The 72089-nt window shown below is 31.9% G+C and overlaps 9 protein-coding genes across 9 annotated transcripts; 8 read left to right on the top strand and 1 right to left on the bottom strand.

Moving 5' to 3' along the window:
• Positions 1–8851: 8851 nt before the first annotated feature.
• LOC135957670 (uncharacterized) lies at positions 8852–10114 on the top strand. Its single transcript, XM_065508456.1, has 2 exons — positions 8852–9025; positions 9117–10114. Exons 1-2 carry the CDS (start codon positions 9020–9022, stop codon positions 9831–9833), a joined length of 723 nt encoding a protein of 240 aa, XP_065364528.1. The 5' UTR covers positions 8852–9019; the 3' UTR covers positions 9834–10114.
• Positions 10115–15258: 5144 nt separating this feature from the next.
• Positions 15259–16139, top strand: LOC135957671 (ctenidin-3-like). The gene is made up of 2 exons (XM_065508457.1): positions 15259–15333; positions 15428–16139. The coding sequence occupies exons 1-2, from the start codon at positions 15328–15330 to the stop codon at positions 16043–16045; spliced, it is 624 nt and encodes a 207-aa protein (XP_065364529.1). The 5' UTR covers positions 15259–15327; the 3' UTR covers positions 16046–16139.
• A 2465-nt stretch (positions 16140–18604) lies between these two features.
• On the top strand, positions 18605–19048 carry LOC135958383 (peroxisomal membrane protein PEX13-like). Its single transcript, XM_065509287.1, has 2 exons — positions 18605–18610; positions 18719–19048. Exons 1-2 carry the CDS (start codon positions 18605–18607, stop codon positions 19046–19048), a joined length of 336 nt encoding a protein of 111 aa, XP_065365359.1.
• Positions 19049–22088: 3040 nt separating this feature from the next.
• LOC135958951 (acanthoscurrin-2-like) lies at positions 22089–22860 on the top strand. The gene is made up of 2 exons (XM_065509900.1): positions 22089–22166; positions 22283–22860. The coding sequence occupies exons 1-2, from the start codon at positions 22161–22163 to the stop codon at positions 22763–22765; spliced, it is 489 nt and encodes a 162-aa protein (XP_065365972.1). The 5' UTR covers positions 22089–22160; the 3' UTR covers positions 22766–22860.
• A 13266-nt stretch (positions 22861–36126) lies between these two features.
• On the top strand, positions 36127–37047 carry LOC135958382 (uncharacterized). The gene is made up of 2 exons (XM_065509286.1): positions 36127–36132; positions 36345–37047. The coding sequence occupies exons 1-2, from the start codon at positions 36127–36129 to the stop codon at positions 36918–36920; spliced, it is 582 nt and encodes a 193-aa protein (XP_065365358.1). The 3' UTR covers positions 36921–37047.
• A 3194-nt stretch (positions 37048–40241) lies between these two features.
• On the top strand, positions 40242–41049 carry LOC135958381 (uncharacterized). The gene is made up of 2 exons (XM_065509285.1): positions 40242–40247; positions 40462–41049. Exons 1-2 carry the CDS (start codon positions 40242–40244, stop codon positions 41047–41049), a joined length of 594 nt encoding a protein of 197 aa, XP_065365357.1.
• A 4459-nt stretch (positions 41050–45508) lies between these two features.
• LOC135958380 (uncharacterized) lies at positions 45509–46306 on the top strand. Its single transcript, XM_065509283.1, has 2 exons — positions 45509–45514; positions 45728–46306. The coding sequence occupies exons 1-2, from the start codon at positions 45509–45511 to the stop codon at positions 46304–46306; spliced, it is 585 nt and encodes a 194-aa protein (XP_065365355.1).
• Positions 46307–51870: 5564 nt separating this feature from the next.
• On the top strand, positions 51871–52358 carry LOC135958379 (keratin, type I cytoskeletal 9-like). The gene is made up of 2 exons (XM_065509282.1): positions 51871–51923; positions 51980–52358. Exons 1-2 carry the CDS (start codon positions 51871–51873, stop codon positions 52356–52358), a joined length of 432 nt encoding a protein of 143 aa, XP_065365354.1.
• Positions 52359–54311: 1953 nt separating this feature from the next.
• On the bottom strand, positions 54312–55280 carry LOC135958378 (uncharacterized). Its single transcript, XM_065509281.1, has 2 exons — positions 55275–55280; positions 54312–55210 (listed from the first exon to the last, which is right to left on the bottom strand). Exons 1-2 carry the CDS (start codon positions 55278–55280, stop codon positions 54416–54418), a joined length of 801 nt encoding a protein of 266 aa, XP_065365353.1. The 3' UTR covers positions 54312–54415.
• Between the last annotated feature and the right edge of the window lie 16809 nt (positions 55281–72089).

Raw genomic sequence — 72089 nt, 5'->3', positions numbered from 1 at the left:
GTTGCTCCATCAGTTTTTATGGGTATTGTAAATATTAAGGAATCAGAAGCTCTGATGTTCTAGGCATGAGTATTCAGTGCGATGTCCAGGGAAAAATCGTTCTTTAGCCGTACTGTCTTTCCTGTCACTTTCAATATAGGAAAATTCAAATCAAATGTCCATAAACACTAATCCTCCCTCCCATAACCTATTTTCCTAGTTCCAACACATTGCTTTGCATGAGTAGGTGTCATCCCATGAGTGCTGGTCCAAGAAAAAAAATCCAACACAAAGTCCCTCCTTTTTGAATGAAACACAGGTTTTTGGATAAAAAATTATTTTATTTTTCAACATAGTCTCCTTTGAGCTCTATGCAATTTGTCCAACGTTTCTCCAATTTATTTTATATCTAACAAAAAATAATTGTTGTCAAGTTCATTAAAATAAGTATTTTTTGTGAGATGATTTCTTCGTTGGAGTCAAATCTCTTTCCGCCGCGACATTTCTTCAGGTCCGGAGAATAGGGCGGAAGAGGGAGCATTCGTAGGCTAATTCATGCATTTTTTCCCAGTACCCTTTTGTACACCCGATTGAGAGTAAACGCGACAGCCATCTTGCGGAAAGTTTTCTCATACCCCAGTGATCATTCAAAATTGAAACCACTGAGACATATGAGACGCCTATGGCTTCCCCAATCTCTTGCACTTTCAATCTCTGGTCGGCCAACACCATATCGTGATTTTGTTCAATTGTTTCGGGTGCAGAGACCTCATCTGGGCGTACAGAACATCTGGCGTCCTCCGTGCTTGTACGGCTACAACGAAATTAAGTAAACCAATTTTTTTTACCATTGAAATTGATGATGCAGAATTCAAATAGTATTTACCGAGCTTAGTCTCTATTTGAGTGATGTTTTTTTCCGAAAAAAAATTGGTGAATGAGCTATTAACTTTTTCCAATTTCCCCTCAAGTCACGAGGTAGTCTGCTCTCAATAGCTGTCAAACACAAACTAACTAACGCAGCTGATTCAAATTTTGACAGGAGGCAACTGACAAATGCCTGTTGGCAGGCCCTTCATTAAAGAGTTGGAAAATGCAAAAAGACGAGTGTTTGTTGACCCATCCTCGAACATAAAATCAAAGGTAATTTAAAGGCCTTTCCAACGAAGTATTAAAACTTAAAAACGGTTTCATGTCTGGCCGCATATTCTGGAACTTTTTCGGCAAATGCTCGCTTCGAAGCTACTTATAATAGATATGACCCTTTCACTCCCACCAAATCCAGAGCATTACCTTAACGCCATGGATATTTGGCTTTGGTGTCGATTCAGCTGGTTGGCCGGTCTTCACATACATTCTTTTACTATTCGTAATGGATCAATTTTTTATTGCTAGTAATGATTCGATGCAAAAATGATTTTCTTTTATAGCGTTCAAGCATCATTTCGGTCATGCAAAATCGTCTTTCAATGCCTCTCGTCTTCAATATGGAACCCAATTTCCCTGTTTTTGGATGAATCCTGCTACCCGCTGACGTTTCTAAATTACTGCTTGAGTATATCCCAATAATTTTACAAGCTCTTCTTGAGTACTACAACAATATTTATGGAGTTTTACCTCCAATTCTTGGTCTTCAAACTTTTTTTGCTGATCTGGGCGATCTTTGTTTTCCGTGTCAAAATCACCACTTCTGAACCGCACAAACCAATTCTCGCCAATGGAAACTGATGGAACAAATTCACCATAGGCTTTGGTGAGCACTCGGTGTCTTCAGCGGCACTTTGTTTCAAATTAAGGAAGTAAAGAAAACTTCCCGCATGTGACGCTTTGTTGCCACAAAATTCGAAATTTCCGAAGCAAAAAGAACTTTGTTGTTTACACTATAATTTTCAATAAATAAGTGGGAATAAATAATAGATATGTATCCAACTTAAGGGGTTAATGTCTTTAAGTTCCACCAAAACAATAAATCTCTTTTATAAATATCTCCAATTAATCACAGTGAAAAGTAAAATATCCCATGAGAAACGCATACTTAGGTCAAGGTTGCTTTACAACCAACACTTAAATTTCTAACTCTACATCATAAAACTTTCAACAGTTGCCATATTTGGCATCTAAACTCTTCAAAATTCAAAAACACCAAATATGTCCAACTCAATTAAATCATTAGTCCATCAAAGTATTGTTAAGATTTGCTCCAAATTAATATTTATTACTACTGAATCCATTCATTGTTTTAGCATAATTAACTCTAAACGCAAAAGTCAAGAAAAACATAAAAATACACACCTCTAATCAAATCAATTTAAATCACAAAATGCGACGATTTCTTTGAGTCTCATGAGTTGTTTGCATTTTTAACAACTCGTGTTTGCAAATTTTTTTTATTTGTTATTTAAATTTGTTTGCAAATTTTCAATGAAACTATGTATTATTCAATATGGCTTTGATTTGAAATTTTATTGATCAATTGCCGAAATAGTTGATGTCAAATTTTGATGTTTTCTTTTGTTAATTTTTTTGCAAACAAGACTTAACATTATTTGCATTAGTTTAACGATTTTAAAACAAGAGATTAATGGTAAAAGGGAACAAAGTCTGTACCCCAAACTATTTCCCACGCACTTGTTATACAATACTTAAACAAATCTTCAGAAATGATGGATGTCTTTAATTAAAATGAGCAAAAACCTGGTACATAATTAAAGCAGTGAAATATGTATTTACTTTAAACACTATCATTTAAAAACCTTATTAATCTCTACCCCGGGTAATTGCAAAAAATACCAGAAATTTGTCAACTCTATACAAAATACATACGTTAAAAAATAAACTTCAATAACGGTTTATAACTAAAGCGAGCGATCTTAAAAAGACCACAAAGATGTGCCTCAAAGTAGCTAACAAACCATTACAACATCAACTGTTGACCAACTGACCAAGTAACAGTTTGACTCACTGACTGAACGAACCGCCCTATACAGAGACCAAAGCCAAATGCGTGTTTAAAATTGATAATTATTGTTTTATTTTGTTTTGTTTCCATATAAAATTGTTATTTTTATAACGAAAGTAAACGCCTTCTCTGTAACCAAACTAAGAGGTCAATCACAGCTACCGAGAAAAGCAATAAAAATATACTAAAACGTAAATGAAAATGAAAACGAATATTAAAGCTGCTCAATATTTAATGCAAAAATCCAGACTTTTAAGAAGTTGCTTGGCCAGAGTAGTCATCCTCATCATCACTGTCGTTTCGTTTTCCAGCCGGACAAAAGAAACACACAATAAATATTGAAACCAGTTTCAAAGAAGTTTATGCAAAAACTTTTACCGGTAACAAAATATGTTAATCTCAAAATTGCTGCTACATATAAAGTTAATACATTTGTATTTAAATGCGCGTTTCTTATTGCTAATTTTTCAGCAGGGGAATTAGTTCCCCTTTTTGGGAATTTATTGTGGTTTGAGATTTTTTTTATTTTATTATGGCATTCATGTAATTTAACAGTTATAAGTAGCTGTAGAATATTTAATAGATCGAAATTGAATTTGAAATATGTAATTTGCAATAGTTGTTTATTTTTTTTTTGAAAATAAAACATTAGTATTTTTAACAAAAAGTTTAGGTAAGTCCCAGCTATAAATTTACGTTTTTTTATGTGTATTTTATATAAAATATTCAAATCATACAATTGTTTTTTGAATACGGGAATATAAAATCTGAGAAGAAAATATATTGCAATGGCCATGAGTCATATTTGTATTTACTTAGGTAGATACCTTAGGTTTATACCCACCACCACAAATATGGGGGTATATTGATTTTGTCATTAGGTTTATAGCTCATGGAAATATTTGTCGTAGACCCACAAAAGTATATATGGGGGATTTTATGTCAAGTAAAGCAACTTTTGAAATATATGTCTTCCGATCGGGATGTAATTTCAGACACCATATTTCAACAAGATCGCTGGAGAACTCTCTGAGTTAGAGGGGCTCAAATGCAAAACATTTTTCTTTTCAAAAACATCAAATATTAATATTCATTCGTGAGTGATTTTCGGAAGTGGGCCTTATATGGATGCTATGACCAATTACGGACCGATCACCATGAAATTAGGTCGTGTAATTTATGTGTATATGGAAGTTATTTATGTTGAATTTTGTGTGTATACCAACATTTTTAAGAGATTTATGCACGTTAAAGAGATTTTCGGAAGCGGGTCTTATTTGGGAGCTATGACCAATTATGGACCGATCGTAACAAAATTTGCTGACATTAGTTTTGTATATATAAAACTTATTGTGGAGATACATTAATAAATTAAACATTTATGACCGATAAAGTCCCATTTCGGGAGTACATTTGTACGGGGGCTAGGTGAAATAATGGACCGATTTCAGTCAGATTCAATAGGCTTCGTCCTTGGACCAAAAAAATAATACATACCAAATTTTATCGAAATATCTTCAAAATTGCGACCTATACTTTGCGCACAAGGTTTACATGGACAGACAACCAGCCAGCCAGACGGAAGGACAGACATCGTTCAATCGACTCAGAAAGTGATTCTAAGTCGATCGGTATACTTTAAGGTGGGTGTAAGACTAATATTTTTGGGCGTTACAAACATCTGCACAAACGCATTATACCCTCCCCATTATGGTGGTGTAAGGTATAATAAAAAATCGTTGACATTTTCCGAAATCAAAAACTCTTTTTAAAATGAGCCATATTTTCTCGACAGAAAGCTTAGATATTTTCCTTGAAGACCTATTTGGTCGCTTAGTGGGATACGAGATTGCTATCTATCAAAATAAATGTTTTGTAACTCAAAACTTAAAATTTTTGGCTTATTTTGCAAAATCAAAAAATCGTTTTTATTCAGACTGAGCCCTTTTTTATTTTACTCAAAAGATAGCTAAGATAGATAAGATATATTTTTTATTTTTTTATATATATATTAATATATTTTTGGACGCTTAGTGGGATGTGAGTAGGATATCTATCAAAACAAATATTTTGTAACTCAAGACATGCAATTGTTGACTTTTTTTTGGAAAATCGAACTTTTTTTCAAAATGGGCCCTTTTCTTAAACTTTTTTTGCTCAAAAGAAAGCTTAAGTGTTTTACTCTAAATCCAATTTGGTCGCTTAGTGGGATAAATATCAAAATAAAGGTTTTGTAATACAAGACACACAATTTTTGATTTTTTTGTTGGCAAAATCAAAAACTTTTTTTAAAATGAGCACTTTTTTTTATTATTTTTTTTTGTTTAAAGAAGACTTAGGTCTACTCCTTTAAGATGGTTTTGGTCGCTTTTATTTATGATAATGATAATTTTTTAATGAAATTTTACCGTTATATATATTTTTCTACTGAAAATGAAACACTCGAAACAAATTTAAAAATTTGTAATCAGGACTTCCACAAATTCCAAAAAAGGTATTGATCCCAAAAATGCTATTTTTTAGTTTTTTTTCTATAACATCCATACCAGAGGCGGGGTTATCGGAACCCCTTACAAAATTATTAAGAACGTATATGGCCATCGAAAACGGGTTACTATATTTTGATACCGACTACGAGATTTGAGAATTTTTGCCCTAAAGTTGAATTTTACATAAAAAAATAGGCGTTACTTGGATGGACCTGGTCTCCTCGATATCAACAATTTTCAAATTTGTTTTCATTTTAAATATTGAATGTAAAGTTAGCTTTTCAGAAAGTATAAATTCTTAATGCATCTTCTTAGAAATTTTTTAGATAGCTTAAAAAGAAAGTACTGTTTTTCCCAAAAACTAGCGAAAAATCGATTTTAAATTCAAATGCATATAACTCTGAAGTCAGTCACGATTTTAAAAACAATTATTTTTCTGTTTCACATATACGTTTAGTGTTAGTTCAATAAAAGAAAAGCGGAGAAAATCGCGAAATATTTGGACCCGCTGTTATTAAAAAACTGGAGTAGGATGGGTAAAAATGCTGAAAATTTTATTTTCAAATACAAATAACTCATAAGTTATAAGGAGTTTCTATTAAAATTGGAACACAGACGAAGAAATAGGATCGTTTTAAAAATAGAATTTACCCCAGGTGTCCTACTTTGGGGACCCCTGGCCGTACCCCTGGTAGGCTCATGCTGTCAAAATTCAAAACTTAAACTCAGCAATACTTCCTCATTACTCATGTCAAATTTCATTCAAAGCGGACTAAGGGTTTAGGAGTTACAGAAGTTATTTACCTCTTTTATTATACCCTACACCATCATAGTGGGGAGGGTATAATGCGTTTGTGCAGATTTTGTAACGCCCATAAGTACTAGTCTAACACCCATCTTAAAGTATACCGATCGACTTTGAATCACTTTCTGAGTCGATTAAACGATGTCCGTCCGTCCGTATGGCTGACTGGTCGGCTGGCTTTTCATGTAAACCTTGTGCGCAGAGTACAGGTCGCAATTTTGAAGATATTTCGATAAAATTTGGTACATATTATTTTTTCGGCCCAAGGTCGAAGCCTATTGGCTGAATTCGGTCTATTATTTCACATAGCCCCCGTACAAATGTCTTTCCGAGATTGGACTTTATCGGTCATAAATGTTAAATTTATAAATTTATCTCCACAAATTTCGCTCCAAATAAGTCTTATATATACAAAATTCATGTCACAAAATTTTGTTACGATCGGTCCATAATTAGTCATAGCTCCCATATAGACCCGCTTCCGAAAATCACTTTAACGTGCATAAATCTCTTAAAAATGTTGGCATACACACAAAATTCAACATAAATAACTTTCATATAGACATAAATGACACGACCTAATTTCATGGAAATCGGTCCATAATTGGTCATAGCTCCCATATAAGGCCCACTTCCGAAAATCACTCAAAAATATAAATTATTGAAATTTTAAAAGAAAAATGTTTTTGCTCTTTCACTTAGTGTAGGGTATTATATGACCGACCATACTTTCTTACTTGTTTTTTCTATACCACTGTGTGTGATGCTTTAATGCTATAAAGAAAATAATTTTTGCATCGAATCATTACCTGTGATGAAACATGGATCCATTACAAAACCCCAAGTGTATATGATACCCGTCCAATAAGCCGAATCGACACCAAAGCCAAATATCCATAGCGCTATTTGGTGAGAGCAAAATGGTCATATCTATTATAAGCTGCTGAAATCTGAGCAGACCCTCATAGGGAACCTAGCCGAACACAACTGATTCATTTGAAGCGAGTTTTTTTTTCGTAAAACATTCATCATCATTAATTCGTAATATTCCATCTTCACAACGCTCGGTCACATGTTGCAATACCTTTTAAAAGTATTTAGAATGATGAGGTTGGGAAGTTTTGCCTCACTCGCTTTATAGTCCAGACCGTGCCCCTTCCGACTACTATTTGTTTCGATCGATGCAGAGCGCTTTGTATGGGAAATTGGCTTGATTCGTTCTTGATCAGTTCTTTTGCCGCGGAATACATATCTTGCAAGATAGATCGGAAATGCTCATAGCTAGCAATGGCCAATACTTTGAATAATTTTATATTGTACAAATATTTATAAATTAAAGGTAACAATTTAAAAAAATCCCTCATTTTTAATTCATACACCCAATATTGAAACACATATGTATATTATCTGGGAGCTTCGGAAAGCATATTTCAACCACTCGGCATAGATAAATACACATATATCGGAAACAATCCTCTAAATGATCTGACTCTGTTGTCAAAAACCTAAGTGTTGAGAATGTCCATTAGTTGATCGAGATTTAGTTGATCGAGTCTCAAGTCTCCGCTCTATTTGAATTTCTCTATGCCAGTCGTGGAAATCCTTCGATTGTCTATTTTATCGCTCACAGTGAGCGAACATATATTTCACCTACTCTGAAAGCAAGATCAGTTTCTCATTTAAAACTTATGGTAGGAGATTTTGGAAATTTAAAGTATATTTAATACAAAATACTATGACAACACTTTCTTGCAAATTTAATCTTCCCTCTCTTCCATAAGGGAACTTGTTTATTTTTTTGCCATGTCAACTTAAAGGCCGATCACGCACTCAAAATAAATGTGTGAAGTATAAAGTAACAATTATGGGATTGCAGGGGATTTACAATACCCGTGCAAAAACGAACATCAAAAACAAATACAAGTCGAATTTTAAACACTCTTTTGATTGAAACTATTATAATTTATTTGTTGGCTATTTAAATTTATTTTAATACAAATGTGATGAATAAAATAAATTATTTATTTTGCCTTATTAGTAAATTAGTAGCAACAAATTATAACTGTAAAATTAGAAATCCAATTTAATGAGACTAAATAATTACAAATAGCTTATTTATTATTCTTGTAACAAATATTGTTGTAAAGAGTTATGGAAATTTTAAATAATTCTACACTATTGGAAAATGTTGGTGGAAATATTTCCTCATGTTACCAACACAATTCCAAATTGAAGGTATCCTCTTCAATCCAATAACAATGTGTAAGCAATAAAAATACCTTTAATATGACTATTTATATGACTTTTTATTGGAAATTTCCTTGTTGTGGTCACCAGTTAAAGAAATGCTTTGGTTTTTAAATCGCTGGCATAAATTTATTAGTTTTATGAGATGATGTTGCTCGTATTAAAGACTTTCGTTTTCATTTAGGTCACCTTCACTTTAGTGCTGCAAAAATGCTGTTTTTTAGCCCATAATAATGATGTTAATACCAATGATTATGACGATGATGATGATGATGACGACAATGATGTTTCTTTGGATTGTTGTTTGTCTTTTTACATGCAAACATACTCGCTCGTACATAAAAATGTTGTATCTCTCTGCATAATCTTGATGATAAACGCTCGTAATGTCGTGTGTTATGATGTTGTGCGAGGTTTGTAGTATAAAAGTTGGAGTGGTTTTTGAAAATATCGTTAGTTATCTAAACACAGTTTGGTACTACAGTTTGGTTAGCTTCGTCTACACAATTTGATTTTAAATTAAACAAAACTTACAACAAAATGAAGGTGAGTTTCCGGCATGATCAACGATTGGAATACTTTACTATATGGATATTGGCAAGAATGTGAATTAATTTGTTTTTTTTTTATTTTTAAGGTTTTCGTATGCCTATTTGCTTTGGTAGCTGTTGCCCAGGCTGGATTTTTGGGCCTTGGCGGTGGTAGCTCTGGTGGCTACAGCTATGGCGCTGGCAGTGGTGGCTACTCCGGCGGTCACTCCGGTGGATACTCTGGTGGTCACTCCGGTGGATACTCTGGTGGTCACTCCGGTGGCTATTCTTCCGGTGGCTATTCATCCGGTGGCAGCAGTGCTGCTACTGTTGTTAAAGTAGTCCATGAAGGAGGTCTTGATCATGGTCATGGTGGTGGCTTCGATGGCGGTTACAGCGGTGGTTTCGATGGCGGTTACAGCGGTGGTTTCGATGGCGGCTATGGCGGTGGTCATGGTGGCGTAGAAGATGTCAAAATCGTTAAGGTCGTCTCTCACGGCTCCTCTGGCGGTCTTGGTGGCTACTCCGGTGGTCATGGAGGTTTCTCTGGCGGCCATGGTGGTTTCTCCGGTGGTCATGCTGGCGGTGATGTTAAAATCGTTAAAGTAGTACATGAAGATGGTGGCTTCGTTGCTGGCGGTCACGGTGGATTCTCCGGTGGTGATGCTGGCTACTCTTATGGCATCGGTGGTGGTCATGGAGGTTTCTCCGCTGGTCATGGTGTCGGTGGTGAAGTGAAAATCGTTAAAGTAGTCAGTGGCGGAAGTGGTGGTTACAGTGGCGGTCATGGCGGTTGGTCTGCTGGTGGTCATGGTGGTTGGTAAATTTAACCACTCATCTATCCAACTCTAAACACATCTGCCATTTTTTTTTGTTAAACTAATCTAATCTTTCATCTTTTGTGATATATTTCCGTTGTTTTTCCTTTGTTCCTGTTTCTTCACCACTCACCTCACTGCATTACAGATTGGCTGTTAAAACCAATCATTTTGTTGCTAGTTTTTTAAGTTTCAACGTGTAGACATTATTAATTTTTGTTAGTAATTAAAACACTTTTTGTAAATTGTTGACCAAAAAAAATAAAAATATTAAAAAAAAAATAAAATGTATAAATGATTGTTTTTATGGAGTACTAGCTGACCCAATAGACGTTGTCCTGTCCAAGTTAAAAAAAATGCTTGTGATCGATTTGTGAATTCGTGAGAAGAGGGTAAAAATAGTTAAAGAGAAAAAAACGTATTATTGAATGATACTAAGCTACTAAGAGACAAAGAACATAAGTTTGTTGTCAAAAATCTTAAGGCCCTAATTTTGTAAATCACGTCACCAAAGTGATATTTATGTGCAAAGCAAAAACAACATTTAACACATTTCAAAAATTTGTTTTTGTTTTATGTACAAATTCTGAACCAAACAAACGCACAAAAATTCAAGCGTTGATTTGCCTTTCATTATTTGATAATTGTGTACACAAAACAAAAACAAATTTTTAAAATGTGTGAAATGTTGTTTTTGCTTTGCACATAAATATCACTTTGGTGACGTGATTTATTAAATTAGGGCCTAAGTCTTGCAACAACTCAAAATATCTACATTGATTTACATGTATTCTGTAAATCAATGTAGATATTTTGTGTTTTTATACAAGTAATCGAATTTAGGTCTGAAAAATGAGTGATCACAGATCGAGCACCTTTTCTTGATTAAAAGCTTATTGGCCAAGTTATTAACGAATTTAGATATTTTGAGTTTTTATATAAAAAATCGATTTTTGGCCAGAAATATGAGTGATCACAGATCGAGCTCTTTTTCTTGATTAAACGCTTATTGGCCAACTTATTAGCGAATTTAGATATTTTGAGTTTTTATATAAAAAATCGATTTTTGGCCAGAAATATGAGTGATCACAGATCGAGCTCTTTTTCTTGAATTAACGCTTATTGGCCAACTTATTAGCGAATTTAGATATTTTGAGTTTTTATATAAAAAATCGATTTTTGGCCAGAAATATGAGTGATCAGAGATCGAGCTCCCTTTCTTGATTAAACGCTTATTGGCCAAGTTATTAGCAAATTTAGATATTTTGAGTTTTTATATAAAAAATCGAATTTTGTTCAGAAATTTGAGTTATCACAGATCGATTAAACGCTTATTGACCAAGTTATTAGTGAATTTAGATATTTTGAGTTTTTATATAAAAAATCGAATTTGGTCAGAAATCGAATTTTGGTCAGAAATATGAGTGATCAAAGATCGAGCTCTTTTTCTTGATTAAACGCTTATTGGCCAAAATATTAGCGAATTTAGATATTTTGAGTTTTTATACAAAAAATCGAATTTTGGTCAGAAATATGAGTGATCACAGATGGAGCTCTTTTTCTTGATTAAAGGCTTATTGGCCAAGTTATGAGCGAATTTAGATATTTTGAGTTTTTATATAAAAAAATCGAATTTTGTTCAGAAATATGAGTGATTACAGATCGAGCTCCTTTTCTTGATTAAACACTTATTGGCCTAGTTATAAGCGAATTTAGATATTTTGAGTTTTTATATAAAAAATTTAATTTTGGTCAGAAATTTTAGTGATCACAGATCGAGCTCTTTTTCTTGATTAAACGCTTATTGGCCAAGTTATTAGTGAATTTAGATATTTTGAGTTTTTATATAAAAAATCGAATTTGGTCAGAAATCGAATTTTGGTCAGAATTATGAGTGATCACAGATCTAGCTCCTTTTCTTGAATTAACACTTATTGGCCTAGTTATAAGCGAATTTAGATATTTTGAGTTTTTATATAAAAAAATGAATTTTGGTCAGAAATATGAGTGATCACAGATCGAGCTCTTTTTCTTGATTAAACGCTTATTGACCAAGTTATTAGTGAAATTAGATATTTTGAGTTTTTATATAAAAAATCGATTTTTGGCCAAAAATATGAGTGATCACAGATCGAGCTCTTTTTCTTGATTAAACGCTTATTCGCCAACTTATTAGAGAATTGAGATATTTTGAGTTTTTATATAAAAAATCGATTTTTGGTCAGAAATATGAGCGATCACAGATCGAGCTCTTTCTCTTTCTTAAACGCTTATTGACCAAGTTATTAGTGAAATTAGATATTTTGAGTTTTTATATAAAAATTCGGTTTTTGGTCAGAAATATGAGTGATCACAGATCGAGCTCCTTTTCTTGATTAAAATCTTTTTGGCCAAGTTATTACGGAATTTAGATATTTTGAGTTTTTATATAAAAAACAGAATTTTGGTCAGAAATATGAGTGATCACAGATCGAGCTCTTTTTCTTAATTAAAGGCTTATTGGCCAAGTTATTAGAGAATTTAAAGTTAAAATCGATTTTTGGCCAGAAATATGAGTGATCACAGATCGAGTTCTTTTGCTTGATTAAACGCTTATTGACCAAGTTATTAGTAAATTTAGATATTTTGAGTTTTTAGATAAAAAATCGATTTTTGGCCAGAAATATGGATGTTCAGAGATCGAGCTCCTTTTCTTGATTACACGCTAATTGGCCTAGTTATAAGCGAATTTAGATATTTTGAGTTTTTGTATAAAAAATTGAATTTTGGTCAGAAATATGCGTGATCACAGATCGAACTGCTTTTCTTGATTAAATGCTTATTGGCCAAGTTATTAGCGAATTTAGATATTTTGTGTTGTTATATAAAATATAGATTTTTGGTCAGATATATTGGTCACAGATCGAGCTCTTTTTCTTGGTTAGACGCTTATTGGGCAAGTTATTAGCGAATTTAGATATTTTGAGTTTTTATATAAAAAATCGATTTGTAGTTCGAACATTAAAATGTATGTATTGCGAACATTAAAAAAAGATCAGTAAAATCTGTCCAGGCGTCCTGCGTGGTCAATTTTGCTTTCGGTAAAAACACAAATTGGATTACTATGATAATTTAAACAAAAAATTAGACAAATCGATGTAGCTGTTTTCTGATTTTAGATAAATCCAAAAAAGTGGGCGTGGTCAATTTTTCATTCCGTAAAAACCTAAGTTCGGCTATGACCAAAATTTTAAAAAAATTTGTCTAAATTAGTCCGCCAGTCTCTACTGATGCAATTACCAACGAACATCATTTGATTTTTATTTATATAGATAGATTTAAATTAGAAAATATTTTGTTAAATAGTATTTATGTATATAATGCCAGTCGAGGTAAAAATACTAGCATATTCTGATTGTATTACAAAAGCAAGAGAAGTTTTCAAAGATAATTCTGTTCCTTAGATGAATATTTCGGAATTAACAAAATATACTTGGAATTTCAAAATTATGAACATTATGAACACTGAAGATATTTCGAGAGTATCAAATGAGTATCGGGTGTATCAAGGTACCATTGAACACAAAATACATATGGTAAATTCACAAGGTCTCTTATCAATCATATTGTCATAATGTCCTAATATTTCACGACTCGACGCCTCGACTTAACCGACTCTTAAGGTAGGGTCAGATATAGAGATGCCAAACGGGGAATCTCGGTCCCGAAAATCCCGGGGTTTTCGGAATTTCTTAAGCCATGAAGCCCGGTATTTTTTAATTTTAAACCCCGGGATTTCGGGATTTTCCAAATCCCATTTTTCATAAATAAATAGGGGAAATTGTCATTTTTGTGTGCTTTTTTTATGCATTTTGACATTCTACATGCCCGAATATCGCAAAGTTCAATTCCTGCTACAACATAGTTAATAAAGGAAAGCGGTATTTTTGGTTTTCCTAGGCTCGGGAAAATCACATTCTTCACATTTTTTTGTAAGTTATCTAACAAAATTCAATTTAAATTCTCTTCAAATGAAATTGATTTTATCTCCGATGAGGAGCTCGAACAAAATGAAAATATTTCGATTGCTCAAAGGCTAAAAGATATTATTAATAAATGTAAAAAACCCAAATAACTTGCAAAAGAAATAGATCACTTTACAAGAGGAAAATACTTGCAGATTTCTTATAAGTATTTGCAAACGGTTTTGCCAATATGAAAGATGTTTTTCGGCAGCAGCATATGTCGGAAACAAAATTCGTTCCAGAATGGCAGACGAAACCATAGATGCAATAGTTTGCATTTTAGTGTCTAATAAAAACTAATTGCTAAATAAAAAAATTACTTTCAATTGTAAAGACATAATTATGTACGTTTCTTTCTTATAATTTTCAGGATTTTAGATTTCCCGAAAATTCTTTACCAAATCCTGATCGCCGGGATTTTTAAAAATCAGTCCCGATTAGCATCTCTAGTCACACATGACAAATATTTGACGAAAAAGACGTAACCACTAAATAAAATAAATTTGAATTCTTGTATTTATTTCAAAAACTTAATTTACTTAGGATGATTCAAAACAAAAAAAATAGTTTTATTTTATTTGATAGAGTAAACTTGTAAGAGTAAACACGTCAAACAAATTTGTACTAAAAAAGTGGTAACGCTTTTTTGAGCAAATATTTGCCATGTGTGACCCTACCTTTAGGCGTTAGGCGCTGGTCTCTGCTGGTTGGTTACGAAAACACAATAAACATAGCATACAGAGTAGTATTATTTTAGGAAATTTTTTGTTTGAAATGCAATAACAACATTTTTCTATAAATTCCATTTCTATAAATTCCAATTGCCAGAGAATTGAAATTTGTGTTACTTTAATTCATAATAATTTCATAACATTATTTTTAATATATTTGTGTACAATTCACTAACCTTTATTAACTCGTTTCGCCTCCATTATTTTTTATATTTATGTACTCAAGCATCAAAACATAAAAATCACTACGAATACCTTAAAAATCGCTTAAACAATTCAACAACATCCTAAACATATGCTACTCTTTAAGTTTATTGAAAATAATAAAACAATTTAAACTAATTAAATTGTTAATATCAAGTTGCGCTTGGAATATCTAATAAGTTAATATTATAAATAAATAAAAAAAAAACTAAAAACAGCAATTATTTTCAAATTTTTTTTATGCCAATTTTCGTCTCTTTCTTTTGGACAAATCTACCAAAAATAAAATAAAAACAATCTAATATAAAACTTTTTTAACACTGAGTTCGCTAAAACTGGTTCTAAATTTAGTTTTGAGTGCGAATTAAAGAAGATGACGAAGACAACAAGTCTCTCAAATTGTTGTGGTTGATGAATAATTCCTGTTAAAATTGAGGAAGAACATTTTTGAAACACAAGTTTAAATAAAATCTAAAGGCTAAAAAGAAACAATAGTATAAAAGCAATATACACGACTTATTTCAAAATTAGTTTTGAAATTAGAACAAAACTAGAATCATAATGAGGGTAAGATTCGGAAGTGTTTGAAATACAAAAAAATAAAAAAATAAAAAGTGTTTCGGATAATTTAATAATTTGTATGTTTTTAATTAACTTTTAGGCTTTCGTTGCTGTTTTGGCTGTTGCCAGCCTTTTGGCCACAGCTAATGCTGGCTTATTGGGATTATTAGGTGGCCTTAAAGGAGGTGGTGGTGGCGGCTACGGTGGTGGCGGCAGTGGCGGTTATGCCAGCAGCTATGGTTATGGCGGCCACGGTGGTGGTGGTGGCGGCTACGGTGGTGGTGGTGGCGGTTACGGTGGTGGCGGCTACGGAGGTGGCGGCTACGGTGGTGGCGGCCATGGCGGTGGTGGTCATGTCGATGTTTACAAAATTATAACTACTACTTCCCACGGTGGTGGCGGCTACGGCGGTGGCGGTCATGGAGGCTACAGCGGTGGCGGTCATGGAGGCTACGGCGGTGGCGGCTACGGTGGTGGCGGCTATGGCGGTGGTGGTTATGGTGGCGGCCATAGCGGTGGTGGATATAGTGGTGGCCATGGAGGCTACGGCGGTGGCGGTTACGGAGGTGGCGGCCATGGTGGTCATGTTGATGTTTACAAAGTCATCACAACTTCTGGTGGTGGTGGCGGCTATGGCGGTGGCAGCTACGGCAGTGGCGGCTACGGCGGTGGCGGTCATGGTGGCTGGAGTGGTGGTGGCGGCCACGGCGGCTGGTAAACACTTCTAGTTAAACTAGTTTTAGTAGATTTAAAATAAGACAGACGATAATTAAAACCAATAAAGCTAAATCATTATCTAATTAACATAAAAATTGCATATCTTTATTCTTTTTTTGATATTTTTCTTTAAAAAAAAATAAGAAACAGGAACCGATAAATTTGTTAGAAATATTTCTCTAATTAGCAGCAAAACCACAGCTATAATCTTCAAGGTCATACATTCATAGATCGCTAAATCATTGATTCACATGTTGTTGAAGCATTGAATGGATATTAATGAATTTTCTCAAAATATTATTGAATTTCTTTAATGAGATATCGACCATAAAAACCGATGGATTATTTTCGAATTTATTCACAATTATAGTAACAAAAATTTTAACAAAAATAAAACACACGTATAATTTACACTCAAAATTGACGATTATAAGCACATACAATTTTCTTAAAATGAGCGAATTCACTTAATTATGAATAAATTCGACAATAATCCATCAATTTTTATTGTCGATATCTCATTTTGTTCCTATTATATGTAGCTTTGCGATAAAGTAATACATCTAAACAATTTCTGCCGTTTTCGATTTTTCATAATTTTTTTTTTAAACAAAAAATTTGCTATTATCACGTAAAAAAAATATTTTTTTGCTCCAATTTGTTATTATAACTCCGAAACTACTGAGCCGATTGAAACGAATTATATATATGAAAATTTGCAAATAGCATGGGGAAAAAGTTTTTAAAATTCAATCAATCGAAAGAATACTATTAACTACTCAATTTTATGTATATCAAACAAAAAAGTAAAATTCATTCGAAATCAAAAACTTTTTTGACTTTTTTTTTTCAAAATGGGCCCTTTTGTGTTTGAATTACTATCCATTAGGTCTAACGTTGGTGCAAAATTTCATGCCGATCGGAAGACATCGATTTTAAAAATTGGTTCACTTGACATGAAATCCCTCATATAAGAAATTGCAAATCTCTTTGGTGTAGGCTAAAATTTGATCGGTTTTAACCGAACATTCTTAATTGATTCTGTTTATATTTAAAACTGTTTTCCCTACTATTAAAGTTTTATAAATAAAATAACAAAAACAAGTATGGAAAAATTTATTTTATTAAATAATAAATATTTGTGTATCAATAACTTGACAACTTTTTAATGATTTGGGCTGCACCGGTAGTATTATATTTACTGTGGCTAGAAAACTGGTTAAATTCTGCACCACAATGGGTATACCGGAATTTAAGTTAAACAATTTTGTTGTTTATAGAGCAGCTTAATACACAAACAAATAATTGCAAATAACTTAAATAGCTAAAGATTTAAATAAAAATGATGTGTGGAAATGCAAACAATTTCTAATAATCGTACTTTATATCAAAGTAAATATACACGCAGAGAAAAAATATAGTTGGGCATGGTTACTGTAACCATTTCAATGTTGTTACAAGTTTTTTAACTATATTATAGTCACAGTAACCATTTACATGATTGTGGTAACCATAATATGGTTAATTTACGATTCAAATGATTGTATCAAGCATATATATATGGTTACAGTAAACATATATATGTTTGTGACAATCATTTATATGATGAAGGACTTATCATATTATGGTGCTCTCGGCTTAAGGCTTATCATAATCTGAGAACAACATATTATGATAAAATTATTCATCATAAATATGGTTGCCACAAACATATATATGTTTACTGTAACCATATATATGGTTGAGACAATCATGTGAATCGTAAATTAACCATATTATGGTTACCACAATCATGTAAATGGTTACTGTGACTATAATATTGTTAAAAAACTTGTAACACTATATAAATGGTTACAGTAACCATGCCCAATTATATTTTTTCTCTGCGTGCAGTTATTGTATAAATTGCACTGCACAGTGTTACGAAATCATTATATTTTGGAAATAAGTCTAAGATTTCTAACCGGCTGATCCAATTGACATGAAATTTCAGATAAGCACAGCTGCAGAATATTTGAGATTATATTTTACAAATTCCCTCAAGCTTCAATACTCGAGCTTACTTCTATTACCATAAAATCGCATAAATCACCAACTTTACTCATCATCCCAAAATTATGCTATAAACTTCATTTAATTAAAAGATTTGAAATAAATATTTAAAACTGATATCAAATGCACAAGCCGAGCTTTGATTGACGAATATGTTTCATTAAAAATACAACTAAAAACCGTCATTATTTTATGTTTATTTTTTATTATGTTGATTTTTGATTTGCCAAAAGCTTATTATATAATTTAATAAAATTGAATAAACAAAAACCGGTTTTATACGAAGATTAAGTATAATGCAAATCAAAGATAACTCTTTCTAATTGTTGCAGTAGATATGACCAATTGAACTAAAAATTCAATTAAAATTGAGGAAGACCTTTATTGAAATAAATACAAGACTTTTACTACATCTATTATAAATAAGAAACAAAAAGTAAAGTATAAAAGCAATATACAGAGCTGTTTCAATAATTAGTTACGAAATAAGAACAATACTAAAATCACAATGAAGGTAAGACTTGGATGGAAGGAAGTTTTCAAATTACAAAAATAAATTAATATTGAGAAGTGATGAATAGAAGTTGTTAATGGTTTTCCTTTAATAAATTTACATTTTTAGGTTTTCATTGTACTTTTGGCTGTTGCTAGCCTTTTGGCCACAGCTAATGCCGGTTTTCTGGGATTATTAGGTGGTGCTGGTTATGGAGGCAGCTATGGAGGCGGCTATGGAGGCGGCTATGGTGGTGGTAGCTATGGTGGTGGAGGCTATAGTGGTGGAGGCTACGGTGGTAGCCATGGTGGTGGTCATGTCAGTGTGTACAAAGTTATTACTACTACTTCCCACGGTGGTGGCGGCTACGGAGGTGGTGGTTACGGAGGTGGTGGCTATGGTGGCGGTGGCTACGGTGGAGGTCATGGCGGCTGGAATTCCGGCTGGGATAAGAAATGATTCTAGTCATATTAGGTTTATTAGACATAACACATCATAACTGAAAACAATAAAGCTTAATAATTCTTTAATTAATATACAAAATCTACTGAATTTCTTATTCCCCCAAAAAAAACCAATATATTTTCATCAAATAAGCATGATGAAAATCTATGTAGTAATCACATTTGGTATTAATTTCAGCATTTAAACGGTTAAAGATCATAGAACTTTTACAGCTTGCAATTGTAAAACTTGAACAGATTTTAATGAAGGAATCTTTGTTATAAAGCACTTGGGAAAGTAGAACAAAATATGTTTATTTCACCAAGTTATCATTAAAGCTTAAAATATATTTAACACATTGACTGCCACACTGCCACGTAGGACACATATGTGTGACACTGCACTATGCGGTTTACGCCACGTCGGACACATATATCCGACACGACTTTTATTCTCTCTAGCCATGTCAGACAATAGTGCTGGATTTTAAGAATTTTTTCGATGTTGACTGGAAGTTTCTCATCAAAACTGTAATCTTCACATTCTTCATCACTTTCTGAACTTGTACTGAGTATTTTTTCTAACTCAGTATCCCATACAAAAATCCTTTTCGCCATTTCGTAAGACCCTCTTATTTATAAAAAAAATAAGTAAGGAAGTATGATCGGTCAAGCCCGACCATATAATACCCTATACTAAGAAAAAGAGCAAAAACATTTTTCTTTTAAAATTTCAATAATTTATATTTTTGAGTGATTTTTTGAAGTGGGCCTTATATGGGGGCTATGACCAATTATGGACCGATCATCATGAAAGTATGTCGTGTGATTTATGTCTATATTAAAGTTAACTATGTTGAATTTTGTGTGTATACCAACATTTTTAAGCGATTTATGCACGTTAAAGTGATTTTCGGAAGCGGGTCTATATGGGAGCTATGACTAATTATGGACCGATCGTAAAAAAATTTGGTGACATGAATTTTATATATATAAAACTTATTTGGAGCGGAATTTGTGGAGATACATATATAAATAAAACATTTATGACCGATAAAGTCCAATTTCGGGAGGACATTTGTATGGGGGCTAGGTGAAACAGTGGACCGATTTCAGCCAGTTTCAATAGGCTTGGTCCTTGAGCCGAAAAAATAATAAATTTGATCGAAATGTCTTCAAAATTGCGACCTGTACTTTGCGAACAAGGTTTACATGGACAGCCAGCCAGCCGACCAGACGGACGGACGGACATCGTTTAATAAGGGTTTAAGGTGGGTGTTAGACTAATATTTTTGGGCGTTACAAACATCTGCACAAACGCATTATACCGTCCCTACTATGGTGGTGTAGGATATAAAAATCTGTTTCTAAGCAGTAAATATTACTGACAGTAGTCTAGAATGCAATATTGACGTTTTCGAAGAGATTACGCAAAGAAAATAGTTGTACCATGGCTCAATGGCCCTATATTCCTACATGGTGGACGAGGTATAGAGTAGTATTCATTCCAAAAGAAGACCAATTATTTTTTCATCCTTTCTGCTGAAAACCATAGAAATGGTGATTGATATATATCTGAGAATGACCATTTCGACGAAACTCATCTCTAAATCCAAACACGCCTACACCAAGGGAAGATCTGTGGAAACAGCTCTACATTCATTAGTTGGCTCCATTGAAGAATCACGGAAATTGGGATTGATTCGACGAACTTTGGATTGATGTTTGTGTACATTGGAAAGATACTCGGTTATAGAAACACATGTGCTACCTTAGACGGTATTAGTGTTTCAAAAGTGGACAATCGTGGAACCCCACAGGGAGGTGTAGGTACTTTCAACACTTCTGTGGAATATGGCTATGAATAACCTGTTGCTCAAGATGGACAGCAGAAGGATCAAAACAGTCGCGTATGCTGACGATGTTCTGGTAAATTTCTGGATACAATATCTAGTTCTATGGAATCGGCATTAACTACACTGAGTGAGTGGATTGTTCCGAGTGGACTTAGTGTGAACACCCAAAAGACGGAATTGGTTCTCTTCACTAGGTACTACAAAATCGATGACTTTAGAATACCTATACCGAATAGAATCAGTCTTGAAATTAGCGATAATGCAAATTAGCTTAGCATTATTCTAGATAAAAGATTATCCTGGAATCTAGACATTCAGAACGGAACTAATAAGACCTATGTGGACATCTACTCCTGTAAAAGGGCAATAGTGGGGTATGCCGAAGGGTATCAATTGGATCTTCAAAGCAGTTGTTAATCTCATCTTGTTTTATGGAGCACTGGTGTGGTGGCACGCCTTTGAGAATGGTACTCACTAGAAGGCCGTTGAACGAGTTCTAAGGACTATCACGATACCGATTACAGGCGCCTTAAGGTCTATCTGCTCTAAGGGACTTTTTAATATTTTAAAATGGCTACCATTTGATTTGATGGTGATACAAATGGCTCTCAACTCTGCTATGAGACTAAATGCTGCTTGTTCGTGAACTGGTAAGGACCTAAGACATTCTAAGATACTGAATTACTACATACATCGTAATGTCGGTTAACCTTACCTACAATGAGAACAATATTGTAAAAATTTAATAAAAAGTTTCACTACTCGTGCTTAATTATATTACCTTAAAATCGCATAAATCACCAGCTTTACTCATCATCCCAAAACTATGCCTCACACTTTATTTTATTAAAATATTTGAAACAAAGATTTTAAAACTGATATAAAATGCACAAGCCGAGCTTTGATTGACGAATATGTTTCAATAAAAATAAATCTAAAAACCGCAATTATTTTATTATGATTATTTTTTTATTATGTTGATTTTTGTTTTGCTAATCTGCCAAAAACTTACTCTAATTTAATAAAATCGAAAACAAAAAAAAACTGGTTTTATACTAAAATTTTAATGCAAATCAAAGATAACTCTCTCTAATTGTTGCAGTAGATATTAACAATGAAACTAAAAATCCAATTAAAATTGAGGAAGAACTTTATTGAAATAAATACAAGACTTTTACTACATCTATTATAAATAGGAAACAAAAGTATAAAAGCAATATACAGGGCTGTTTCAATAATTAGTTCAGAAATAAGAACGATACTAAAATCACAATGAAGGTAAGACTGGGAAGGAAGGAAGTTATCAAATTACACAATTAAAAAAATAAATTAATTTTGAGAAGTGATGAGTACAAGTTATCAATAATTTTCCTTTAATATATTTACATTTTTAGGCTTTCGTTGTAGTTTTGGCTGTTGCTAGCCTTTTGGCCACAGCTAATGCCGGTTTTCTGGGATTATTAGGTGGAGGCGGCCATGGCGGCGGATATGGAGGTGGCTATGGAGGCGGCCATGGTGGCGGTTATGGTGGTGGAGGCTATGGTGGTGGAGGCTATGGTGGTGGCGGCTACGGTGGTGGCGGCTACGGTGGTGGCCATGGCGGTGGTCATGTCAGTGTGTACAAAGTTATTACTACATCCCACGGTGGTGGCGGCTATGGAGGTGGCGGCTATGGTGGTGGCGGCTACGGTGGTGGCGGCTATGGAGGTGGCGGTTACGGTGGTGGCGGCTATGGTGGTGGCGGCTATGGAGGTGGCGTTCATGGTGGTGTTTATAAAATCATCACAACTTCTGGCGGCTACGGTGGTGGTGGCTACGGTGGTGGCGGCTACGGTGGCGGCCATGGCGGCTGGAATTCCGGTTGGGATAAGAAATAATTCTAGTCATGCTAGTTTTATTAGACATAAATTAATCCACATCATAACTGAAAACAATAAAGCTTAATAATTCTTAAATTAATATACAAATTAAATCTACTGACTTCTTTCTTCCCAAAACAAAACCCATACATCTGCAATAAGCTTTAATTAGAAACAAAAACACAATTCTATTGGTGTTAATTTTATCACTTATACGGTGATCTAAAATAATTAATTTGTTAACATAAAAGTAAATTTCAAAATAACGAACGAAGTTTTTCGTCAGCCCCATGCTGTGGATTATATTAGTATTAAAAATTAAAGAAATATAAGGACAATAAGGAATAAAATCTGAGAATAAATCTCAAAATCTTAGACCCTACGAAGTAAGCAGATTACAGTCCCTGGAAAGCAGTGAAAAATATGGAATGATCTATTGCATATGAGTCACCCGTACGCCTCCAGAATGCGGTTCCCAGCTTTGGGATTTTAGAACATGTGGCCCAAATTTTAAATTTTGATAAAAAATAGGTCAAATTCCAAAGCGCGTAGTGCCGACATATTCGAAAAATAGGCCATGTTTTTTACACCAAAATGTAATTCGTAAATATTCCATACAGAAAAACATAAAATTGTTATATGTTCTTAAAGAAAGTTTTTTTAATAATAAAAAAACAAGTAAGTAAGTATGGTCGGTCAAGCCCGACCATATAATATCCTACACTAAGTAAATGAGCAAAAACATTTTTCTTTAAAAATTTCAATAATTTATATTCGTGAGTGATTTTCGAAATGGGACTTATATGGGAGCTATGAAATTAGGTAGTGTGATTTATGTCTATACGAGAGTTATTTATGTTGAATTTTGTGTGTATACCAACATTTGGGAGCTATGACTAATTATGGACCGATCATAATAAAATTTGGTGACATGAATTCCGTATATATACAGAAATTATTTTGAGTAAATTTTGTGAAGATCCCTATATAAATTAAGCATTTATGACCGATAAAGTCCAATTTCGGGAGGACATTTGTATGGGGGCTAGGTGAAATATTGGACCGATTTCTGACATTTGCAATAGGCTCCGTCCTTCGGTCAAAAAAATCATATGTACCAAATTTTATCGAAATATATTCAAAATTGCGACCTGTACTATGCGCACAAGGTTACATGGACATCCAGCCAGACGGACGGATGGACGGACATCGTTCAATCAACTCAGAAAGTGATTATAAGTTGATAGGTATACTTTAATGTGGGCGTTAGACTAATTTTTTTGGCCATTACAAACATCTGCACAAACGCATAATACCCTTCCCATTATGGTGGTGTAGGGTATAAAAAGAGTTAAGTCGCCTTTTCGCAAAAATAACAGCAAAAATCTACTATTTTTTGAATTTTTAAATTGAAAATCGTTAATACTGCTCTGAGTAATTAATTGTTAGTTGTCTAACTAACAACAAAAGTCGAGTCCATTCGGTCCGAAAGTACGACCTCTATTTTTTAAAAAGCGGAAAAATTTTAAAATTTCAATTTTGAAATGGCTATAACTCGGAAATTATAAGAGATAAATAGCACATCCAAGCAGGATTTTCCAATAGCCAGGGGAGCGTTTTCCAAGAAATATAAAAATCATTGATATCGGATAGGAAACAAAAAAATTACACGTGTTAAAAAATTTTACATGTCAAAGGTACCCTACCCCTGGAGCATTTGTAGGACCAATGTAATATCCATCATGATCCCAGTATAACATGGACTCACCATATTTAAGCAAAGGGTTAATTGGTCCACTGTCTGCATTAAACTTGGAATACAAAGTACTTTTGTAAAAGACAGCCATAAAACCGATATGGCAATACGACAGTCATAGCTTTCGTTAAGGCACACTTCAAAAAAAACACTAACAAAAACAATTTATTGAATTTTTAAAAGAAAAGTGTTTTTCTCCTATACTCAGAAGAGGGTATTAAAAGTTCGGGCTTGTCCGAATATACTTTCTTACTTGTTTATACATATTGGGCACATTACTAAGAGGATTGCTCCTCGATATTTATATCCTTTAATTTCAAATCCCTTAACAATACTTTGAAGAAAACAGTATTTGCCCACATAGTCGGAGTATAGTATTATATTGTTGACTTTGTCCACTTTCATATATTGACACTTTCAAGTTTTTTATGGAAATTTTTTCGAAAAAATATTAAAAATATATTTTAATAAAATACACTTGCATATCAATTATTTGACAACTATTGACGTTTTAGACTGCACCGGTATTATGGTTTGATAAGAAAAACTGGTTAAATTATGAACCGCAGTCAGTTGATTTGAATTTAATAAGTCTTCTCACTGTTTATGAAACCACTTAATATACTTGTACGAAAAGGTTTTGTTAGCTATTAATTAATTTTTATTGTTTAAAATTAAAGTGTTAAATTTGATATTGCTGACGCATTGTCAGAATAGTTAGTCACGAATTCAATGGCCACAATAATACAGTGATTATTATATTTAATGTTGAAGTCAGAGAAAAGATCTTTCAGTCTGTATTCTGAACGGAAGCATATAACTTATTTAGTAACACAGTCAGCAGGATTACAGTGTTTAATAATAATAAAATTATAAAATTTTGGTTTTTATCAAGAAGCAGAATTTGATAATGTCTCGCTGGATGACACAGAAAAAATGTAGCGCATAAAAGTGTTGAAAATTTTCGTTCATATTTTTGCTTGAAATATGTACATACATATGTATGATAATAAAAGCCATCTTATATCAAATACACATGTGTTGTACATATTGGTTACGTTTATTCATCTAATGTTTGATCAATGTGAAATTTCGACGCTGGCTGAGCAAAGAAATTATACTTGAGCTATAGGTTTTTCAAAAAAGAATTAATTTTTCTCATACACAGAAAAAGCTATTTCTTAAACCGTTTCAATTCAAATATTTGTCACATATTGAACTGATTTCAAATATTTCATAATTAAATCATGTATTCATTTGCTCAAAAACAAAATGTCTTGATATTTTCTATTGAATTTTGAGTTTTAAATTTGATTATTTTGACAATTGAATATACAATTTTCGTTATTGGTTGAATTTCAAATACAAAAATTATTGAATAGATAATTTTCGTAATTGAAAACAAATTTTTGTTATTTTTTGTGTTTCAATTACGAAAATTATCTATTCAATAATTTTTGTATTTGAAATTCAACCAATAACGGATAAATGTTTGAATTAAAATATAATTTTGTCTGTGTAAGACTTTAAAAAACTATTTGAAAATCAGTCCTTTATTTATTTAAAAATTTTAACAAAAGAAATATTCAAATATAATTAAAAATTATTTCGATAGTTTTTCTATTTTTTGGAAGGAAAGAAACCTACTATTGATAACATATAAAATTTGAAGCCACTTGAAAGGCAGGGAAGTGGATTTCCAAAAATATGCTATAGCTGAATAAATTGCAAATTATGACTTTTTTGAAATTTGATCTGACAGCTAATTCAGTTAGTATATTGCGAAATGTATACGTAAAGTCGTAAAGTCCTTCAAAACTGCCTCAAATTAATAGAATGTAATATTGTATAAAGGTTTTTTTTCATTGTTTTAAAGTTAGAAGAAATATAGCATTTTCTGTTTTGTTGCAATTTTTATACCCTACACCACCATAGTGGGGATGTGCAAATGTTTGTAACGCTCAAAAATATTAGTCTAACCTTAAAGTATACCGATCGATTCACAATCATTTTCTGAGTCGATTAAACCATGTCCGTCCGTCAGTCTGGCTTACTGTACATGTAAACCTTGTGCGCAGAGTACAGGTCGCAATTTTGAAGATATTTCGATAAAATTTGGTACATATATTTTTTTCGGCGAGAATATTGAAACTCGCAGTAATCGGTCCATTATTTCACCTAACCCCCATACAAATGTCCTCCCGAAATTGGACTTATCGCTCATAAATGTTTAATTCATATAGGTATCTTCATAAATTTTTCTCCAAATAAGTTTTATATATACGGAATTCATGACACCAAATTTTTTTATGATCCATCCATAATAATTCATAGCTCCCATATAAGACCCGCTTTCGAAAATCACTTTAACGTGCATAAATCTCCTAAAAATGTTGATATACACATAAAATTCAACAAAAATAACTTTCATATAGACATAAATCACACGACCTAATTTCATGGTGATCGGTCTATAATTCGTCATAGCGCCCATTTCGAAAGACACTCACGAATACGAATTATTGAATTTTAAAAGATAAATGTTTTTGCTCATTTACTTAGTGTAGGGTATTATATGGTCAGGCTTGACCTAACATACTTTCTTACTTGTTGTACCCTTCACCTTCGTGAGAAGGGTATATATAAGTTTGTCATTCCGTTTGTAATTTCTACATTTTTCATTTCCGACCCTATAAAGTATATATACAGTGGTGGCCACCAATTTAAGACAAATACTTGCATTTTTTTCATCAACTGAATTTTAAGTGCGATAGAGCCAAAATAAAAGGACAACTAAGGGTAGGAAATTTATTATTAATGTTTCTAGTTTCTGAAAAATGTTTGGAAAATCGGTAAAACATATATGGGCAAAGATATGTGGAAATACGTTGACCCACCTCAGCGAACATCTGCTGTTAATAACATGATATGACCGAAACTAATGGAACTAAAAATACGAAATTAGGTCCGAATATTTTATAATAATAATGTGAGAAAATATGTTTATTTAAAAAAAAAAAATTTTTGGTCAAGTTGTAGCAAAATTGTATGTGTTCGTGGTGAATATGTATGAATTGACACAGTCAAATAAAACACACTTGTGTGTTAAAACAGTCCTCATGCATACATATTTGTGGAAATATTTGAAAAAATAATTGACAATCACGTGTCTGTCTGTCTGTCTGTCTGTCTGTCTGTCTGTCTGTCTGTCTGTCTGTCTGTCTGTCTGTCTGTCTGTCTGTCTGTCTGTCTGTCTGTCTGTCTGTCTGTCTGTCTGTCTGTCTGTCTGTCTGTCTGTCTGTCTGTCTGTCTGTCTGTCTGTCTGTCTGTCTGTCTGTCTGTCTGTCTGTCTGTCTGTCTGTCTGTCTGTCTGTCTGTCTGTCTGTCTGTCTGTCTGTCTGTCTGTCTGTCTGTCTGTCTGTCTGTCTGTCTGTCTGTCTGTCTGTCTGTCTGTCTGTCTGTCTGTCTGTCTGTCTGTCTGTCTGTCTGTCTGTCTGTCTGTCTGTCTGTCTGTCTGTCTGTCTGTCTGTCTGTCTGTCTGTCTGTATGTCTGTCTGTCTGTCTGTCTGTCTGTTGAAATCAATTTTCTGAAGACCCCAGATATTTTTGGGATCCAAATCTTCAATAATTCTGTCAGACATGCTTTCGAGAAGTTTGCTATTTAAAATCAGCAAAATCGGTCCACAAATAGCTGAGATATGAGGAAAAAACCAGGACATCCTCGATTTTTGACCTATATCTGGATCACTAAGTCATTAATTTAGACAATATGGATATCTAATGATAGACATTTCGAAGACCTTTGGAATGACGTATATAAAACCATAGAAAGTTGGATCTACAATGGGACAAATTTTTTAACCCGATTTTTTTTTTGTTTCACCAAAAGTCTTTTCGTAAAATATTAAAAAAAAAAATTTATAAAAAAAAATTTTAAATTTTAAAAAAACAATCGAAACAAATTTTTTTCCAAAAAATGAAAAAAAAATTAATGAAGTATAATTTGGTGAAGGGTATATAAGATTTGGCACAGCCGAATATTGCTCTCTTACTTGTTATCGTATAAGTACGTTAGAATTAAATTTCGTATATTTTATTTTTCCCGTCATAAAAAAACCCAGTTGAGGAGTTTCATTTTTCCCGTCATAATATAAAACTCATTTAAGGAGTTTTATTTTTCCCGTATAAAATAAAACTCATATGAAGAGTTTTATTTTTCCCGTATAAAATAAAACTCATTTGAGGAGTTTTATTTTTCCCGTCATAAAGAAAAACTCATTTGAAGAGTTTTATTTGTTCCGCCATTGTAATGATCTGACCAGCGTTAATTTACATAAAATGAGTTTTATTTTCTGACGGGAAAAATAAAACTCATCAAATGAGTTTTATTTTCTGACGAGAAAAATAAAACTCCTCAAATGAATTTTATTTTATGACGGCAATTTAAAACTCCATTTTTAACAGTTTCATCCGAACTTTTATTTTTACGTTTAAACAATTTTTTTTTTATGGATTTTTATTTTTAAGGTGATAAAATAACTGTTATATAATAACTGCATTGCTTCTGCATGATCAACAGCTTTTTTTTGACTCTCCTGAAAATTTGAGAATTTTGAGTTGTGACGTTTTTGTATTTAGTGTGCGATATGTATTTGGGAAATCCCCTATTGACATTCAAATTTAATCAAGCAAACAAATTTTGCATTCTAATTTGACTTCTAGATAAAAAACACATACATAGCGACGCAAATATATAGATTTGCTATAAAAATAATCTCAATAACAATGGTTAAAAAAAAGTTTAAACTTATTTTTAAACTTAAAGATTAATTACACAAACTAATAATTTAATACTAAAGTATTTATGTAAAGATTAATTTGATTAGTTTTTTAATAAATATAAAAATTTTAGTCATATTTTTATTACAACAACAAAGCTTCCGCTATAAATCTTAACAGACCAAATTATATGTAAAGTGAAATAATAAAGAAATATTTCATAACAGCAGTCTCGCATTAACATCAAAACATTGTTTTATATTGTTTGTTTGAAATCGTATTCGACGCATCGAATATGTTTGAAATTTGTTGTCTATTTTTTTAGTTTCTTCTATTTCTATGAAGGTCGCCAGTCAGCTTTTCCATTGGTTGCGTTATAGGCAGACATATTTTAAGAGAGGCCATAAAAAAGGTCTAATACAAGCATCGATTTAATAATTAAGTTTAATAATGACCTAAAAATTAAAAAAAATTCCTATTATACATGCATTAATTTACAAAACCTTTTGTTTTAAATTTTATTTAGAAGAAACAAAGATTGAGTCATTAGTGATGTGTTTAACCCAAAGTCTACAATATTATAAAAATACTATAAGTTGAATGTTAAAGATGCTACATAGCAGAAATGTTCATTAAATATTAAATGACAAATATCGAATTTGGAGTATAATTTCTTATTAGGTTGTTAATTCCTTTTTCATTTATTGAAATTTTCCTAAACAGAGGTGGTCGCCTTTGACTCTCCTCTATCTAATCTAGCTTTCTAACAGGCTGGTCAAAAATTTATTTTTCATAAAGCCCTCTTCTAAGGATCGTTTATGGCTCATTTTTTAATGGGATCAGTAGTTTTGAAGAGTCAAAAGATTCGACTATTGTAGCATAAGAATGTTTTCACTTAATAGGGTATTTAAATTAATACCTTGTCGACATATTTCTTTTAAAACCAAAGTAAATTGCAAGTTTGTTTATACAAATTAATGTTTCCATTTCCAGACACAATGCTATCACATTAATAACTTATATTTCGATTGACAATCGAAAGCAAAATTCGGTTTACTCAGTTAATAAATCTTTAGTAAACCGGTGTGCCTGCTAACTATTTGTAGAAAGAACTGGAAAGGTGATAACAATTAACACAATATATTATATATGTTAGAATATTTATAATAAACTAGAGGGTGTGCGAATATTATTTAATAACAAATTTAGCAAATGTTTATTTTTGTTTTGGTTTTAAAACTACTTAATTTGAATATTGTTTACTAAAAATAAAAAAAAACTCATAAAATTAAAATTTAACAATGAGTTTATATTAATAAAAATAAACAAATTAATATAAATATAAAAACTCATCTGTAACATTGTATACTGTGTTAAAGTTTTTGTTTACTTGAGAATTAGATAGAATAAAGTTTTGCAATAGAGAGAGATCTTTTATTAATTTGTACTCGTAGAAATATAACAAATCGATCACTACTTAAAATAACTTGATTACTGAAAAAAGTAATAACTCAAAATATTCAACAAATATAATCTATCAGTTTCTAAGTTACTTATGGAGTAAAAATGTTTGGTATTTTTTTCCCGTGAAATTAGTATCAAGCTACGTTATAGATAAATGTAACTGTTGGGTATTTGACGCCGTAGATATCTATTTGTTGAAATTTTGGGAAAACTTGTTCATTCCCTGCTGGAAAAGCCAATAGTGAATTTGTAGTGATATACTAGTGAAATTGTCAGAAGTACTACTGACCTGATGCACCTCAGCCAATGTAGTCTCATCGGTTATCGTAATGAATCTAGTTCTCATCACAAGTAATGATTCGGTGCAAAACTGATTTTCTTTTGTAGCGTTCGAACATTATTTCTGATATGAAAAATCATCTTTAAAGGTCTCTCGATCCAAAGACAAAGAGCACACGATCTTTGTCTTCCGTGCCAAAATCACCATTTCTGAACCGCACAAACATCTCTCGCACATTGAAACCGATTGAACACATTCACGATATGCTTCGTTGTGCAATTGGTGTGCTTCAGCTGCACTTTTTTATACCCTTCACCTTCGTAAGAAGGGTATATAAGGTTTGTCATTCCTTTTGTAATTTCCACAATATAATTTTCCGACCCTAGAAAGTAATATATTCTGGATCCTTATAGATAGCGTAGTCGATTAAGCCATGTCCGTCTGGCTGTCTGTTGAAATCAATTTTCTGAAGACCCCAGATATCTTCGGGATCCAAATATTCAATAATTCTGTCAGACATGCTTTCGAGAAGTTTCCTATTTAAAATCAGCAAAACCGGTCCACAAATGGCTGAGATATGAGGAAAAAACCAGGACAACCTCGATTTTTGACCTATATCTGGATTACTAAGTCATTAATATAGACAATATGGACATCTAATAATAGATATTTCAAAGACCTTTGCAACGACGTATATAAGACCATAGTAAGTTGGACCTACAATGGGTCAAAATCGGAAACAAATATTTTTGAATCCGAATTTTGTTCAAAAAAAAAATTTAAAAAACCAAAAATTTATTTTTAAAATTTAAAAAAAAAATTTTAAAGTTTAAAATATTTAAAAACAAAAATTTTAAAACAACAATTCGAAAAAAAAATTTTCCAAAAAATTAAAAACAAAATTATGTTTACCTAAAAATATTTAAAATTTGTATTTTGAAGTATAATTTGTTGAAGGGTATATAAGATTCGGCACAGCCGAATATAGCTCTCTTACTTGTTTAAATTAAAGAAGTAAAGCAAAACTTCCCGTATATGACGCTTTCTTGGGACAAAAATCGACATTTTCAAAGCAAAAAAATATCTTTGAGATTAAATGACAGATATGTACCCTTCAAAATTACATATAACTTATTAAAACAAAACCCAATAGATTATAGTATCTAAAACTGTTGCCTGTATTTGAATCAACACTTAGCCTAACCCAGATATGCCGACTGTACTACATGTAGTTTTTGTTTACAGGATACGTCACGTTTATCAAAAATACCTATCCAGTTCCTACATTCGGTTAGGTCACCCTCTTTGGGTAGGTAGGGAATCTTTCTATTAGGTAGGGAATTTGCATGATATCCACGCATCTTTGATATCTGGCCATATATGTCTTCAAGAACTTGTGTAGTACATATGTGGTGCTGTGAAGATGTCTCTTCTTGGATTATCTGCAATACATTTAAATAAAAAGCAAAGCACTGAAAAATATAATTTTTTTAGAAGTTGTCTCGCATTTTGGTTCATAGACGGATTGCATCAACATTTGCTAACTTGTTTTGAAAATAATTCCAATTCTATCTTGAAAATGTAAAGAAATATCTATACACGTTTGGTACACATTGTACTAAAACAAAAAAACTAAAAACGCTTATAATTTATCCTGCAAAATCACCAGACCATTACTTAATTTTATTTTTCCATTACAAAATAAAAAAAAACTTTAACAAAAATGTTTGTAATCTTTTTATTTTGTTTTGGCGAAATCATATCAGTGCAATCTATTTTGTTAAATCTTGCATTTCCAACTCCTAGCTGCTTATATACAAAAAGATTAATTTTACTCCCACCAAACTAAAGGGATTAAAATTAAAATTTAATATAAAATAATCGATTTTTGGTCAGAAATATGAGTAATCACAGATCGTGCTCCTTTTCTTGATTCAACGCTTATGGGCCAAGTTATTAGCGAATTTAGTGTTTGAGTATTTATATAAAAAATCAATTTTTGGTCAGAAATATGAGTGAACACAAATCGAGTTCATTTTCTTGATTAAACGCTTATTGGTCAAGTTATTAGCGGATTTAGAATGTAGACAACACTGAAATACATATGTACTTTTAATTAGATTTTTAAAGTTTAGGGAATCTTCTTATAAAAAAAAGTTTTTGCATCCTCTAAATTAATTTTTTTGTTGTGACCCCAAAGTCCTCTATATTGGACGACTTAAAAAACCACATTTTTCAATTATTTTTTAAAAATCTCTAATTGCACTGTTTTATATTTCTCATTTGCTTCCAAAACAATATAAAAGTAATTTTAAAATGATCAAGATCAAGCAATCGGCATATCTGGGCTAAATTCAATATTTTGGTTAAAAAATAGGTTGAATTTGGAAGAAAACACTTGTTAGTATATTTTAAATGTTTTCTCTTTTAAAGTTATCAAAATCGATTACTTTTCTACACGTACAAGAAATTGTTTTGAAACTTGTTTCATATAATTTGTTTGTTCATTATTTAATTAACTGGATAAATTTGAGTGACATCAGTAATAAATTCTTATTTGTGTGCACCGATAGACTAGACAATAGTGCGCTATCAATCTGACGATTGTGGGTTAGAGAAATGCGTACAACTCACTTACTATAAGAGATATATGTCACACGCATATTTTTATAACCCTAAACTGAGTTACCCTTCTTTGAGTGCGGTTTCAGGGCCGCTCCTAAGGTTATATGGTACCCGTCATCATAACTTAAAATCAAATACTCATCTGCTATGACTATGCTAAATTTCATGTCAGTCGGATCAGCCGGAATTATTTCCAAAATACTTTGATTCTGCCCTAAATATACATTTTATGTACCACATTACTCATATTTGTTTCGAAATTTTAGGTTCTGAAAAACCACCGAATATCGGCTAAAATAGGTTCTCTTTTAAATCCTAAACATATATAAAACTCTCCAAAATAACATGACAAAAATATTTCTTTAATACAGAAGATTATTATTTGCCGCTTAAAAAGTACCGCTGTGTATTTTTAGTCATTTGTTATTTAAAATTATTTCAAAACAAACTTTCTAATTTATGCCAAATAGTATTTGATAAACTTAGAACAACACTATCTATTTTTAATTGAAAACTTTGCGAAATATATATTGTTACAAATAACTTAATTTTTTAATATTAAAAACAATATTTAGAAATAAAACAATTTCATGAACCTCTTCCTATTTGGCATATTTATGTCAGCTGGTTCAATACTAAAACAATGGTTTAACTGATCACCTTGTTTAGCTAAAACAGTTTTGAAGCTTCAACAAAAAAACCTTCGCCGGAACACGATCTTAACTTTACTAATGCATGGTTAAGAGGCGGATTTATATAACAGAAAGAAAAAATAACGAAAAAGAAATAAATAGAAAACATTGATAATGAATTATTATGTCCAAAAAAAAACATTTGTACTTGCAGTAGTGTTAGTGGTTTCGAATTAACCAACAATTATTATACGTAAGATGCCTAGAGGCTTTAAATACTGATCATAATTTGATAAGATCAGGTAAAAAAAATAACAAAAATCACACTAACTCATATGTAATTATAACAAACTAGTATTTAGTTCAAGTGTTTAATGAAATTATAATAAATAAAATTCAAGTAATCTGCAATTATTAAATAATAATCACAAAAGTAACAAAAAATAAATGTATTACTACTTATTTATGCACACTTGAGGTACTTGAATAATATTTCGAGGTTTAATGGAAAATTTATACACATTTGTATTTAGGTGAACATGGATACCGCTTACTTATGCAGATATTTAATAATTAAACAAGAAATTCATATATTTTCAGCTATTTTTGAAATATGTCATACAAAAAACCAAAAAAAAAAATGCTTTGCCGGTTTTTTTATGCCATCTGCAGCATGATTATTCTAATTTTTCTTTTATTAGTTAATAACAATTATAAAATTTATTCAAATAACAAAGATTTAAACCATTAATAAATAAAGCATAAAAAACAGTAGCAGCTCTCAAAAACAATAACAATGTTTAAGAAGTTTATTGTTAGGCTTAAACAATATTCAAAAAACTTATGAATATGCACATGTGGATGATTATAATTATGATAATGATTTGTTTTTATAACGACAACAAAAGGTTATTATTATAATTTTTTTTTGAAATACGAGGCTGTTGAAATTTCTTAATATTAATTTTGTTTCTTTTTTTTGGTAAAAAGACACACTTTTAGGTCACGTTGCAACGTAAATAAATCTGTATCTCGGGAAATATTTTAGATATCGTAACAAAATATCTCAAAGTTGGAGCTGAGGTGTTTTCGTGTTGATTTACAGTTGTTCGGATTCGCAGGCGGTATATGCGCCAGTGGGCGGATTCTTGGATATTATGGGTGCCTCCATATTGATGTGCATCCGGATAATTCTCGAAAGAGAAATCATAAGTATCCCAGAATGTAGTGATAATAATGGTTGATGTGGAAAAATATTGTTTTAAGCTTGGGGATCTGTCTCACTTCATTAGTTGCTTGTCACCGGAACACTGTTAAGCGACAAATCGGTTTTCTAAATGGGACCTATTTTCGGTTAACCGACTAAACCGGGTTTTCAATAAATCGGTTTTATTATAAACACATTTCCAACAACCTTGTTAATATATTTTACATCTCAGCCATAAGAACACTCCTAAATCAAAGAATCATTTTTAATATATGGCAACATTTTTTTCAAATTTATGATGTAAAATTAATGACAAATATTTCAAGCAGATTAATTAAGATCTTCAACTTCAAGTTTAACAAATTTGCTCTTAGCAATAACAAATTTGTTTACTTATTCAAATTTTCTTACTCTTAAACTATTAAGCTACATAATAACATGTCTATGTTATGCATTCATTTCTTTAAAGAGCAGTTTGAAGAGTTGAAAGTGTTATGCTGCAGCATAAGCCCCATTAGTCTAACAAGATTTTGATTTTCTATATAAAACTAACTAATTTAACGATTTTGTTATCAATTACAGTTGAACTCTCTTGGTATATTCATTAAAAAAAACTTAAACTAAACAAAGCTAAACATGAAGGTGCGTTAATTTGAAATAAATAAATTATTGTTGTGAATTCCAAAAATTGTTTTTCAGGAATATTGTTGCCAAACTCCAGGGATTATCGGCAATAATATTCAGGAGGAACAATTTTGGAATTCAAAAACAAATTTAAATCAAAGTTTAATTTTGTTAAGCAAGGATTATAAAATTAACAAATAAAAAATAATATTTTTTGTTAAATATTTTAGATTTTCGTATGCATGTTGGCCATTTGCGCCGTAGCCAATGCTGGTTTCTTAGGAGGTGGTGGCGGTAGTGGCGGCGGTGGTGGTGGTTGGTCCAGCGGTGGAGGTGGCGGCGGCGGTGGCTGGTCTAGCGGTGGAGGTGGTGGCGGCGGCGGCTGGTCAAGCGGCGGAGGTGGCGGTGCTTCCTCTGGAGGTGTGAAAATCATTAAAATCATCTCCGACGGAGGAGCTGGCGGCCATGGAGGCGGTGGCGGAGGTGGGGGTTGGTCTTCCGGAGGAGGTGGAGGCGGTTATGGTGGCGGCCATGGCGGTGGTCACGGTGGTGGTCATGGCGGTGGTGATGTACAAATCATTAAAGTCATCTCTCAGGGTTCATCTGGCGGCGGTCATGGAGGTCATGGCGGTCACGGCGGCGGTGGCTGGTCATCCGGTGGTGGTTCCGCTCCTGCACCAGCTCCAGTTAAAATTATCAAGGTCATCTCTGAAGCTGCTCCTTCAGGCGGCGGTGGTGGCGGTTGGTCATCAGGTGGTGGTGGCGGTGCTGGTGGTTGGTCTGCTGGCGGTAGTGGTGGCTGGTAACTCCGTAGCCATACCATTGCTCATACATAAATCTCGATTGTTTAGTTAACTTTGTGATATTTTTTTAACTGAAAAATCGAAAAGTTCATTTGTTGTTATTGACTTGTATCTCACTTCATTTTTGAAGTTCTATCATTTTCTTTACTCTATTAGTTAAATAAACTCTTTTTTAATTGTTATATAAATATTTTGTATTTTACTCAATTTTATGAAGAGCGTACTGTAATTGGTCGTGGGTTATGTAAGGACCGCATTCGAAAAACACATTACTCTAAATAGAAATCTTATAAATTTCGACAGATCAGTTGTATATCAGTCTATAATTGGCTATAGCTAATAATATATACTACATATACACAGAAAAAACTATTTCTTAAACCGTTTCAATTCAAATATACATATATCACATATTGAACTGGTTTCAATTATTTTATAAAAGTATTCATGTGCTCAAAAACAAAATTTTCTGATATTTTCTTTTGAAAATTTTCGTAATTGAAAACACATTTTTGTTATTTTTTGTGTTTTCAATTACGAAATTTATCTATTCAATAATTTTTGTATTTAAAGTTCAACCAATAACGGAAATTGTATATTCAATTGTCAAAATTATCAAATTCAAAACTCAAAATTCAATAGAAAATATCAGAAAATTTTGTTTTTGAGCACATGAATACTTGATTTGATTATGAAATAATTGAAACCAGTTCAATATGGGATAAATGTTTGAATTGAAATATAATTTTTTCTGTTTATACAATAAGTTTTCCCGAAAATATTAGCTGTTGATTAGAAATGTTTGGTGTTGAAAACGGGCAAAATCCCACGTCCGATGTTTAGAAACAATTAAAATTATACGAGACTTAAGACGAAAAAGACGTAACCACTAACGAAAATACATTTGAATTCTTTTATTTATATGAAAAACTTCTTTTACTTAGGATGATTCAAAACAAAAAATTTAGTTTTATTTTATTTGATGCTGTTTGATCTTACAAAACACTTGTAAGAGTAAACACGTCAAACAATTTTGTGATAAAAAAAGTGGTTACGCTTTTTTGAGCAAATATTTGCCATGTGTGACCCTACCTTTTGAAAACCTAAATTTGTCACAAATCGTTAATAACTTTGAATAGTTTTTTTACTATCACAAGGTAAATAACGTGTACATATATTTCTCTTCATGGAAAATCATCATATTATAATTTGTTTAGTTTTTTAAGGTAAAACATGAATCTTCAAGTCCTAGGATCTTCACCAATATCAAATATTTATATAAAAATCCTATATTTACTGGGTGATCGATTCTTCGACATTTTTAGAAACTTTCGGTTTTTTGGAAAAATATTAAATTGCCTAAAAATTTAAGAAAAAAAGTTTTATTTATTAAAACTGAACTAAAAGAGTTCATGGAAAAACATAAAAAACAAAAAAGAAAACATATAATTATGATACAGAATTCCAGTGGCAAAAAATAAGCCTTTTTAAAACGCTTAAATACTTTTTAGTTCTAATTTCGTTACTTCATTTAACCTTCACAAGGTTAAATTTGACCATTTCTAAAATAAAAATTAAATTTTTTCTAAAAGTGATGATTGATATTTTATGAATTTTATTTAATTTCAAATGTCAACAACTGAGTTAGGTTTTTATAAAATCAAATTGGCAAAAAAATATACATATATAAAATTAAACGTAATTTATGAATTAAGACATATACTGACTTAAAAGAAATGTTGAAATAACAATAGTTCCAGAGATATTTCCCAAAACAAAAACGTTTCTAAACACTGTTGGTTGATTACTTGTTTATACTTATAAATACTTATTTTCGCTAAAATAGCAGTATTTAAAAAATTTTTAAGGACGTTTGTGTTTTTTATACTAAAAATAAATTTTTGGCATAAAATATGAGTGATCACAGTTTAAGCTTATGTTCCATAAAATCACAGTATTTTCTAAGTTGTTAGCGATTTAATTTTTAATTTTTAAATAATTTAATATTTGAGTTGTTTATCGATTTTTGAAATGAAATATGACTGATAGCAGAATCAGCTTATTTTCTGTAAAATCGCAATAGTTACTAAGTTACTGATTTATTACACTAAAAATTGAGTGATCACAGATTGACCTTTTTTTACGAAATTATTAACGATTTAAGATATTTGATTTTTTATAATAAAAATTGATTTTTTGTATAATATATGCGTAAGCACAAATATAGCTTATTTCGATTTATGATATGATATATGAGTGATCACAGATTTAGCTCAATTTCTATAAAATCGCAGCATTTATAAAGTTATTAACGATTTAAGATATATGTATTAGTTTTTTGTACTAAAAAACAATCTTTGGTATAAGTGATCACAGATTGATCTTATTTTCTCTAAAATAGTAGTATTTAATATGAGTGATCACAGATTAAGCTAGTTTTCGTTAAAATTGCAGTATTTTAGTGTTTATACTAAAAATATATTTTTGGTATAAAATACGAGAGGCAATGAATGGTACATATAAGTACCAATGAATGGTACATTCCGTTTTTAATTCTCACATTTTTCATTTAAAACACTATATATATATTTTTTGGATCGGTCCACAAATGTCTGAGATATATTTAAGCAATTAAAAAATCTATAACAAATATATGCCTGATTAATATCCAATTAGTATGTTAATTATAGATAATTTATAAAAAAAAATTGAAAAAGTGGTAAATGGTAAATAATAAACCTCGAATTTTTTTAAAAAAATTTACAATTTCGAATATTGCCTAAAGTAGAGTACATGTCTATATCGATATAAAAATAGCCTATTGATCAGTTTTAGAGCAATATTTTTATCAAATATTTATGCACATTTCCTACAACCATGTTAATATACTTTACATCTCAGCAATAAAAATATTCCCAAATTAACGAATTCATTATCTGGCAACATATTTTTCAAAATTTATGATGTAAAATTAATGACAAACATTTTTAGCAGATTAATTAAGATCTTCAACTTCAAGTTTAACTAATTTGCTCTTAGCAGTAACAAATTTCTTTACTATACCTACATTTTATTCAAATTTTCTTACTCTTAAGCTTCATAATTACATATGTATGATATTGTGCATTCAAATATTTACATAAATCTTGTATTTCTTTGAAGAGCAGTTTGAAGAGTTGAAAGTGTTATGCTGCAGCATAAGCCCCATTAGTCTACCATGATTTTCTATATAAAACTAACAAATTGAACGATTTATTTATCAATTTCAGTTGAACTCTCTTGGTATATTCATTAAAAAAAAACCTAAACTAAACAAAGCTAAACATGAAGGTGCGTTAATTTGAAATAAATAAATTATTGTTGTGAATTCCAAAAATTGTTACTCAGGAATATTGTTGCCAAACTCCAGGGATTATCGGCAATAGTGTTCAGGATGAACAATTTTGGAATTCAAAAACAAATAAAATTGAAAACTTAAACAAATGTTATTTAGCCACGAATAAGCTACAAATAAAAAAATAATATTTTTTGTTAAATATTTTAGATTTTCGTATGCATGTTGGCCATCTGCGCCGTAGCCAATGCTGGTTTCTTAGGAGGTGGTGGCGGTAGTGGCGGCGGTGGTGGTGGCTGGTCCAGCGGTGGAGGTGGCGGCGGCGGTGGCTGGTCTAGCGGTGGAGGTGGTGGCGGCGGCGGCTGGTCAAGCGGTGGAGGTGGTGGCGGTTCCTCTGGAGGTGTGAAAATCATTAAAATCATCTCCGATGGAGGAGCTGGCGGCCATGGAGGCGGTGGCGGAGGTGGTGGTTGGTCTTCCGGAGGAGGTGGAGGCGGTTTCGATGGCGGTTATGGTGGCGGCCATGGCGGTGGTCACGGTGGTGGTCATGGCGGTGGTGATGTCCAAATCATTAAAGTCATCTCTCAGGGTTCATCTGGCGGCGGTCATGGTGGTCATGGCGGTCACGGTGGTGGTGGCTGGTCATCCGGTGGTGGTTCTGCTCCTGCACCAGCTCCTGTTAAAATTATCAAGGTCATCTCTGAAGCTGCTCCTTCAGGCGGTGGTGGTGGCGGTTGGTCATCAGGTGGTGGTGGCGGTGCTGGTGGTTGGTCTGCTGGCGGTAGTGGTGGCTGGTAACTCCGTAGCCACTCCATTGCTCATATATAAATCTCGATTGTTTAGTTAACTTTGTGATATTTTTTTAACTGAAAAATCGAAAAGTTCATTTGTTGTTATTGACTTGTATCTCACTTCATTTCTGAAGTTCTATCATTTTTTTCACTCTATTAGTTAAATAAACTATTTTTTAATTGTTATATAAATATTTTGTGTTTTACTCAATTTTATGAAGAGCGGCCCATAATTGTTTATGGGCCATGGGTTACATAAGGATCACATTCGAATAACACATTACCCTTTTTTTCCCCGAAAATATTAGTTGTTAACTAGAAATGTTTGGTATTGAAATCACACGTTCGAAGTTTAGAAACAATTAAAATAGGACGAGACTTAGAAAACCGAAATTTGTCATAAATCGTTAATAATATTAAATAGCTTTTTTACTATCAGACGATAAATAAAGTCACAGTAGCCACTTTTCTAAGAAAAATACAGTTTTTAGAACACAATTTCCACGTTTTTGGAATTTGGGTATTTCAAAAATTATAATGTAGTATTTAAAAATTTTAAAGGATTTCAGATATTTATGTTTTTTATACATAGTAAAAATTTATTTTTGGTATATAAAATTATTGATCACATGTTGAGATTAATTTCTCTGAAATCACAGTATTTACAAAGTTATTAACGATTTAAAATATTTGAGTTTTTTATAATAAATATCGATTTTTGATGTGAAATACTAAAAATCTATTTTTTTTATAAAATATGAGTGATCACAGATTGATATTTTTTGGAAAATCGTAATATTTACAAAGTTATTTATAGTGATTTAGGATATTTGAGTTTTTTTTTTTAAATCGATTTTTGGTATGAAATATGAGTGATTACAGATTGAGTATATTTTATCTAAAATCGCAGTATTTACAAAGTTATAGTGATTTAGGATATTTGAGTTTTTTTTTAAATCGATCTTTGATATAACTATGATTGGTCACATATTGAGTTATTTTCCATAAAATCACAGTATTTCCGAAGATATTATGAAATATTAATGCTCAGAGATTGAGCTCATTTTCCCCAAAATCGTAGTATTTACAAAGTTATTACCGATTTAGGATATTTCTACAAGTTACAAGCTGATAAATTTTTTCCTATCCAGAGGTTTTCGATTTTGACACCCTGTATCTCACGCTGTATTCTAACAGGTTGGCCACAAACTTAATTTTCCTCCTCTATGATTCGTTCATATATCATTTTGAAATCGAACCAGTACTAAAGATGATTAAGACTTATCCTACTATCGATCGACCCCATGTAAACACAAATCAACTCCAAAATACCTTAGCTCTTGCGGTTTTAAATTTCTTTAAGATATGTATCTCCAATTCACGAGTTAATTTCCAAAATAAAAAAATTTCCAAACGACTCACGTTGGGTTCAAATGGTAGAAAATTGGCGATTAATTGAAATTTAGAAATAAAGTTTTTATAATAAATTTTGGTATAGGCTAAAAGTAGATAAAATTCTACATCACTAGCTGTAAAAATAAATAAACTAAGTTATTTACTTTCTTTTCAGTGAGCGGTCAAAGTTAGCAAATTATTGCTGTTATTTTTACAATTCAAACGATTATTGTTAGTATTAAATCTATTAAAAGTAAATCTTTTTTAAGGGAACTTCAACATCAGGTATTAAAGTATATACATAGTAAAATATTTTTTTTAATAAAAATTATGTGTATATATTTTTATTCATTTTTTTAAAAAAGGTCCAAAATTGGGATAATTTTCGCATTTAATGGACAACAAGTATTAAGTTAGTAATAGTTGAAATTAGTTGTATAGGTTTTTGAATAGTATAGGATATCAGTGCATATTTAAGAAAAAAAGAGTCCGGACAATGCCCAGCCCTTTTTTTATTTTAATTTTTGTGTAAAAACTCGGGTTGTCATTTATTTAACAAGACCTGTAATGATAACAACGATGAAGATAGTGATGATGATAATGATGAAGAAGATTACAATAATGATGATGAAGATAATGATTATAATGAAGCTTATGATAATTGGGATATTTGTGGTGAATTTGAGAATGCAGAATAATACAAATCTATATATATAAAAGAGTAACGTTACTGACTGACTGATTCATCATCCCACAGTCCAAACGACTGAAGCTAGAATCATGAAATTTTAACTGTGGTTCCTCCCTCCCCAAAACGATCCACTAAGAAGGGATTTTTGGAAATTCGAACGTTTATGGGGTAAAAAAGGGTAAAAACGGGTAAATCCGGTAATCTTATATCTTCAAAACTAATAAAGATACAAAAAAACTTAATCGCATGTTACTCCATTTAAAAAATAAGCTGACAGGTGTTTCGTACTTTTTCGAAATTCGAACCTTTTAGGGGAGAAAACGGGTAAAAACTGTATTTTGGTACTTTTTTTGGACCCTATGTATCTTTTAAACCAATAAACATAGAAACAAAATTTAAATCGTATTCTTTACTTATCAAAAAATTAAAAATATAAGTTTGGTACTTTTTGGAAATTCGAACCCATAAGGGATAAAAATTGTGTTTATTTTTGGTACTTTTTCATAAAATATGTTTTTCTATAATTTGACATAGACATTCGAATATTTTACTATGAGCTCCCACCACGATACAGAAAATTATTTTAATAATATTTTACCACCGCAATGGGGATAAAAAAGGTACCAAAAAGGGGATAAAATCGGGAAAATACATTTTATTTGAAATTATTAAGGCAATTTTGATAATTTTTTTTTAACATTGGTTCCTGGATTCATACAAAAATTAACTAACAGGTTGTTATTTGGAACTCGAGTGCCATGGTGTATTTTGGTACTTTTTTTAAAATATATTTATTATTGGGCACATTAACACAGATTTTAGTCGATTGAGACATGTCTGTAGCATAAACAACTTTTGCAAAATGGAATATTTTTAAATTTCAAACTTGAGGGGTATTCAAGGAGGAAAAGGAAAATTGGTACTTTTCTCCTAATGGTACCTTTTTAATATTTTAAATTATTTCACTTATCGACATTAAAGTTAGCTGATATGTATCTGAGTGAAGTTAGTGTTAGAAATAAGGTATTATATTTAGGTACCAAAATGTGAGAACTGAACTATAGGTACTTTTTCATTCTTCTAATGGTACTTTTTGAATTTTCTATTACAATGGACTTAGAAACATGAAATTAAGCATATATGGTCCTAAGTGAGTGAGAATTCTAGGGGGAGACTTTTTGTATTTTAGTATATTAATTAATTATTATGGTTTAATTTCCAATTTTAATAAATAATTTATCGCTTTCCATTCCAAAGTTATAGCATAAATAGTGAACAAAGGTCTTTTTTCCAAAAAACAATAATGCGCTTAAAGGGTTAAAAAATTATTTTTTTTTACTTTTTTTCTAAAATGCTGTGTTTTTATGTCCTTATAATAACTCATCAATAAAAAAATATTATATTTTAAAACTACGGCTTCTATGAATTAATCGTCACTTTGGGTACCATCGAACCCACTGTGCGACAGTCGCGACTGTGGTACGCTAAGATCATATGTAGAATGAGCGTCTTAAAAAGCAACATTTTAATGTTATTCTTAGAGTTTTCTAGCGATGCGAATGGATCGCAATCGATAGAGAGGGATGCAAACTCGGACTCTTACTGAAGTATCATTGCTGTAACTACCGCAACGTTGTTAATAAACAGCCAACAATTCATGTTTAATGTCAAGCCCTATATTTTATAAAAATCTGGATTTTTGACGCATGTTTTCTGGACGACCTAACTACATTATTGAAAATTAAACTAAGTGATCTTACGTTATATCTTAATGCTATTTATCTATTATCTTATTTTTTTAGTAGGCCATAAAAAACTTGCATTATAGCCTACTGAATATTAATTTCTGTTAATTATTTAAATGTTTATTGTTTTAAAATGCGTTTCATACTTTTACAAACTCAAACACTAATAAATGAATATTACCACATATTATACACCTACAAACTAAACAACAAATTTCAAATAACCTTGTTAACATTATTTACATCTTAGCCATTAAAATACTCACAAACTAATGAACAAATTTGACTATCTGGCAGCATTTTTTTCCTCTAATTTATGATGTAAAATTAATGACAAATATTTTGAGCAGATTTTTTAAGATCTTCAATTTCAAGTTTAGCTAAACTGCTCTTAGCATTAGCTACATAATTACATATGTATGTTGTGCATTCAAACATTTACATAAATCTGATATTTTTATGAAGAGCAGTTTGAAGAGTTGAAAGTGTTATGCTGCTGCAGCATAACCAGCATTAGTCTACCAAAATTTTGATTTTGTATATAAAACTAACAAATTTCACGATTTATTTATCAATTTCAGTTGAACTCTCTTGGTATATTCACTAAAAAAAACCTAAACTAAACAAAGCTAAACATGAAGGTGCGTTAATTTTAAATAAATAAATTATTGTTGTGAATTCCAAATATTATTTCTCAGGAATATTGTTGCCAAACTCCAGGGATTATCGGCAATAGTGTTCAGGAGGAACAAGTTTGGAATTCAAAAACAAATTTAAATCAAGGCTTAATTTTGTTAAGCAAGGATTATAAAATTAACAAATAAAAAAATAATATTTTTTGTTAAATATTTTAGATTTTCGTATGCATGTTGGCCATTTGCGCCGTAGCCAATGCTGGTTTCTTAGGAGGTGGTGGCGGTAGCGGCGGCGGTGGTGGTGGCTGGTCCAGCGGTGGAGGTGGCGGCGGCGGTGGCTGGTCTAGCGGTGGAGGTGGCGGCGGCGGCTGGTCAAGCGGTGGTGGTGGTGGCGGTTCCTCTGGAGGTGTCAAAATCATTAAAATCATCTCTGACGGAGGAGCTGGTGGCCATGGAGGCGGTGGCGGAGGTGGGGGTTGGTCTTCCGGAGGAGGTGGTGGCGGTTTCGATGGCGGTTATGGTGGCGGCCATGGCGGTGGTCACGGTGGTGGTCATGGCGGTGGTGATGTCCAAATCATTAAAGTCATCTCTCAGGGTTCATCTGGCGGCGGTCATGGAGGTCATGGCGGTCACGGCGGTGGTGGCTGGTCATCCGGTGGTGGTTCGGCTCCTGCTCCAGTTAAAATTATCAAGGTCATATCTGAAGCTGCTCCTTCAGGCGGAGGTGGTGGCGGTTGGTCATCAGGTGGTGGTGGCGGTGCTGGTGGTTGGTCCGCTGGCGGTAGTGGTGGCTGGTAACTCCGTAACCATTCCATTGCTCATACATAAATCTCGATTGTTTAGTTAACTTTGTGATATTTTTTTAACTGAAAAATCGAAAAGTTCATTTGTTGCTATTGACTTGTATCTCACTTCATTTTTGAAGTTCTATCATTTTCTTCACTCTATTAGTTAAATAAACTCTTTTGTAATTGTTATATAAAATATTGTGTTTATTATTTTTCACAAAAAAAGAAAAGCTTTTTGTAAAAAATAAGTAAAAAATCCCAAAAACGTGAATTTTGGTCCATTGTGGGCACCCTGAATGATAAAAGGCTTATGGGGTGAAACGAAAAAATTGAATCAAATAATTTGTTTTTGAACCTTTGCTCTTCTGAATTCGATTATATTTTTTACAGTCATACAAAATTCTCCAGAATTTCGAAATTCGATTTAGTTTGTTGAACCTATATAAAGGTTCAAATTATATATTTTTTAATACAACAATCTCTTTAGAACTGCTAGTAAGATTTGATCATTTTTGATCTCATATTAAATCTATATTTTTTTCTGGAAAACTTTTTATTTACAAAATCAATTTTATAGCTTCATTGGTCTTTAGTGGGCTTCAAAATTAGCTGAAATGTAAAAAACATAATTTTGAATATATCCCAAAAAAGTGACTGTTTGATGTCTTTCAGAACGACGCACAATGGCGCCATTTGAGTTTTTTCGTTGCAAAAATCATAACTTTTGAACATAATCAAAAAATTTAAAAAGCATATGATAGATAATTGATCAGCCATTTCATAGTGTTTAAACATGGTTCTTCGCATTTCAGTTGCCTACTAATGAGTTAGCAAAATTAAAATTTATGGGAAATAAAATAAAATATTTTTTAAAATGTTTAATTTTTTATGATTTTTTTAAAAGGCTTTTATGATTTAAAATTATTCCAGAAAAAATTTAAAGTTGTTTTTTTTTTGGTTTTTCACGTTTATATGTCATTTTTGGTACCATGTCTTTTTTTCAAATTTTACTTCTAGCAAAAAATGGGGCAAGAACGGGCAGCTGGAAATTTTTGCATTAGGTAAAGAAATAATCAAAGAACTAATTTTGAGGCAAATATAGAAATTGATAGTTTTTTTTATTTTCCATCAAAGTTGAGAAATATTGAAAAAATGGATAGTTGGTAAATATCGATTTACCTGATCAAATACACAGAAAAAATTATATTTCAATTCAAACATTTATCCCATATTGAACTATTTTCAATCATTTCATAATTAAATCAAGTATTCATTTGCTCAAAAACGAAATTTCTTGATATTTTCTATTGAATTTTGAGTTTTGAATTTGATTATTTTGGCAATTGAATATACAATTTTCGTTATTGGTTGAATTTCAAATACAAAAATTATTGAATAGATAATTTTTGTATTTGAAATTCAACCAATAACGAAAATTGTATATTCAATTGTCAAAATAATCAAATTCAATAGAAAATATCAAGAAATTTTGTTTTTGAGCAAATGAATACTTGATTTAATTATGAAATAATTGAAACCAGTTCAATATGTGACAAATATTTGAATTGAAACGGTTTAAGAAATAGTTTTTTCTGTGTACAAAGCAAACAGCTCAATTTTTCTTTATGCTTTTCTTAATAAATAGATCTATCAACAGAAAGTAATGATGATCCGTTACCTAGTTTTCGATATATTGTATCTGAAAGCGGACGAAATTACCTGGAAATGGTATGTTTTTTATAAAAACTGAAAATCCGTCAACTTCACAGGAAAAACTATTTCTTAAACCGTTTCAATTCAAATATGTATCACATATTAACAGGTTCCAATTATTTCATCATTGAATCAAGTATTCATGTGCTCAAAAACAAAATTTTTTGATATTTTCTATTGAATCTTGAGTTTTGGATTTGATAATTTTGACAATTGAATATACAATTTTCGTTATTGGTTGAACTCTAAATACAAAAATTATTGAATAGATAATTTTTGTAATTGAAAACACATTTTTGTTATTTTTTGTGTTTTCAATTACGAAAATGATCTATTCAATAATTTTTGTATTTAAAGTTCAACCAATAACGAAAATTGTATATTCAATTGTCAAAATTATCAAATCCAAAACTCAAGATTCAATAGAAAATATCAAAAAATTTTGTTTTTGAGCACATGAATACTTGATTCAATTATGAAATAATTGAAACCAGTTCAATATGGGATAAATGTTTGAATTGAATTATAATTTTTTCTGTGTTTGAAGGGCTATATCTTCTGAATAAAAAATCTGATTGTAATAGGAGAAGCATATTTGAAATCGACGGACAGTTTTCTGTAAAATAGGTGTTTTAAATATTTTTTTAAGGGCACGTGATATTTTTGATTTTTGAAACCTCACTTGTTCTACGGGCGCCACTGTGCAAAGTTGGCCAGGACGTCAAAGTCGATGAATACCAACTTTTTTTCTCATAAATTGGATAATATGATTTATCCGCCAGAGTAGTGGAAAATTCGATATTTCGGAAGGGCATAAATCAACGAAGCCTTGGCGGACATTTGCGCGAAAGTAACTATTGCATCGATAGGGCTTTCAAATGAATAACAAATGTCAATAATATCTCACAAACACTCTAAATACAGGAAGAGATTAATAAAAGTTCTTTTATAAAATTTGGATTTTGAACCTCGATAAAAGACAAACCAAATCAAATTTAACATTTTTTAAAACAACTTCAAATTAAATTAATTGAAATTGTTCTATAAAAAAAATAACTGCCTGTTTCCCTAAATGCGAACGAACATTTTCTTTCGTATTTTATATTGAAAACAACAAATAAATTTTTAATTTTTTTGTTGTTTCCGCATTTATAGGAACATGTAGTAAAATTTATTTGCAATAAAATTTAAAATGTTTATTCCCATATTATCTGCACTGTTTATTTGCTTTTATTTTAAAGCTTCAACGGCTGCTCAAAATAAATCCAATATATTTAAATACATTCATAGATTTTAAAAAAATATTGTCATCGTAAAAATACACATTTATTTATCATAAAAAAGCAACAAGCCAAAAGCTAAATAAAACAAACTTAATTTATATATTTCACTTCAAATTAAACAAGTAAGAGAGCTACATTCGGTTGTGCCGAATGCTATATATTATAGATATTAATACCAATCTTTATTCCAAACACTTTTCGGTGAAAAAAAATATAACAAAAATTCGGGTTACAAATATTTTTCCTGATTTTGACCCATTGCCGGTCGAAATTTATACGTTATATACGTCCTTGGAAAGTTCATTGAAATTAGATATTCCAATTGTCTATGTTAATGACATAATAATCCAGATATATGTAGGTCAAACCATGAGTTATTCGTGCTTTTTTTCCGACAGTACCGAATTTATAGAAGGTTGCGAAAAGTTGATTTCAACAGACAGACGGACATGGCTATATCTATTCTTCTATCTATAACGATTCAGAATATGTATATTTTATGGGGTTTCAATTGTAGGAATTACAAAAGGTATGACAAACTTATAAATAACTTTAACTCATGGTGAAGGGTATAAATACATATACAGTAGAAACTCCAAAACCATAAAAAAACGAAATACAAAAATGATGTAGCACTTTTTCTTTAAAAGTATGATGACCACTTAACCAGAGAATAATGTAAAATTAATTTAATAAAATTTCAACAACAACAATAACATTTTGAAACAATATCTAAATTACACATAACCACAAAAAAATATAACCACAAAATTAAAAACGATTGAACATTAATTAAACAAAATATATATTTCCTTGTTTAAAGCCATTCAAACTCCTAGTAACGTTTTAATTAAACAGTAAAACGTTAAAGAATATAAAAATATAAACAAAATAAAAACATTAATCATTTATTTAAAAAAAAATCAGAAATCATCATTATATTGTTCATATATTTTTTCTAACAAAAAGGTAGTAGTAGTAATAATTAAAAAAAAACAAAATGTAAAACATTATACTTACTAAGATTTTTGAAGTTAATTGTTGTTAGTTAAATTTTATGTTTATTTTTGTTTATCACTAACATTACAGTTTAGTTTTTCTTTAAAATGTTTTTTTTTATAAATAAAGCGTTAATAAGTTGAAATATTGTGTAAATTGTAATAAACTGTTTCTTTTTTTTAGATTTGAATTTAAATATTATTAATTAAATGATAAACACTTCAACAATTGTAAAACGAATGGAGCATAATTATGGTCTTGAGTTAAATTGTTTGCAATAACACAGTAGTTATAAATTAGGAAATGTAATAGTTTTAAAATTGTTAAACAGCTTGAAATATTTACAATAAAATTAATTCATCTCTATATGTAGGCAGATATTTAAAAGAATTAAATTTTAAGGCAGTTTTTTTCAAGCTTTGTTGCTGGTTTATCAGCATAAACCAGTAACTTCGAGTGATCTCACAGGAAATAATCGAGAGATGTCAAATCGCATGACCTTGGAGGACAACTGAAAGGCCCATTTCTCGAAATCAAGTTATTGCCAAAAATTTGATTTCAATAAATCAAAGGGTCTGTTTTGGATTGCTGTAACTTCATATGCGGCAATTTTGTTTATTAACAAACTCGTTAAGCCAAAAATTAGCCTTATCGCTGAACACAATTTTTCGATAAAACATCGGCTCAGTTTCCAACTGCTTTAGAGCCTAATCGGCGAAAGAACGATGCTTACGATGGTGTCGTGGCTTTAATTCCTGCACCAGCTGGATCTCTTATGGGTGTAAGCCAAGATCGTTACTCAAAATTTAGCAAGAACTGGACGGACAAAGCCCCAATTCATTTTGTTTGAAACACAAAAATTTTTTTTTAAACTATCACAATATATAGCAGACCGTTTGAATACCCCAATTATAAAACATATTTAGAAACACAATTAATTAAATCCAAGAAAACAAAGTAAGAAACTAAGCCAAAAAATGCTAAATATTAGTAAAACAATGAAAAAATAACAAGAAATAATTGCTGCAAAAAACAAAAGAAAACTTTTTTGAATAACTAAAATAAATACAAAAATCTATGCAGAAGATTAATGTTTAAGAATTTTGCGAAAAACTTTATTCTACTATAAATTGCAAGCACTTTTGAGTGTTTAAATTATTCCAACATTCAAGAGCACTTGAAGTGGTTAAAATAGAAGCAATCTTTAAATTTCAATAGAGAAATGAAGGTAATGATGAAATTTGAAATTAAGGAGCTTTAATTCAATAATAATAATGATTTAATTGTAAATTCCAGTCATTTGTAGCGGTCTTGGCATCTTTGTCGGTGGTCAGTGCTGGCGGCGGTTATTTGCCTGGTGGCAGACATGGCGGCGGTGGTGGTGGTTTTGGTGGCCATTCAGCTGGCAGTTTTTCTGGAGCTGTAAGCAGTGCTCATAGTGGTGGTTTCAGTGGTTCTGTGTCAAGACATGCCAGCGCTGGTCACGGTTCATTTGCTGCTGCACCTGCTGCTTTGTATTCGGCACCCAAAGTTTCTTATGGAGGAGCTGGAGGCCATGGTGGTGGTTTAGGTGGGGGTTATGGAGGAGGCCATGGTAGTGGATTTGGAGGCGGCTATGGCGGTGGCCATTCTGTGGGTGTTGGTGGTGGATATGGCTCTGGTGGTGCTGGAGGTTATGGGGGATCTAGCGGTTATAGCTCCGGTGGTTTAAGTGCTTATGCTGGTAAATCATCTGGTAGCTTTGGTGGTCTAGGCGGTCACGCCTCTGGCAGTCATGGAGCTTGGGCTGGCAAATCCGCTGGTAGTTTTGGAGGACTTGGTGGATATGGCTCTGGCGGTGCTGGTGGTTATGGCTCTGGTGGTGCTGGTGTATGGGCAGGCAAGTCTTCCGGAAGTTTTGGTGGACTTGGTAGTTCTGGCAGTGCTGGTGGCCATGCTGGTAAATCTCTTGGTGGTGCTGGTGGTTATGGTGCCGGTGGTGGTGCTGGTGGTGCTTCTGGTTATGGTTATGGATCTGCCTCTGCATCATCCTCATCTTCTGGCTCTTCTGGTTGGTGGAAGCAGTGATAAATTATTATTTTTTAACACAAACATATTATGTAAATGACAACTTTGATCTCTGAGAAATAAAGTAAACAAACAAAAATATTTAATTCGATATTATTCCTACATATGTGTATATATTCTCTAAATATATGAGTTTAAAGGGCTTGTTAATGATTATCTCTTAAATATTTTCAAATTTTTACGAGATCTTGTTATTTAACACCTTGTGACTTCTTCCTTTGGAGCCACGTAAAAGATAAGGTCCTCGCCAATAGCCCAGCGTCGATTCAAGACATCAAAGATAGAGGCTTTGGCTTTCTATCGCAACCACTTTGCGATATGGTTATAGAAAATTTCATGAAAAGGATATTGTCCTGTAAGCGTGGTCGTGGTGATCAGTATTTATATATAAGTTCACGTAGTTCCTATAAGGAGCATAGGGATTCAACAAATTTATTCCATTCTGATTTGTCAGATGCAAGTGTTTTACATCGTTCTAGACCTTGTATTGGTTGGCCGCTTCAATTTCGATTTGACGGCGCCAAGTGTGTGATGGCCTTTCTTTTCTACGACTTCATTGTGGGTTCCACTAGATAGCTTGTCTTGTGACATCATCAACGGGCTTTCGTAGAGTATTCCCTAGCCAGTGCCATTTTCTTTTTCGGATCTAGAAATGTACGGGGTTTTGGGAGGTTTGAACCCATAGCCTTTCATTTGATATCGTAACTGGCCAGAATATTTTTAAAATTCTCCGCAGGCAGCGATTTATGAAGACTTGTATCGAGCTAACATCCCTCTGCGCTGCATTCCACGATTCACATCCATAAAGAAGTGATGATTTTATGCAGGAATTAAATATGTTTAGATTGGTTCATTTCGAAATATGCGCTGATCGCCATATGGTGTTTAATATACCAAACTAATGTTTACCAGCTTTTATTCGGTTTCAGAAGAATTCGGAGGTAGCTTAACTTTGATACGTCTTCAATATGCTTCTCGTCCATTGCGAATGCTCTGTTGTTAGAAGCATTAATTCTCATTGCTTTAGTTTTGGCAATATTTATTCTTTGACCAGTTTTAGCTGCTTCAGTTTGTACTGCATTGATCTTAGCCTGCATATCATTGAAGTGGTGGGATAGTAGACATATGTCGTCATCATAGTCGAGACCTTCTAGTCTTCTGTTGAATCCCCAAGTTATTCCCCTCTATTCACACGAGGCTCTTCTCAATATGTTGTCCAGGACGATATTCATTTTATATTAATATATCTGTCTACGTGTTACGTAATGTTTGAAGGAACCACATTGGTTTCTTAGATGATAATACTGTTTTATAAATAGTACCTCGAAATTAAATGCATTCCTACTATTTATGTCAAGTGTGGTATGTCATTTGAAATACTACTTATCTCTGACACAAATATGTGATAATATTAATAAACTAATAATGTTAAGCATAATTCATGTTTAAAGTTCATATATAACGAAAACATTACATAATTGTCTACCGCAAAACTATTAAAAATATTCACATTTTAGTGTATGAACGATAATAAAACGAAAGACAAAGGAGCGACCAAGATGAACTTTAAATGTGCAAAAATGCGGAAATATTTAAGAGATAAACATAAACAAGCCCTCCAAACGCATGCTAATTATATTTAAAATTTTAAAACCGGCCAAAAATATTTAGGAAAAAATGTATACTCGTACATACACACAGCCTCAAAAGTGAATAAAGACCAGCGAATTTTTTGTTTTTTTTAGGATCATGAATATCATTATGGTTCGAATTAAATCTTTTTTTTCACAACCGAATCTATTATTCAACTCAATCTCGAACAAACCGAAACACTCAAATTTTAAACGATGAATAAATATTAGGATTTTCATTATCTTAAAAAAATTCAAATATTTTTTGGTGTATACGCACTTTTGAGGCTCACTGTACATACTTAAGTATTTAGGAAAAATATTGAATTGAAAATTTGTTTATTTGTTTACTTTATTTCTCAGAGATCACAATTGTCATTTACAAATCGTTTACATAATATGCTTGTTTTAAAAAATAATACTTTATTACTGTTTCCACCAACCAGAAGAGGCAGAAGATGATGCAGAGGCACCCCCATAACCGTAACCGCCAGCACCACCGGCACCATAACCACCAGCACCGCCAAAGGATTTACCAGCATGGCCACCAGCACCACCAGAACCATAACCACCAAGTCCACCAAAACTTCCAGAAGACTTGCCAGCCCATACACCAGCACCACCAGAGCCATAACCGCCAGCACCGCCGGAGCCATATCCACCAAGTCCTCCAAAACTGCCAGCAGATTTGCCAGCCCAAGCTCCAGCACCTCCAGAACTATAACCGCCATGGCCTCCAGAGCCATAACCGCCAGATCCGTGACCGCCATGACCGCCTACACCACCAAAGCTGCCAGATGATTTACCAGCATAGGCACTTAAACCACCGGAGCTATAACCGCTAGATCCTCCATAACCTCCGGCACCACCAGAGCCATATCCTCCACCCACAGAATGGCCTCCGCCATAGCCGCCTCCCAAACCACTACCATGGCCTCCGCCATAGCCGCCTCCTAAACCACCACCATGGCCTCCAGATCCTCCATAAGAAACTTTGGGTGCCGAATACAAAGCAACAGGGGCAGCAGCAAATGAACCATGACCAGCACTGGCATGTCTGGAGACAGAACCACCAAAACCACCACTATGAGCACTGCTTGCAGCTCCAGCAAAACTGCCAGCTGAATGACCACCAAAACCACCGCCGCCATGTCTGCCACCAGGCAAATAACCGCCTCCGGCACTGACCACCGCCAAAGATGCCAAGACCGCTACAAATGACTGGAATTTACAATTAAATTATTATTATTATTATTAAATTAAAGCTCCTTAATTTAATCATTACCTTCATTTCTCTACTGAAATTTAAAGATTGCTTCTATTTTAACCACTTCAAGTGCTCTTGAATGTTGGAATAATTTAATCACTCAATAATGCTTGCAATTTATAGTAGAATGAAGTTTTTCGCAAAATTCTTAAACATTAATCTTCTGCAAAATTTTCTTTGTTTAATTTTGGGTTTTTTGCAGCAATTATTTCTTGTTATTTTTTTCATCTTCGGTCAATCAATGTTTTACTATTATTTAGCATTTTTTGTTTAGATTCTTACTTATTTTTTTGGATTTAATTGATTGTGCTTTTTAATTATGTTTTATAATTTTTTACTTCCAACTTCATTTATTGGCTCGTTCTTACTAATCGTCTTAAACAATGGGGGGTCATGTCTGACTTGAAACGAATTGTTATTATTATCTAGAATATTTATAATAATTGGATTTAATTTATTTTATTAATGAGCTAATTGTTGTTGTGTTAGGTTAGTTTTTTTTTAAAATTAAAAGTTTTGTTTAACAAAGTAGGTGTAGGTGGTAAAATGACAAAACCATTTTTAAGTTTAAATTAAGTGGATCATTAGAAAGTGGTTTTATATCCACCATTAAAATATTTGTAGCAGACCCACATTCCTATATATATTCTAAACCCTCAAAAGATTATAAGGCGATCTAGCTATGTCAGTACGTCTGTCCGTATGTCTGTCTGTTGAAAACACTATAGGGCACACATATACTTTTTGGTTTTGTTGTTGTAGCAGCTTAAACAATTTTAGAATATTTAGTCAAGGGGTTCTGCATATAAATCTAGTCCATGGAATTGTGCTACTTCGACTGGATAGTTCCATAAATCCTCTCGACGTAGTGAAGTAGGGTTGGTTGGGCAGTTGAATATGTGGAGGGTGTCATGAGGATCCTATGTACGGTCCATGCGGGACCAAAAGGCTTTAAACCTGTTGCTCCATCCGGATCTTAGTTGTGACATAACGACTCTTGTTTTGCGCGGTAGAATCTTCTCGGAGTCTGCTATCGGTCCTGCTACCGCGGAATTGATGGTCATATGAATGTCGTTCAAAGCTGTCATAATGCTGCGACCAAATGGATCCTGCATATACATCTGTATGCACTCTTCGTATTTACGTAAGTACTGTCGGACCAGCCTCGGGGGAGACACCAACTGTGAGATGTCGAAGTTTGTATGACTTCTCCGTTGACATCCCAGAAGGAACTGTTGCGTCAACATTACGTAGTGTCCATTGACCGGTAGAACCTTAGTTTCCTCGTTAAGGTGGTATTCGGAGGTAATTTAATGGCAGTCTGTGATAGTCCTTAAGGATGAATTTTGACAGCTTTGAATATTGCTGCACTGAGAAGGCTTCCACACTGGAGCAGCATAGTGTACGAGGTTGCTAGCATACCCCAGTGCTGCCGGCTAGTGCCTTGAGAACCTCGTTCCTATTTCGAAGTTTATGCTTGATTGCAGTGGCGTGTGATGATGAGGTAAAAAGGCTATCAAAAGTGACACCCAAGATTTTAAGGTGGTTCACTGTCGGACTTTCTACGCCGTCGACCTTGATGCCTAATTTGAGTTTTAACTCCTTCGTCCTGCTGGTGGAGAGTATTGCCGATGAGTTATTTGGTGATAACTGCAGGTTACGTGCAGTGTAGAAATTGTGTATTTCGTGATTACCACCACACCCTGTGGGGACACTGGGAGTTTAGAGATGACGCACTCCTTGTTTAACTCTAAGGGGTTTTGAGCATTTGTCCCTAAACTCCATGAACGATTGCCTGTCACTCAGATAGTTCACTATCCATCTCTTCGTATTGTTGTGCATTGTGGATGCAGGATGTTCGACAGGTCAAGTGCCACTAGGACAGTCCGTTCAGAAGGCTCCTGCCGATTTAAGCCCTGTGAGATCCGAGTAACTATGGCTGATGGTGCTGTGCATCTTACGGAATCCATGCTGATGACGAGCTGCTGGGAGTTGACGGGTCAGCTGGGGGAGGAGAAGAGCTTCGAGTGTCTTCGCTACAGGTGACAGGAGGCATGTACGATTGTCCCTCACTCGCGATTTTACCAGGTTTTAACAACGGAATCTCTCGACCCATTCTCCAGGCATCGGGTATTATTACGCTCCTTGTCGACAGGTTAAAAACCGTTGTCAGTTACTCAATTCCCCGCTCGCATAGGTGTTTTAGTATCAGCATAGATAATCATTCAGGTCCTATTGCCTTTGAAGGATTAGCTGAGTTAATGGTTTCTGCTACTTCGGTTGGCGTGAAAATTTGTGGTGTTTCCGAGACTGGAAGATCATGCAGTTTGCGAACAACGCTTCTTTTCGCCAGGGTGCTCAATAAATAGACGGTAGAAAGTAAGAGCGCGCCGTTTAGGGTCGGATATGCTGGTATCTGCAAACTTAATCGTGATCGTATTATCGTTCTTTGTTGGGTTCTATAGAAACCGATCTGTATACCACAACTTGCCAACTCCAGAACTTATGTTGCAGTTCTTCAAATGATCCAACCATTAGTTTCGCTTGTCCTCATTAACCAACATGCTGATAACTCGGTTTATCTGGACGATCCTAGGGTTGTCAGGGTTGGTACTTCGGATGTCATCACGCTCATCGAGTCTCGCTGCTTCTGCTGGGAAGTGCGGGCACACTACGGATATTCGTCAAGTGGTCACGGGTTTGCTAAACTTCCTCTCAGCTGTGTGTACATTAGAGGGAATAGGTAGTCCATTGAAGATGCGGTCGATAAATTATATGAAACCGTAACAGCCTGCTTTTTCTTGGATGATGTATATTCGGCGTTCAGAGACGACAAAATCATTGGGTCCATCCAGATAAATGATTATGGGTAAATAACTCTAATTTACAAATATAAAATTTTAAAACTCTGATCACTGACTTAATCATTTAAATCTAATTTGTTTTATTTCCGTAAAAGATTTTAAAGGCATTAACAGTTTTAACTTCTGTGGGTCAGAAACAAATGCTTAATTGTTAAATACATATGTTCTCTCCATTGTTCATTCTTCTTTGGAATAATTGTAGAACTAATTCGTAATTCAATGATTTTTAAAATAGTCTCGTAGCTTTTAAAGTGCTAAAGATAAAATATTAAATTACTTGCAATGGTTTTAAAAGGATTCAAAAAAAAAACTTGATATAAAAATTAAATTAAACAAGTTAGAACGGTATATTCGGCATTGTCGAATCTTAAATACCCTCCACCTGCATACATATTTTTTAGGATAATATCCTTTAACTTATGACGTGAAAATTTTTGACATAGTTACAGATGTGGTGTAAATTTTATACCTTATAATTTTTGCAAAAAATTTTACTTTAAAAAGCTTTTTTTCGTTAATATTTGCTTTTTAACAATAAGACATTTATGCTAATTTAAGTGATTTTCGGAAGTGAACTTTATATGCGGGCTATGGTCAAACATGGGCCGATCCACAAAAAATTTAGTGTTGTGATTTCTTTTAGCACGAAACTTATTTTTGCTGCATTTTGTATAGATACTGCAATTCTGAAGGCATTTATAGACCATAGAACCATATTTCGAGAAGAAATTTGTATGAGGGCTAGGAGAAATCATGAACCGATTCTTATAATTTTCACCAGAGTTAGTCATTTTATTATAAAAATGACGTGTGTAAAGTTTTATTGTATTCTCTGCAATATATTTACACAAATAACCAAAAATATGTGAAAATTGTCATTTTTTTTTTTAGGTTGTCTCACATTTTGGTTCATAGTTCTGGTTCTACTGAACCGATTTTGTAGATTTTCAATACCAAACTGCTTAGGATAACAATAAACATATTTTTTGCAAGTTGACCAATTTTGTTTGCGTATTTTGGACGTGAGCATGTTTTACACAGACGGGCAGACAGACGGACATGGCTCAATCGACTTAGAATTTCATAAGGATCAAGAAAATATATACTTTGTTGGGTCTCAGATGAATATTTCTCAATGTTACACACGGAATGTCAAATTTATATATACCATCATTCACCACTTGTGGTTGTGGAGGGTATAAAAAATAAGTCAGACCAATTGGACCAGTAGTTTAAATTCTAAACATTTGCTTAGACGATGGACATCACTGTGCAGATCAGCTATAATCACTTAAGTCGATATTAATTATATATCAGACAAAATCAATACATTCTATTCAATTCAATTAACTATAATTCATCATATCATAAACACTTGTTAAATTTATTTATATTCGTCTTATAATTGTGTGTATTGTTAACAAGTTTTTGTCTTAAAGTCTTTTGATTTTGAAACTAAATATGTATATTGTATAATAATCATATATCCATTCAATTTATAGTGTGAAAAAAATGTTAAATGTTTTCTTTCTTTAATTTTTGATAAATGTTTGTTGCAAAACTAAATAAAAATTGCTGAAAAAAGTTTGGATCAATTTCAGGTTTAGTTTTAGTTTGAAGAAATATGAAGTTTTTGGATTTAACTCTTATTTGTTTCAAAGGAACATTAAGCAATTTTTATATCATAGGAAAAGCAATTTAAAGGCTCACCCAATGGCTTTAAATAAATTACCAAGCGAGTTAAAGAATACCCCTGCATAACTTTACTTACAAACTTGGATATGATTTGGAGTAATTATTATAGTTTAAATTCAAACAATTCCGTAGTTTTGGAAATCGAAATCATTTCTTTTGTTGTCACATATTACAAATTAAAGTTTAGCATCATTCGACATCATTTAAAATTTTAGTTAAGTTTAACATGTTTTATTTTTTAAGTTTTAGTTTAGCTGTTGAAATAATTATTATTTAGCACTATTAACAGCTATTGAAAGCTTTGAACATATTTTACTGCTTTACCCACAGATGGCGCTATTTTCCACTGTTAACAATAGTTTAGTTTTGAAAGATTTAAATTTAAAAGCATTTTTTAAAAAAAGCTTTTTTAGTAGAAAACTTATTATTAAGTTTTATAACATTTTATTAACGGTTAACTTACTCTGTATGTATTTATTTAAAATAAGGTTAAATAGGTTCAATGTCAGGTTCGAAATAAAATGAAAGTAATGTTTATGTAGCTGTCTATCTTATTTTATTACGTGAGGCATGTTTTAAAGACGACTGTTGTGTTTTTAAGACTTTTGTAGTATTCAAAAAGAAGTACAAGTAAAAAAAGATTTACTGCTGATTGTTATGGTAATAATAACAATTAAGTTCTTTATAAAATCTATAAATTTAATATAATTAGTTTTGCTTGTCATGTTAATAAATTAAAGATTTTGTAAACTTAAAGAAGAAGCTTTAGGTTGAGAACAAATTATAAAGGACCATGTAGAATAGCGGTTAATGTTTATGGCTCTACTTATAGTTATAAAGATTTATGTTTCAAAATTGTTGAAACTTTATTTCAGCGACCGTAACGGTTATAAGTGATATCAAAAAAGTTATTTTGTGACTTTAAAAATAAAGATCCATCTAAAACAGTTATTATTCAATGTAAAAATAAAAGTTCGAATAAAACTCTTAAATAAAGACTTTTAAATAGCCCTCATAAAAAAACTCATTTAAGGAGTTTTATTTTTCCCGTCAGAAAAAAAAAAACTCAATTGAGGAGTTTTATTTTTTCCGTCATAAAATAAATATTATTTGAGGAGTTTTATTTTTCACGACAGAAAATAAAACTCATTTTATGTAAATTGAAACCCAAAGCTTGACGCTAGTCAGATTATTACAATTTGTAAAGCACTTGCATTGCAATTGAATAAATTGTCATACAAATTAAATCAAGTGGGATTTTAATTTGTTACTGTTTGATTCCTATTATCAAATTGTTGTTGTTTTTTTTTCTTAAACAAATAAATTACTACAAGGTGGCGCAAAAGTAAACTTCCGATGTATTTTGGCTTTAATTAAAAAAAAAATGAAAAACTTTGATTCTTCTTGTGGATTATTTTTATTTGGCCTTTTAATTTTTTTTACAACAAGTCGAGTACTTAAATTTTGCTTATTTACGTACCCGCAAAGATGGAAATGGGCCTCATCACTCATGATTATTTTTGATGAAGTCACCGACCGATTATTGGTCAAATAAATAGTCAGCAAAATTCCGCGTTCTGGAGCAGTGTAGGTAACATTGTTTATCAACGTGTATTTCGCATGTATTTACTACACAAATGTCAGAACTGACATTAAGGGCCAATCGCAAAATTTATAGCATTTTCTGATAGGAGGATTACTTTTGCGCCACCTTGTACAAACGTTAGACACGAACCGGATGATATACGTCTGAAACTATAAATTTAATGGAGAAAAACTGTGTTTTCAGTTTTTCATTTCGTGATCCTGTGTTCTTTTTTAAAGACTTCAAAGTTTCAAAGAAGTACATTTTTCAAAAAATATTTAAAAATACTCCTGCTATTGCAACAATAACAAATTGTATGTCAAAAGAACAAGAAGAGTTGTATAATATTTTGTATTATCTTTATTTTATCCTGTAAGGATCAAGAGATATCAAAAATGTCTTTTAAAATATTTATCCTTTAATATTCTTTAAGATTGCCAATAAATTCCTTTTAAAAAAATAGTGCGTTTAAGACCCAAATATTCTATACTAAATGTCAAAATTTCATTCTTTATATATATGGGGCATTTCACGTCAAGTGAACCAACTTTTGAAATCGATGTCTTCCGATCGCGATGAAAAAGCCGACCGCTATTAATTTTCCACCCCCAAAATTTGTCTGAGTTTTGTATCTTGCGGCTTTTTTAGTCAATCCTGATTTCCGTATGTCTTCAGAATGACAATAAATAGTTTTTTAAGATCATATAGGTAGTACGTTTTAATGAATGAGTCTAAAATCTTTTATTAGGTTCAAGAAGGGCTTACATACTAAAGTACCTAGTTTAACCAAATGTTACAAATAATAATAAAAATAAACCACCATATAAATAACCTACCTGTCAACTTCTACCTCTCCACCCACTTCTTAAAGTCAAATGTCATAAAATAATAAATAAACTGGTACTTCGGAGAAGGGCCATAAAATATTTCCACTTGATTCCAAAAATTTGTTTCTGGGGCACCTGATATTTTAACAATGAAAATCACGTGCGCTGAAAACTACCTCTAGGATTGACTAAAAAAGCCGAAAGATACAAAACTCAGACAAATTTTGGGGGTGGAAAATTAATAGCGGTCGGCCTCATATTGCACCCCTCCAGTGGCTATTATCGGTCAGTTGTTGTGGTTTTTATTTTTAAGGTTTTAGAAACACTTACACACAAATATGAAAAAAATCAATTTAAAAACATTTGTCTTGAGTTACAAAACATTTATTTTGATAGATATCCCACTCGCATCCCACTAAGCGACCAAAAAGGTTTTAAAGGAAAAGACCTAAGCTTTCTTTTGAGAAAAAAAATTAATAAAAAAAAGAGTCCATTTTGGAAAAAAAAAGTTAAAAAGGTTTTTGATTTTTCAAAAAAAAGTAAAAAATTGTATGTCTTGAGTTACAAAACATTTTTTTTATAGATATCCCACTCGCATCCCACTAAGCTACAAAAAGGGTGTTAAAGGAAAACACATAAGCTTTCTTCTGAGCAAAAAAAAAAATTAAAAAATGGATCCATTTTTTTAAAAAAAATCAACAAAGTTTTTGATTTTGCAAAAAAATTCAAAAATTTTAAATCTTGAGTTACAAAATATTTTTTTTGATAGATATCCCACTCGCATCCCACTAAGCGACCATATAAAAAAAGTCAAAAATATTTTTGATTTAAAAAAAAAAATCAAAACTATTTTATTAAATTTTTTTAATTTTTTTTTTCGAAAGATTGCATAAATAGCTATCTAAACTATTTGGGACACATTTTGCTAAGAACAATAGGTAATAAGTTATATGGATAAAAAAAAACACCTGTTTGGCCAAAATGTCAAATTTTGACCTCCTATAACTCAGAGAGTTCTTGACCGATCTTGTTGAAAAATGGTGTCCGAATTACTATCCAATAGAACTAACATTGGTGCAAATTTCATCGCGATCGGAAGACATCGATTTCAAAAGTTGGTTCACTTGACGTGAAATGCCCCATATATTAAAATATAAAAAACAATATTATTATTATACAATAAAGTTTTATTAAGAAAAGTGCATGTTTATAAAGGTATAATGGGTTAGGGCTGTTGTTTGCAACATACAAAAATATTGTCCCAACACCCACCTTAAAGTATACCAATCTGCTTTCTGAGTCGACTAAGCGATGTCCGTCCGTCTGTCCGTCCATCCATGTAAACCTTGTAATCAAACTACAGGTCGCAGGTTTAAAGATAATTCGACAAAATTTGGCACAAACCTTTATATTGCCCCAAGGAGAGAGGCTATTGAATTTGGTTAGAATAAGCCCATTATTTATCCTAGCCCCCATACAATTGTCCTATTTGAAAATAGTTAAGCTCTCAAAATATCTTAATTATAAACATATTCAAATCAAATTCAGCACAATTTAGTTTTATGTAAGCCTAACTCTCACGACCAAATTTCGTGACGATCGGTCAACAATATTTCAAATTTAAAATATTTTTTAACACTTAAGTAGTTAAGATAGAAGAATGAAATTTTGGTGTGGTATTCAATAATTGGATCTTTAACTCACTATTTTTTTAAAAGAATTATTGGAAATCTAAAAAGACATTCAAGGATAAAAATTTGAAAGGACATTTTTGACATCTTTTGATGCCTACAGGATAAAATAAAAATAATACGAAATATTTTACAACTCTTCTTGATCATTTGACACCAAATTTGACATAGTAGGATGATCAGAAGTATTTTAAAACATTTTTTTTTAAAATGTACTCCTCCTTTTAAAAGGAAACAGGATCACGAAATGAAAAACTGAAAACACAGTTTTTCTTCATTTAATTTATTGTTTCAGACGTATATCTTCCGGTTCGTGTCTAATATTGAGTGTCGTACGGTGTTATATCAGATAGAAACTATAAACAAATGTTCTGAAAAAAAGAAAAAATAAAACTCCTGAAATGACTTTTATTTTATGACGGAAAAAAAACTCCTAAATGAGTTCTTTTTCTGAAGGAAAAAATAAAACTTTTTTTTAAGAGTTTCATGCGAACTTTTATCTTTACGTTGAAAAATAACTGTCAACTATGGAGTTGAGATCATTTTTTTAATATCACCATAGATCTGAAAGAGCACCTCAATACGAATCTATTGGTGCTAGTATAGGTCTCCGTTGACTCTAACATAGTGATTTTTTTGATTTAAAATTTTCTGGATAACAAATAAATGCATGGAAGTCACAAATATGAGAAAAAGTCCCAAATGTCGCAATTTGATATCCGAGTAGATTTATGCTAGTAAGGTGAATTTCATCAAAATTCCTGGAAAATGCTAACTTCCGGGTCACAAATGGGGCTTAGGTATGATCGCTTTGATCATTTAATCGAAAAACTATACACTCGTTATCGTTGTCCACAGTACGTTGGAAAAACTGGATATGAATCTTAGAAGTGGCAGGTGAATTTGCTCCATTCGTCCAGAATCTATTTAATTTATAATTTTAATCATTTTGTGCATTTTTTTTGATTTTTTAAAACAAAAACAAGAAAAAAAATCAAAAAAAAAATTATATTTTTTTTTGGATAATTTTGTTTAAGTTTTTGTTGTGTAAAAGTGTAAAAAATCAGAGTGTAATTTTAATTTTTTTGAAATGAGTAACCCCAGAGTCTTATACATAGAGACGAGATACTCCGAATTGTCTAACACAAATACAACAAATTATATGTCTTAACAACAACAAATTACATTGACTAGTATGTATTTTATTGTTGCAAGAGATAGGTTTTTGACAATTACGTCTCGTCTCTATATTACCCTATGTGAGTAGCCTTATTATTAAAAAAGATATTTAAATGTTGAGTTCATCATTTTTCAAATAACACTATGCACATTATTTTTCAAATAATTATATAAAATTAAATTAAGTAATTTTTTTACCTACACTTCAAAGTGTCTTTCTAATATGTTTAAACCTTTGTTGATTGATTAATACGCATTCATTCAAATATTTATATACATATATAAAAGCATCTTAAATTGATGACAATTTATCAAAAGCTTTTGAGTTAAATGAAATGAAAACAATGAACTCCGTCTTAATCATCTCTTTATTGTATTTTAAAATAATACGCTGCGCTTCTGTTCTGACTCTTTTGTTTTCTATAAAATACACACAAGAGGCGGGTGATGTAAATTGTATCAGTTCATGAAACTTTAATTTTAAAAATAACACATAACACAAACAAACTTATTAATATTCATTACCACACTTTTCCAAATGTTTTTCATCAAACTACATTGTTTGTTACGTGTTTGGCATTTTAATGTTGACTTCCCTGGTGCTATTTGCTGGTGTAAAATATGGCTCAGAATATGCAGATCTTATTAAACCTTTTTATTAATAAAATCTAGTACGACATTTTTTAATAAACAAAAAAAGTATTAAGGGCCTGATTCAGAAATGTATTTTAATTGTTTACTCAAAAGTTATTCAAGTCGTTATTTATTTAAAATTAAACTTATTTAGGCGTGGACCGAAAAATAATAATGGATCTGAAAAATAAAGATTTAAATCGGACTATAATGATTTTCAAGATCTTAAAAAAATCAAAAAATTCTCTGGTGTTTACTGACTTTTGAGGCTGTGTGTAGTTAAGAAAGAGGTATTTTTGGTTTTCCTAGAATGGGGCTCTGAAAAATCAATTCTTCACCTTTTTTTGTAAGTTATCTAACAAAACTCAATTTAAATCCTCTTCAAACGAAATTGATTTTATCTCATATGAGGAGCTCGAACAAAATGAAATTATTTCGATTGCTCACAGGCTAAAAGATATTATTAATAAATGTAAAAAACCCAAATAACAATAACGAAACCAAGTTATAATGTAGATTTGCAACGATGCAACTAGCATCTCTAGTTGCATCGGTTGCAACGTGCGAGTAGTTTTCAGCCAGCCAAAACAGTTTGAAAACCAAGAATTGGGGGAATTAGTCCATGAAGATTGTTGTCAAACTCAACAAGAGCTTGCAAAATCATTGGGAGCTACTCAAGCAGTAACTTCAAAACGTTTGCGAGCAGTAGCATTCATCCAAAAGCGAGAAAATTGGGTACCATACGAATTGAAGTCGATAGACCTTGAAAGACGATATTGCATTGTTATTGGCCTAAAAAGATGAGTAGTTCTTTTGGCTGGAAATCTATATATTTCCAGAAAGATGGGAAATAGTCATAGCTAACAATGGCCAATACCTTGAACAAATAAAAGCCAAAAACTTGAACAAATAAGTCCTCGACTTTTTGAATATCTCGGCTCTTAACTGAAAGGGCAACACTACTCATGTCAACAGGCATTCGTCAGTTGTCTCCTGCCAAATTTTGAGCAATCTGCGTCATTTAATTTGTGTTTGATAGCCATTGATAGCAGACTACCTTGTGACTTGAGGAGAAATTGGAAAAAAACTGAATTTCGGCAGCTCATTATGCATTATTTTTTGCGGAAAAAAAACATTACTTAAATAAAGCCTAAGCTTAATAAATACTATGGAAACTCTGCACCATCAATTTCAATGGTAATAAAGTGGTTTACAGAATTTCGTTGTGGTTGTATAAGCACAGAAGATGCCAAACGTTCTGATCGCCTAGTTGAAGTCTCTATACCCGAAACAATTGAAACAAATAACGATATGATGTTGGTCGGTCGGAGATTGAAAGTGCGAGAGATTAAGATCACTTGAGTATGAGATGGCTGCCGCGTTTGCTTACAATCGGGTGCACAAAAGGGTACACACATTTGCAATTTCCACCTTATTATACGGATTTAGTTCCGAGTGCCTATTTATTGTTTCCAAATCTGAAGAAATGTCTCGGCTGAAAGTGATTTGATTCCGAAGATGAAATCATTTCACAAAAATACTAATTTTTATGCTCTCGACAAATATTATTTTTTCGAAGGATTAAACAAATTGGAGAAACGTTGGAAAAAGTGCATAGAGCTCAAAGGAGACTATGTTGAAAAATATAATAACTTTTTATCCAAAAACCAAAATCAGTGTTTCATTCAGAAAGTCATGGACGTTAAAACATTGGTTAGTGTATTCAAATAAAATGTGAAACCTCTTAACGTTATTCAAATGATTGTTTAAATACGTTTCGTTCTAACAATCAAAAAATAACTACACCGCCAAAATGGTCGAAGCCCATTGAAACTGATTGAAATTAGTCTATTAAAAGTAATCGACCATAGCTACCGACTAGACCTACTTCCGAAAATAACTTTAACAAGCATAAAACATTTAAAAATATAGTTATGGTGAACGGTCCATAATTGGTCATAGCTCCCATATAAGTCCCACTTCTGAAAATTACTTTAACGAAAATAAATTGCCATTGCTCCTATATAAGACCCGAAAATTACTCACGAAAAAAATTTTAAAATAAAAATGATTTGCTCATACATTCACTGTAGTGTATTATATGCTCGTGCTTGACCGACTATATTTTCATACTTGTTTTCTTATGATTCAGTCAATTCTCAGCTAAAAATATTTTGAATTTGGAAGCAGTAGGATTTGTTATTGCTTCCATACAGTTTCCAACACGGCCTCTCACAATATTTACCTTCCAAAAATTAGAAAAAAATCGGTAAAATGAGGAGAAGAACTATCTACTGAAAGCACGAAGGAGAGTCTCTAAGAGAACGATTACGAACAAAAATCATGTAATTAAATTAATAAAGTTTTTGCTTGGTTACGGGCCGATTTTGCTGATTAAATTCCAAAATTATAATGACTATATCTGTTATACGTAGGGGAAAAAAATATTTCAAACATCCCTGGGATATTGTTAAATCAGCTCCGATCCAGGATATACACTTAATCGGGTTGCAAATGAAAATTGTAGAAATTAACAGCGTAATTGTATTGAGACCCTTAACACTCAAATTGAAGAATATTACTACAAATTAATTGCTGAATTATAATTGTTTATACACTTCTAAATACAATACTTCCTTGCGCTGTAGATTCTTCAGTGAACGCATCATTTAAAGCAAATAACTGATATTTAAAGTCATCAAACAATTAATGCAATCCTCGTGCGAGAACTACGACAAATGTTTTAATTATCAAATGTTTGTAAATTTATTTATATGTAAGTTGTCCAAGCTGAGGCACGTTTGCAGATCATTGTTAGACAGGCCAGTAAGTAGCTATTAATGCTCAATGAATCAAAAACAAAACACACCCTAATAAATATTCAATCAGCGAGAATTACATCAGTATAAATAGCTGTATAAAGTTAATTATAATGTAAACAATTATATATTAACATCAGTTGAAATAGTTTTCCTATTAAATTTTTTAAAAAATAGAAAGAAGATGTTTTCTTAGAAAATAATTCAAACCAAATGTGGCAAAATTGCTTCAATATAACAAAACAATAAACACAAATGTCTGCTAATTAATATTGAATCAAAAATTCAAATACAAATTCATTACCGGCTCAAAGGGGATTTACTTCGAAATACTTAAGATTTTCCACAACTTTAAATTACTTTATTGATGATACATAATAATAGAATAGAAAGTGAAATTAACTAATTAGTTATTATTAATTGGCTACATATTAAAGTCGATAAAAAATAAGAAATAGTGTTGCCATTTAAGGTTTTTAATTTGCCTCGAAACTTATGTATGAACTCTGTAATTTTTTCCAATTTGTTATTAAAATATATGCCCATATTTCATAGAATTAAAGCACTAGATTTGTCAATGTACTCTACACTACCATTATGGGAAGGGTATTATGCATTTGAGCTGATGTTTGTAAAGCCCAAAAATATTAATCTAAAATTTACATTAAAGTATAATTAGAATCCCTTCCTGAGTCAATTTAACGACGTCCATCGATCTGTCCGCATGCAAAGTACAGGTCGCAGTTTTGAAGATATTGCGATAAAATTAGGCTCATGTATTATTTCTGCCCAAAGACGAAGCTATTGAAACTGCTAAAAATCGGTCCATTATTTCACCTGACCGTCATATAAATATCCTGCCGAAATAGAATTCTACCGGCCTTAAATGCTTGATTTATATACATAGTTATCCACACAAGTTTGTCCTTAAATAAGGTTTTTGCTCATTTACTCAGTGTAGGGTATCATATGACACAAAAATCATTAATTGGAATACTGATTACACAGGTCAACAGTAAAAAAATGCTTCACTAACCACTATATATTTACATAAAAAAATATATTTATACCCTTCATCTTCGTGAGAAGGGTATATATAAGTTTGTCATTCCGTTTGTAATTTCTACATTTTTCATTTCCGACCCTATAAAGTATATATATTCTGGATCCTTATAGATAGCGGAGTCGATTAAGCCATGTCCGTCTGTCTGTCCGTCTGTCTGTTGAAATCAATTTTCTGAAGACCCCAGATATCTTCGGGATCCAAATCTTCAATAATTCTGTCAGACATGCTTTCGAGAAGTTTGATATTTAAAATCAGCAAAATCGGTCCATAAATGGCTGAGATACGAGGAAAAAACCAAGACAACCTAGATGTTTGACCTATTTTTGACCTACAGTGGTGGCCAGGAATTTAAGACAAACATTGTTTGTTAAATTCCATGTAATTGTCAATTATTTTTTCAAATATTTCCACAAATATGTATGCATAAGGACTGTTTTAACACACAAGTGTGTTTTATTCGACTGTGTCAATTCATACATATTCACCACGAACACATAACATTTTTCTACAACTTGACCAACATTTCTTTTTTTTAAATAAACATATTTTCTCACATTTATATCATTATAATTTTATTATTATAAAATATTCGGACCAAATTTCGTATTTTTAGTTCCATTAGTTTCGGTCATATCATGTTATTAACAGCGGATGTTCGCTGAGGTGGGTCAACGTATTTCCACATATCTTTGCCCATATATGTTTTACCGATTTTTCCAAACATTTTTCAGAAACTAGAAACATTAATAATAAATTTCATACCCTTAGAGGTCCTTTTATTTTGGCTCTATCGCACTTAAAATTCAGTTGATGAAAAAAACTCAAGTATTTGTCTTAATATAGACAATATATCTAATGATATATATTTCAAAAACATTTGCAACGACGTATATAAGACCATAGTAAGTTGGACATACAATGGGTCAAAATCGGAAAAAAAATATTTAACCCGAATTTTTATTTCACACAAAAATTTTTTTTTTAAAATTTAAAAAAAAAAATTTAAATTTAAATAAAAATCGAAAAAAAAAATTTTCCAAAAAATGAAAAAAACAACTGGAAAAAAAATTAAATTTTGTTTACCTAAAAATATTTCAAATTTTGAAATATAATTTGGTGAAGGGTATATAAGATTCGGCACAGCCGAATATAGCATTCTTACTTGTTTTTGCTTCAATTTGTCATTATAACTCCGAACTACTGCATGGGAAAAATGATTTCACCATTTAATCAAACGAAAGAAGAACATTAATTACTCAATTTTATGTATATCAAACAAAAAAGTTAAATTTTGTGAAAATGAGCGAATCACTTAATTGTGAATAAATTCGAAAATAATAAATAGATTTTTATGGTCATTATCTCATTTTGTTGCTATTGTATGCGGCTTAGCGACAAAGTAATAAACCTGAACAAGTTCGAATTTTTAAGTCATACACCCAATATGTTGTCAATGAAAGAACATAACCTGCAAGATATAGGCAAACATGTCTTTTTGTACTCACAGCTTTTGACGTTTCACTAGAACCGAAGAGTTTATACCTCGGCCATTTTTTATTTTAATACAAAGAACCTAAGTTTGTTGTCTTGCAACAACAGAATACATGTAAATTAATGTACATTGTACATATTTTGAGTTTTTATATAAAAAATCGATTTTTGGCTAGAAAAATGAGTGATCACAGATCAAACTCCTTTTCTTGATTAAACGCTTATTGGCCAATTTATCAGCGAATTTAGATATTTTGAGTTTTTATATAAAAAACCGATTTTTGGTCAGAAATATGAGTGATCACAGATCGAGCTCCTTTTCTTGATTAAACGCTTATTGGCCAATTTATCAGCGAATTTAGATATTTTGAGTTTTTATATAAAAATTCGATTTTTGGCTAGAAAAATGAGTGATCACAGATCGAGCTCTTTTTCTTGATTAAACGCTTATTGGCCAAGTTATCAGCGATTTTAGATATTTTGAGTTTTTATATAAAAAACCGATTTTTGGTCAGAAATATGAGTGATCACAGATCGAGCTCCTTTTCTTGATTAAACGCTTATTGGCCAATTTATCAGCGAATTTAGATATTTTGAGTTTTTATATAAAAAATTGATTTTTGGCTAGAAATATGAGTGATCACAGATCGAGCTCCTTTTCTTGATTAAACTCTTATTAGCCAAGTTATTATCGATTTAAGCTATTGTGAGTTTTTATATAAGTAATCGAATTTTGGTCTGATATATGATTGATCACAGACCGATTAGTGGACGTGGAAAATTTTTATTTATATAAAAACTTTTGCGGACTATGTATTATTAAAAATTAGTTAATTCGGTCCAGGCGTCCTGCGATTTCAGATATATGGAAAAAAACATTGGAGTGGTCAATTTTTCTTTCAGTAAAAAATGAAATTGGATTACTATAAGCATTTAAAAAAAATGAGCCAAATCGGTGTAGCCGTTTTCCAATTTTAGATAAA

This window comes from Calliphora vicina, chromosome 4, assembly GCF_958450345.1.
Source record: "Calliphora vicina chromosome 4, idCalVici1.1, whole genome shotgun sequence".
NCBI lineage: Eukaryota > Metazoa > Arthropoda > Insecta > Diptera > Calliphoridae > Calliphora > Calliphora vicina.
Note: the sequence above shows the minus strand (reverse complement) of the source record. Positions and strands in the feature narration are given on the sequence as shown.

Bases quoted from the DNA above. Each gene is read 5' to 3' on its own strand.
- LOC135958379 (XM_065509282.1), top strand. From the start codon at position 51,871: ATGGAGGAGGCCATGGTAGTGGATTTGGAGGCGGCTATGGCGGTGGCC. The intron at 51,924-51,979 runs GTGGGTGTTGGT...TGGGGGATCTAG, and splicing joins GCTATGGCGGTGGCCATTCT to CGGTTATAGCTCCGGTGGTT.